Genomic DNA, 60,889 nt, shown 5'->3' with positions numbered 1-60,889 from the left:
ATTTTTACTTCATTATATATTTCTTTTATCATATGATTTTTATGAAAATGACTTTGCTTCAAGTTTTTAAATGGTATAACAATTTAACATTTTTTTAGATTGAAAAATATTATAAATTATAATATTATTAACATATGTTAAAGTAGATTTTGTTAACTGATATTCTATGATAAAAGGTACAGCCTCTTCTTTAATATCAATTTTTTTTTTATTCTTGCTTATTTTTGAAATTAATGGTGTCTATTAACTTTTAATAAATCAAGTTTTTACTATAAAAATTTAACTTTCAATTCCAAAAAAACTTTATTAATCATAAAATTGGCAGCCTTTGCTTTTTTTTTTGGTAAAATTTTCTTTTACATTTTCTTTTCAATATATATTGAACTAAAAGAATTTTTTCTTTTTGGAATGTAACACTGATTGTAATTAATATATAAATGAGAGGTGAAATTCTAAAATAAGTATCTTAATACTACTATTATTTGCTAATTAATTACTATTATCTTGATCAATTGTAAAACTTATATTTTAAACATTATTGCTAGTTAATTCAAATTGTTTTTCTGTAACTTCTTAAAAAATACTGAAAAATACTATACAACTGTAGTATTCTAAATTTAAATCACATAATACTTATATAGACTTATATAGACTCATATAATAATATAAGTAATATAGTTTAAACAATTAATAGGATATACTCTACTGTATAAATAGTACTTTAAATTAATTCAAATTTAACTTGACTTAATTTGACTTAATTTGAAAAGATGCTTTAATAATAGTTCATATAGATACTGATAGGTATTAGTTTGCTATAAAAAGTATTTTACTTTTCTGATATAGTTCTATCTATAGATTATAGCACTATATTATAACAGCTTATTTGCATTAATAGGTTGAAAAATCTGTTTTATATTATGCCAAAAATTCAGTATATAATATATTATCTGATAATTTTGTAAATATTTTTGAAAATATTCTTCAAAAACTCAGTAAAAATAGATTGTAACTTCTTAGTAAATATATTCATTCCTAATTCAAGCTCAAACTGCTTTTGTTTTGTTGTTGTTTTTTTATTCTACATTAACTTTTCCTATATACTTTCTTCAAAAATGAATTTTTAATAAGAAATTCTAAAAATAAAATCTATAGGAAAGAATTCCCTATTATAATAAATTACATATATTCTAAAATTTAAAATAAATATTTTAATATTAAATTATTTATTATAAATAATATTTTTTCAAATTTTTAATTATAATTAAACAATAAATTTTTCAGTATAAATTTACTTTATTATTAATTAATTAAATTTATTTATTATATTTATAAATATAAAATTTCAATACAAATTTGTGAAATTTTCTTACAATAAGTTAAATCTAATATAAATCAATATTTGAAGTATAATATATATAATATATACTTATAAATTTTACTTTAGAAAAAAATGTGAAAGTTAGTAAATTCTTATTTTTTAGTTCTATAATTTATAAAGAATAAAATAAATGTAATAATTTTATTAATTTCTCAAATAATAAAAAAGTAAGTTATTGGATTAAAAGAATGAAAAAATTTGACTAGCATTATCTGAATCTTAACTCAAATAAAAAAATTAATTTATTAAACAATTCTTAATTTTATTATTTTTGTATTTATTACTGTATATGATGCAAAATGCCAGGATTTGTATATATTTTCAACTATTAATATACTACATCTTTTCCTATTCCTTTATTTTTCTCCTTATATAATAAGTATAAACTTTTTTTTCTACTAACTACCTTCCAATAATGCAAAAAGTTCTAAATTAAGCAGTATAATTAATTAATCAGGAATCAATTGAATTCTATAGCAAAAGTTGAAATAAAAATTTTATATCAAAATACCCTACTAATGACTTTATATCTACTTTATATCTAAGCTCTTAATAAATGGATTTTTCCAAATAAAAACTTATATTATAATTTTGCATTTCAACTACTAATCATCAAAAATACCTTATTTCATTTTAAAAGTTCACCTTATACATTTACAACAATTATAAAAACACATTGCAGAAATATTTTCCAGTAGACTAGTATCCTGCATATGCGACTCAAAATGACTCATATAGACTTGCATAACATAAATAATATAGTTAAAGTATTATAAAAATTAGCATAGGACAAATTTTATCATATAAAAAATTGAGACTCAATTCAACTCAACTTATGAGGAACACTACAGTAGATGGAGATTGACTAAAATTGATTTAATCAAAAATTGAATCATATCTAATAGAATTGATTAATCAAATCTCATCCCAATAAATCAAATTTTTTTATATTTTGGTGCAGCAAATATAATCTTGAAAAAATTTAACAATTGGAATGGCTTTTTAACCAATAATAATTGGATATTGGACAATTAGACAATTGAGAATTTAATTAAATATTATCCAATCAAGTTAATTGTGGGATTTGTGGCTAATGTTTAATTAATTAAAAAAAAATTTTTTTATTGATTGATAATTTCGCCTGTATCATCTTTTGTCCAGAATTAAATATAATTCTATAATGCGGGCCAAAAATGTCTACTGCATATTTACGCATATATTTTTGACTTTTTATATAATAATTACTTTAGCTAATTAATTTTCAGGGTTTTTATTCAGTGCAAAAATAAAATCATTTTACTTTTTAATCAAAAATTTTCAAATTTTACAATAAAGATTATTTTAGTATTTTAGTTAAAATCCACCTAAAATTTTGTGCCGCCGGGATCATCAAAAGCGTTGCATCACGAAAATGTTTAAAAAATATTTTTTTTGTAAAATTACTGAGAAACGATTCTTAAATCGATTCTCGGGTTTCGATTTTCGATTGAATCGATTCCAATCCCTATCTCCCAGTTTGTTACTTTTTATTTTTGTAGCAGAAACGGGGTCACTATGTGGCTAAGTTGTCAACAAAATTGACATACTTAATTCAAATTTGCTGCGGAAAACGAAGCAGATGTGGATCCAGAATTTATTTTCCGGATTGATGCATTGATATTTTGAGTCAACCCGTAAAAACTGGTTTAAACCTATTAAAATTAAGCCAACTGAACCAAATGACACATATTTTTAAGGTCATCAAATTTATTGTTATAATTATATTCCATAATATGCAACTTTCAAGCTCTTGTGGTTAATTTGATATAAAATTTAATGTCAAAGGTAATGATTATAAATATCTGTAAAGTATACTGCTTTATTTTGAATGTCTAAAAAAATTTGATCATAAATCACTGTGCATCACATATAGAAAAGAATTGAAATACGATGAATTCACTATTATGTTGAGTATCTGTTTTTAAATTTTGGATTTGATTAATAATCGTTATATTTTAAGGAACAATTGGACCCTTCCGAAGATATATACTGTATACTTCACTCAGAGCACCAGCACAACATAGTTTTATTGGGTAGGGAGGATATTATATCATCTGAGAGACCGAGATGCTTCGCATCTTAGTAATTGCAATATCCTTACCCAATAACTAAAGTATCTGATATATGACTATATCCATTGCAATAAGTCTAACCTCAAATTGTTGTATTTTAAATATATGTGCCATAATTTGTCTATATCATTAATTTAATATGTTTGATATTTAAAGAATTGGGTTTGGTTCAATTTTAAGCTTTGTTCATTTCCGTGTCATTAATATCTCACTATTTTCTATTTGCAATTTTATGAATAATGATAGATATCATGGTTGTTTTTCCTTAACAAGTTTTTCTTATAATTTACACTTTCCCGTCTCCCCGAAAGTTAGTTGCATGGATCAATTAACGATACAAATTTAATTGGTTCAAACGGGGATCGCGTTTTTTTTAGATGTCCAGTAAGTACCACCTAATTAAAACCGGAAAACGCGTTCAACTAAAATCACATCTTTTCAATCCCAAATTATAATGTTAAAAAGAATATTCACATATTAAAACAATTGGGAATATCAATAAAATTTGCATGATTAAAAATATTAATGTGATACAATAAAAAAAGCTCATATTACATCCGGCAAAATGATAATCCGCGGATTTGTGAAATTTTCCGGTCGGAAAAAAAGAAATATCGAAACATTCAAAAATGGTTGGTTTGTAATATCATTCTTAATAGAAATTTTTAAACTTGGGTTCGAATTTTAAGATCTAAATATGTTTAGTCTGAAACGAGCTTGAGAGTATTATTTAGTTCCTTGCATAATGTAAAAAAAACTCCTGCACAACAGAAAAAAAAGACAAAGAGTGAAACGAGAGATCAAACGTCAATTAAAAAATAAAAAATATTCACATACGTAAATGCTTCGTTAAAAATTTTGGTTGACGAATTATAAATTATAAAAAATGATTATCAATGAAGTCTAAATTTGTGTAATCCGCTGTACAGTAATATTTTTTTTACGACAAACAATCTCTTTGTAATTAAAAAATTGTGCTTTTTTATTTATAATTTATGATAAAGTCAAATTTCAATGAAAATGAAATTGATTCAATCATAATAAGTGATAATAACAATTTTTTTGTTTTTTTTCTTTCATCTCCTGAGCTGCAAAAAGCATCCTGTATAATAATAACTCATAGAGACATAGACTATAGTATACCCCTAGAATGTATAGTAGTATAGTAAGTACCCCGGGCATATTATACATGAGGTACCCGGTTTTTTATGATTAAAACATAGTATTAGTATGGTATGCATCTGCATTTTAGTATGGTATGTATATATGGCATGAATGTATCAACCTTATTTTTTTAAAAATGATTATTTAATTTTACTGTTTTTTTTTAAAAAAAAAATTATCTCCATTTTAAAAATAATTCAACTTTAACCCCTTTTTTCTATTTATAAAATAATGGTAACTTTTTTTATAATAAAATTTTCTCGTGTATATTTTATTTATTTGTTTTAGTTAAAACCATTAAATTAATTATAAATGATTTACATTCTCCTTTGATAATCTTTTCCTTCGTTGCTCGGCATCAAAAAAGTAATAAATCCAACATGAAATAATTGAAATATGATATAATTGGATTACGTTTTATCCGGATTCTCTAAAAAAAAAACCTGTTGCGATAACGAATGATCGATCTCGGGATGTAAGATAAATAGGCAATTGAGGCTTTTCTATTCACATTCAATTTGAGGCTTTGACCGATTTTTCAATCTGACAAAGATAATAATATAACGGATATCGGTCCTTGTTCTTGTAAGATTCTTTATGGTATATGATTATCTTCCTGACCTATTATGGTTTTACCGAAAATGGGTTGTTGAATCATATTGACTATACACAAAGTCAAAACTTTTGCGTACCAAAAAAAAAGTATATCTTATGATTTCATGATTTGATGATTTCATGATCCTAAAAAAATTTCGTCATTAACTCACATTGTGTTACATTTTGTAAATCATTAAAAAAGAATTAAAAAAGAAACGACAATAAAATTAAAATATCGTTTTTATAAAATAAATTTGATTTGCTAGTAATTATCATATTTCTAAAATTAGCTAAAATTGCGTTTGAAATATTATAGTCATCATAAAAGGGTTGAATTTTGACTAAATGATACTAACTTCTTGGCGTATGTTCAAGTAGTGAATCTTGGCATTTACCGGGTTAAAGCCCATTTGTGCATTTGCGATGAATGTGGTACAAAATCAACAAAAGGGTCATTAGCCTTGGCCCTTGGTCCAAACATATTCTATTAATAATAATATAATTACAAATCCCTTATAAAGTCTTTTTATTTACCAAAAAAATTGATTGACAATCGCTTTAAGTATTTATATTATAACCGTGACAAAATACATAAACGTATATAAATATAGACGGAAAAAATTTTAAATACTTGTATGCGCTTTTAAAAAAAAAAAAGCGTGTTAAAAAATTTTTTTTTTTATGTACACTTAAAAAATTTAAAAAGGTCGCACAATTCCCCAATTTTTTTAAAAAAAACTTATTAAAAGAATATTCTTTTGAAAAATAAAAAATTAACGAGAATAATTAAAAATAATTAAAATAAATAAATATATAATATATATATATAAAAAAAATATTTATTAAAAAAAAAGGTATATATAAAGTAAACATATTTCGAGTTGTTTGACTTTTTGTGCCTTTTTTTTTCTTTTGAAACAAATAATTACATTTTGTTTCAAAAATATTCATAACGAACATAACAAAAATATAAAAAAAGGCCAAAAAAAAAAAAAAATCAAAGAAATTTCCTTCTTAAAGTTGTAAATTAATTTTATAATTAATATTAAAATTGATCTTCATTTTTATTAATAGAAAACAAATTTTTTATCATACATACATATATATAAGAAACCTTTTCATTTTTTTAAAAAATAATTATGTCCAACTACCAACAAAATATGAGTGAAGGGAATTTTTCAACGAGATCATTAGGTGGAGGTAAGTAATGTTTATTTGAAGATTAATGATATATTTCATTTATATTGATTATTTTTATTTCTTCTTTAGCGACTGCAATAGGAACACCTCATGTTAATCCTACAGAAAATACCGATGAAGTTGCTTCAGTAATTTCATATTCACAACAACATGATGAAGGTGAATCCGGTTCAGTGTTAACAAGAGATAGTTATCACCAACCATTAGTGGAAAAGAATACTTACGACCAACAACATTACCCTGATTATAATCAGGCTAGTGGATTGGGTGGTTTTTTCCCCCAACGTAAATATATCCGTCAAGAAGATGATCCTTATTATGATGAAGAAGCAACACGTCATAATACTCTTACTTCAGGGGATCCAAATGTCTATGGCTTTGAACATGATTACACTGATAGAGATTTTCCTGGTGGTGGCAAAGGTGCTCGTCAATCTATGACTGGTGAATATCTTACTATGCCAGTTGTTGATCCAAAGAAAAGAAAATGTTGCGGTTGCTGTACTTGGCCAGTCTGTATTTTAATTACTTTAATTATTTTAATTGGTTTGGGAATTACTGGATTTTTCGTTCTGCCTCGTATTCCTAAAGTTAACATTAAAGATGCTACACCTGCATCAGCACCAATTCTTAGTACGAATCCTCCTTATATTAATATGAATTTTACTATGAGTATTGAAATTGATAATACTAAAAATTATGTTCCATACAAATTCAATAGAATTGATGTTACAGTAAGCTATTATTTTTATTTATTTAATTTATATTAATAATAATTATTATTATTTACTAATTTTTTTTTTATCTATACTTTTAGGTATTTGATAGAACAGTTGCAAATTCTGATTCTATTGCTACTGGGACAAAAACTGATTATACTTTATTACCAAAACGTATTGATACGGTTGATTTTCCATTAATGGTCAATTATACAAGCAAATCTCTAACTGATCCCGTTATAATGAATTTTATTAACGCTTGCTCACCTGAAGTTACTCGACATACTCCATTAAAACTTAAGGTTGATGTATTATTATTTGTGGCTGGTATTGATTGGATTTATAAACCAAAGATTTCTGTTCCAATACCAGATATAAATTGTCCTAATATTTGATTTAAAAAATATATTTTATTCCTTTAAACCCTTATTTTTGTAATATATTCTACATATATATTATTTTATTTATTAATTATGGTTATTTTAGATAAAAAAAAAAAACTTTAGAATTAATTAATTCACATCTTCACATGATTGCATATTGAGTACCGTGGGTGGTTTGATAAGAGTTATGTAATATAAATAAAAAACTTTATTCCGTTTTTTTTTTGATGCAGCATTAACATTATTTTTATTAAAAAAAAAAGAATTTTATTTTCTGAAAAAAATATAATATATATATATATTCATATATACATATATACTGTATATAATTTATTATTTTCTTCTCCATACTGACATATGTTCCTTTCCCTTTCTTCTTTCAAAGCTGTTTGGATTTTCATCAAAGTACTCTCTAATAAAATTTTCTCCCAATAATTCTTGGTATCTATAAAATTTTCAAACAAAAACGCGTCAATGCTCAAAAACGTGCCAAAAGCTGCGCCACAATTTAAATATTTCGTGTTCCAAAATATCAGGTACAATACTTACATTTCAGTACTGAGAGCATATGGAGGTCCATCTGTATGATTACTTATGGGAAACATTAATGCAATTAATATACCACCAGAAGAAATTAATTCTGCCATTTTTGAAGCCCATTTCGGACGTAAATGAGGTGGAATAGCACACATGAACCTAAAGTTTTTTTTTTTTTTTGAAAAATTTACAATTTATTATTAAGTCGAATATTCAAAATAATATGCAATATTGTACATACGTATAATCATAAATGAATTGATATTTTTCTTCTGGTGGATTAAGATCAAAGAAATTTCCTTGTTGGAATGTTACTTTAGAATCGGGAACGTTAAGTTCTTTTTGTTCCTAAACACATATTTAAACTTAAAATTAGCAAAATTAGCAAAAGAATAAATAAATGAATATACTAAAATTTAGTTAATTACTTTTTGAACTTGGTCAATTAAGGTTTGACTTATATCTAATCCTGTAACATGCCTTTTTTCGCTCGATAAGTAATATACATCGAATCCCTATATTAAAAGATTGTTTTAGTCCGCGTATATTATGTCCATATTTATGTTAATTATGTTAAATTTTAAACTTTAATTACTTTTCCACATCCTGGTACCAATCCACGTCCTTCAGGTAAAGGAAACTTTTTTTCTTCAATTAATTGTTTCAAAGCTGGTGAAGAATCACCAAAATCCCACGGAGTTATCTAAAAAAGAAATTTCATAATTACATGATAATTAGTTGATTGGTCATAAAAAATGAATTAAAGCCCTTAAAAAAAGTACAGAATTACTTACATCCTTTTGCCATAATGTATCCCATCCTTAATTTAATTTTATACGATTAATTTTATACGATTATAAATTATTAAAAAAAAAAAATTCAAAAATCTTTAATGATAAATATAAAAAATTATACTATACAATACCAGATTCCCCCTCGTTATTGATAATATTTTGAAGTTGTGACATTTTTTTAACAATTTTTTTTTTTAGGTCTAATTCTGATCTATTTTAAATTATATGAATGTTTCTCAAATTAACGCCATCGGGGATTATTTTACCGAATCCCCGAATTATCTTTCAAATATTTTTGATTTGTAATTATACAAATTATACATGTTTGCCGAAATAATTTATTTCGGATATAGGTGCCGTCAGAATTGCCGAATTGAAATTACGGCATGGATTTTACCATTTTTAAAAATATTTAACAAATCATTGAGACCAGCATAATAAATTTACGGATTACAAATTATCTACAGCATAACCAGAAAAAAAATATTACGGCATTACGGCGATTTAATATATTACGGTATAAGCTTCATATGGCGTAATTAATTCCGACGGCAATTATAATTTCGGACCAATTTCGGCTTAGTGGCATAACTCCACAATGTGTAAACGTAATCGTCTGAAGATTTCACCGGATTTCCACCTTTAAATATTGCCGTATATTTCGGATATATAATAAAGTTAATTAATGGGACGAAGGTAAATAAACTTAGCGAAACTGTTGCCAATAAGACCGAAATTATCTGAGAATTTCTCTATATTCTCTGGATCCTGGCAAAAATTTCTGCCAAGTCTCAGTTGGCTACTCTCGTACACTTTAGAGTTATGCTACAAAGCCGAAATTGATCCGAAATTAAAAAATTATTTCGGCAACGTAATTTTAAGTATGGATAAAATAAATCGAATTCATTCCTTCTCTGCTAATTCTATCTCAAAAATGACGTATGAAGACATCCAGTATATTATAAATAATATGCCCTTTGATTATAACATTCACAACTTTGTGAATTAAGTTCACAAAGTGATAAGAAAAATTCTAACTTATCACATATCACCAGTTCAGATACGCTTACTGAATCTCAAGTTCCTAATGAATCTGTCCTGAAAAAATTTAATACCAAGGTAGAGGTGATATTACTTATTTTTCAACCCAATAGTCCAACTTATAATCATACCTATTTTCATAACAAAATATTGAATCAATATCCTACTTTATTTAGAGAATTTAGTAGTGAAAATATTGATTATTATGGAATTACTGATGAGAGTCACGAGACATTATACCCATTATGTAAGTTAGGCTATGATGATGAGAAAAGTATAGAAGCAAGGTCAATGTAAAGCTGGATCCTATTTTATTAAATGTGAATAGCATGAAATAGAAATAACTGCATAGTTATTGTTTTACAGTATCTATTCACTCACGCTTTATTGTAATATTTTTTTATAGGGCTAATTTATGTTGGCTATTATCTACTGTAATTTAAATTGATTGGCAATTATATAAAAAGACAATATGAGCAAGTCTGATAAAGTATTAACTTACTCTGAGTATCTGGATTGGCATGCCAAATTAACTGAATTACCAATCATTTTGACGGATAAGATTTGATCCAGCTTATACAAAAAATATAAAAAAGAAACTGGACATGAGTTATTAGGGTGTACTATCAAATAATTAAATTAAAATATAGGTAAAGTATCATATAAAAAATTACTATCAGAGATTTTTTTAACAATTAATATAATTTATAAAACTTTATATTAAAATAAACAAAATTTCACACTTTCATAACTCTAATTCAGTAATGAATTATACACAAATAAATGTGTTTCTCTCTTCATTCCTTTATAGGTAAAGCAACATAAGGGCAGTGACATATATTAGCTAATATTATTTTAATAATAATGTTTACTCCCCCACCCCAGGTAAGATTTTATGACCAATCACAACCATTTCACATGGTTTATATTATGTGTAATCTAAGATTTTCTTTTACTCCCCCACTCCTAAAATATTAACTAATATATGTCATTGCCTTAACGAGGTTATCAGAACAGCAGTCATTCAAGATCAAGTTGTATAAACCACACTTAAAAGACAATTGGAGAATTTTGAAGTTGAGCATGTCATCGCGTCGAAAGAAAAAGATGAAGTGAGGAATTACCTTCAACACCGCCAAGTAAGGTCAGTATACTGTATATCAAATTTAGCTAGCAAAAACACCTATTAACTCTTTGACATGTATGTATAGATCAGAACTATTAACGTGAAAACTTCTCAAAATCTATCATCTTACAATGAAGAACTTTCATTAGATTCAGACTTGGACGTCATAAAATCCATTCTACTTATGAATGTCTTTCTTATTTTCTCTTCACAACAAATACCAGTTGGTCTCATTGAGCCTATTAATGTAGATGGAATTAAACCTATTTATTCAATCCCACTTTTGAAAGACAAAAAGAAAAAAATGGCAAGAAAATATATAAACTGTGACTTAGTGGACGAAGTCTTAAAATCATATCAGACACAAGTTATGCTGAGCGAGAAGTTGGTGTATAATAATGTTGATATATTGAGTTTTGCCTGCTCAAAAATAAATAGATCTGAATTATCAAAAAGCCCTTTATCCATCAGTGTTGTCAATATTCACAACAATTGTACTAAATTTCTACCTCCTGATTTCAAAAGATTTATAGCAGATCAGTTCCATGATTGTGAAACTGAAGCTGTCAATTTTACTGATAAAATGATTTATTGACAAATTTGTAGTGGATTGTGAGAAAGATGTATTGAAATTCTTAGAAAAATTTAAAGACGTAGAGGATTTAAAATCTTTAGCAAAATATTTGAATAAAAATCTGATCAATATGTCTGATGTAACTAACAATCTAATTTTTGTATAAATTCTATTTAATCATTTTTATTTTTTATTCAAAAATGGTACTCTACTCCAACCAATATCTGAACACTAGTTCAGTGTATATGTGTGGACTCCACTAATAAGGAATGCCTTTCTCAGAAAGGATGATTTAAAGTTAAGTTGCAGAAAGTTGGCATCTAAATTGTACGAAAAACTTAAGAAAATATTAAATGCTGCTAGCTATAATAATCTGAAATTAGATGGGAAGGGTTTTCTTAAATCATTAGGAACTGAAATTATAGCACAAAAATATGGTGTTTTGAACACGTATATTAAAAGAATGGAAGATCTCCAAAAACTGGAGTAATATTCTAAAGTTATTCTCACAACCCTATTCTTAGTATTGAATTTAGAGCTGCTATACCAAACATAAAAAAGAAATTATTAAAATAAGAATAATAAAACATTTACATGAAGATTTAGAGGAAAAAAAAAAGAAATAAAAAAAAGAAATAAAAGAAAAAAGAAAAGAAAAGAAAAGAAAAAGAAATAAGAAAATAATGATAGTTGCATTACCCTTAGCTACAAAATCCTGCATAGTAGTAGATATTGAGACATACATATTACAGTTTAATGAATTTCACTTTAAAATTTCTGCATCAAAATATTTATTTGAGAATACAATCATCATAATGGATTTATAGCATGTAGAAGTTTCAAGAACAGTGAAAGGATTTTTGAAGTTGATAGTAAATGCTAAAGCCATTCTATTTTGAAAAGCGCAGACCAGAAAAAACACCATAAAAATCTATGAAGTATTAAATAACAGGCATAAGCACTTGACCAAGAGAGATTTTTTTCACTAAGATATCTATATAAATTAGATAAGAAATCTAGTTAGTGTGGTAAATTTCTTGTTAACATTTTTAAAAAATTCAGATTATAATATTTTTTTAATATTCAGAAAGTATTTGAGAATAGTGTATAGTAATTGTAACATTTAAGGTTGCTTGCCGAAACTAGAGGGTTTCGGCAGAATGGCGTACGCGAAACTGCCGAAACTAGTTTCACGAAATCATCAAGAAATGCTGAAACTGCGAAACCTATCAAAATCGCGAAACTGCCGTAACTTGCCGAAACTGTTTCGACGTTTCGGCAATACTTTCTATATGATTTAATTAGAGTTTCGGCATTTAAACAATTTATAAGAATAAAGATTAAAGACAATATGATTTTTTGTATGTAAATATTTATTTTATAATATTTAATATTAAACTAATAAAATACACGATTAAAAATATAATAAAAATTAAAATTTAATAATATCTTTATCTTCATGCGTACCGCTTACTACCTCTTCTTCTATCTCTACTTCTGTCCCGTCTTCTATCTCTACTTCTATCTCGTCTTCTATCTCTACTTCTATCTCGTCTTCTATCTCTACTTCGTTGATCTACTTCGACGGGACCTAGATCGCGACCTTCTTCTTTCCCTTCGCAATCTATATTCATATCGACGTCGATCACGCAGCAGCGTGCGTCGATACTCTCGTCTAAACAGATCTAAAATCCAATAAAAATATTAATGAATTGAATGAATTGCCTAAATAAAATTAATTTAAAATAATAATTAATAATAATTACCGGTTTGTAACCAGAATTCATCGTTCATATCAGCAAAACACGCTCTATCGAAACTATTTGGGCTTATAATAGGAATGTCGTCATCATTATTATTTATTATCCTACTGAGGTTTTCATAACCTCGTTTGAGGGCATTCCATTTTGTTTGGCATTGCCTGGGTGTCGCTGCAAATCCCGTTGCAACGAACACCCTATTTGCTATTATTGTCCATGCATTTACATGATGACGGTTTGCAATTCTTTCGAATTGCTGATGTAAGTTTCTCCGCTCTGCGATTAATTGCCTAGCTGCGTTAATCGTCCATTGGAATACTGGTGGTGGTGGTGGGACAAAAGGTACTAATGCTGCCATTTTTTATTTTTATGATTTTTTCGTAACTTGAAATTTGAAAATTAAATACAATTTGAAAATTAAAATACAATTTGGTTTTGAATTGCGAAAAAAAAATTCAAATTTCATAATATTTATAATAATTTTAAAATTCGTTATAATGTTTAAAACATGAACTGATGAACATAATAACATTCTACATAATTAAAGTATTTGTAACAAAATAAACACAGTTTTGATTCTAATGTAATAAATTTAATTAACGCAGTTCTAAATTTTTTTTGTAACGCAGTTCTTAAAATTTATTGATCTAATGTAATAAATTTAATTAACGAAGTCCTTAAAACTTATTGATTCTAATATAATATGCTTATCCTTATTCCTTAATTAAATTGCACTATTTTTAAAATATAATATGCTTATCGTTATTCCTTAATTAAATTACCTTATTTTTAAAATATAATACTTGCTTATCCGCTTATTCCTTACTAATTAAATTGCAATGTTTTAAAATATAATATAAAATTACAATTGCCTGCATTGCCTGCATAATTATATGTTAACTGGACTTTGATCGCGAATATTTTGCCCTGCATAATTACATCATTTATTTCCTAAATAGTATCATTATTTAAATCACATGATATTAGAATTAATTCTCATTGGATTAACTATTGTAATTATTTCTCATTATTATTATTCCTCATTATCATCATAATTATCGTCATTATTATCACCGTCATCCATACCTAATACATCATCTATATCATAATCATAGTCACCTTCTCCGGGTCTCTTGTTATTACCACTATCATCAACTTCATCATCTTCCGCATTATTTTCATCTGAATCATCCAATATATCTCTTGGAATATCGCCGATTTCACTAGTAATTGAATCATGCGATAAATTAACAAATTGATCAATCCATAGACTTTCGATTACTACACGGCAATTGTCTTCGGGTATTGTTTCGCCGCTTGTAGTTAATCTCTGAGTAGAAGCTTGCTCCTCATTATATTCCTCATCGTCATCTTCTGCAAAAGCTTCTGCAATACGTACACTACTTGGAAAAAAGTAGGCGGACACCATATTTATTAATTACTCAAAAACGTACATAATAAGTGGGGTCAAAATTTTAAATTTTATTAGTTAAACCATATACAAAACTAATATTTAGTTGGCCATCCATTATTCTTAATACACGCCTCAACCCTGCGTGGCATACTTTCAATTAAATTAATTAACGTATTATTAGGAATTTGATTCCATTCTTCATGTAAAGCACACTCCAATTCTCTCACATTTTTTGCAGGATTGGGACGTTTTCTAATGCGCCTTTCCAGCTCTGACCATAGGTGCTCGATAGGATTTAAGTCAGGTGACTGACTTGGCCAATTTTCTAAAATTTTAACCTTTTTTGTTTCTATCCATTTTTTAACATTTTTAGCGGTGTGGACAGGGGCGTTATCATCTTGGAATAAATAACCTCGTCCATTATAATTATTATTAATAAATGGAAGTAAATGTGATTCGAGTATTTGTATATAGTCACGATGGTTCATTTTACCATTAATTTTTATTAGCGGCCCTAACCCCTTTCCCTGAGAAACAACCCCACATCATTACACCTCCACCACCATGTTTTATGAAGGAACCATGTTTTTAACATTAAACCTTGTTCCAGGGGTTCTCCAAACACGACCTGGACCATCATTTTTAAATATAGTAAAGCGGCTTTCATCGCTCCAAATAACTGACTTCCATTTTCTAACAGACCAGTCTTTCCTTTCAATACACCAGTTTAAACGATTTTCTCTTTGTTTATCATTAAGAAGAGGTTTGAATGCTGGAATACGTGAAAAAATATTAAGTTCATGCAAATTTTTCCTTATAGTCTTGGTAGTAACTTGTAGTCCAGTTTTCTCTTGAAAATTATTTTTTATTTGTTCAGCTGATTGACGATTATTTGTTTTGACAATTTTTTTTAATGTTTTTTGGTGTTGGCAATTTAAAAGTTTAGGACGACCACTTCGTGGCTGAGTTTCAAGACTTTTTCCTTCACAAAAGATTTGAATAGTTCGGTAAACTGCTGTTCTAGAAAAGCCAAGCATTTTAATAATTTTTTGTCTGGTGGCGCCACCTTTAAATAGACCAATAATCTGGTTGCGTTCAGCTTCCGTTAAATCATACATGGTGCGAAGTAGTACAAAATCCTAATTTGTCGATCACATTTGATGGTTGTCTATAAATGAAATAACAATTACGTCATTGTTTATTTATACCATAAACTATCACGTGATAAAATTTCAGCCCAAATTATTATGTACATCTTGGAGTAATTAATAAAATATGACGTCCGCCTACTTTTTTCCAAGTAGTGTATATTGATCTCATCATCACTAAGACGAGTATTCTTTTTTTGATCAATTCCATAAAATCCAAGTTCAGTTTTTGAATTGGATTTCCAATACAAAATTAATTTGCACATGGATTCTAGTTTATCCACATTAAGATTTAAGCGACGTTTATGAAATAGCCATCCTAAAGTCGAAAATCCACGTTCGCAAGTTGCTGAGTTAGGACATATTGCAAATAGATAACTTGCAATTCTTGGCAGGACATCTGGTTCTGGTTCGGTATTAATATATTTCCACCAATTCACAGGATTATCTTTAGCAAAACCGATATCTAGGTCAAATGGCTCTTTGCTCATTAATATATTTCTGTATTTGATCACATAAAGTTTCAGCTTCGTAACTGTCGAAACCTAAATTTTTCCCGATTGAAGCTGCACATTTGATAATTCTCATGAGGGCGCATTTTTTAAGTGGCGCGTTTCTAAATCTGGGATCCATAAAAAAACAAGTAATATACTTATCATCATCGAATTCATCAAATCTTTCATTTATTACTTTGATACAATGACTTCGGAATGCAGGATTTAATGATTTGGGTAACTTTTTTAATGTAGCTGCAAGTCTTGCCAAGCTCAGGAAACAATCTGCAAGTGTAGCTCTTCTCGATTCTAATGAAAGTACCGCTTTTCTTAGAGGATCCAGAACAAACCCAAGAACTCGTAAATTTGAAAAAAAATTTCTCGATTGAATAATCGGTTTTATTTTATCGTTTGTTAGCACTTTATCGTGATCGCTGGCCATTTCTTCTAGTGCTGATTCCAAATTTATTACTGAATTTACGGATTCACTAGCAGTAGTCCAGCGTGTCTTGCAATATAATTTTAATCCTCCTCCACTAATTCCTTTTTCTTTAATTATTTGAGCAAGTTTTGCATTAGCCTGATGAGAACTTCTAAAAAAGGTTGTCAAAATATTAACACGTTTTAATAAACGTTCCCCAAACTTCTCCTCGACGATGTCGCATGCAATTAAATTGATAGAATGTGCAACGCATCGCACATTCTCAATCTTTGGATGATTCTCATGTATAATTTTTCGTGCATTACGAACATTGGCCACGTATTATCGGAAACTATAGACATATTTGATCTTCTCCAATACCTTCTATAACCTTTTCAATTACCGTAACTAGATATTCTGCAGTATAAGCGAATTTTCAGACAAATCAGAAAGTTGATAAAGATATTCTTTACGCGACGGAGTCATTACAATGAAGTTCCAAATTGAACGATGTGTACCAGACGTCCAACCATCAAAGGCTAAATTATAAATTAATATTATATAAGTAAGTAAGATTAAATAAAAATGACGTATGATAGCCTATTTAATTTAACAAACCTAACGTTAAATTCGTTTCCTTTTCAAGCTCAGAATTAATTTTGAAGTTCACTTGAGCTAATTCACGTTCAAGTAGTTGATTTACTAATACTTCCCTTGTTGGTGTATTGTACCCGGCATTAAGCTCTTTTATAAAATTGATGAAAAAGGGATGTTCCACTACTCTAAACGCAATTCCGCACGCAATAAAAAATTTAACTAATGCACGATTAATTTGTGTACATCTTTGTTCGTTAAGCTCTGTTGAATCAGTGGTAATCATCCATGCTTACTTTGACCTTCAGAGTATTTTCTTTTTTGGATGACTTGGACTTATCTTGCCGTTCCATTACTTTAGTCATATACCTTCTAACAACTGCTGCTGGCGCATCTGGACAATGGTTTGAAAGATGCTCTTTGAGCTTTGAAACTTCACCGCGTGACCATGTATTCTTACAGTACTTGCAGGAGGCGGCAAATTTGCCAGAACCAACAGCTTCTCCTTTATTAATATCTTCCCAAATGCTATTAGGTGGCCGACCTCCTCTATTTTTTATTTTAATGGGTGAATCTTCTATGTGATCAGTCATTTGAAACAGTTTATTATTAATATTATTATTAAGAAAACGGAAGAAAGTAAAAGAAACTTTAGTTCAGTGTTAAAGGAGATGACGGAATTGGGTTTATTAAATGCATGTTACACATTTTCCTTTAATGAATATAAGCCCCTTAAAAAAAAACTGTAAAAACGTGTAATATCATAATATTAATATGGGAGTTAGAAATGAAAATTATATAGATAAAACTTAAAAAGAACTAAGACGACGGTAAAATATTGAAGTTTAATCTTTTATCTGTAGATTATTTGATCATCTAAATTATATTATTAATTGGTGTAACTTGGCGTAACTATATGCAAATCTTATGATCAACTATGCCGAACTACGGAGAAACCTATTATAGAGGTTTCGGCATGTTTCGGCAGTTTCGCAATTTTGACAGGTTTCGCAGTTTCGGCATTTCGGCGTTTCGGCACTATATAAGAGGTTTCACCTTTCGGCATTAGGCCAAACAGGTTTCGGCAAGCAACCTTATATTTAACAGTAACTTTACGCGAAAATTGATACTGTGTTTTACATAAAACTGTTAATCTATTTAACATTGTTTCTACTTGATAATTATCTGGAATCTTATGAGCTACCCCTTTTCTTTTTTAGTATATTTCACTTTTGTAGGATATCTTCCAAGAGATATAATTTTATATGATTGTGAATAATTTTTGCCACCAAACACCCGAACAGCATGAACGTGATGGAATTGGAAGGGTAATTATGAAAAAATGTATGATTTGTACTACTATCATTTACTAAAATTAAATCTTCGTTTGTAGTTTTTTGTATCAGGAAAGTTATAAAATCTGGGTTTATCGATGTCATCATAATATAGGGGTTATTATAAAAAAGCAGGTTAAATTCTATTATCTTGTAATATTTTGTGCTTATTAAATGTATTCTAAAATATAATATATTGTTATTAATATTGGCTTCATTAAGGTAAAAATGCAATTATCATAAATAGAAATTCATGAAATTTTAAATTTACTTGTTTTTCCTTTTTTAGAGTACGTTTACTTTCCTTTTTTGAGTTCACTCAAAGATGAGACTATGAATATGATCGGAGTATGATTAACTTTGGAAAAAGAGTTGTCAAAATAGGAAGAAAGAAAATTGTTAGTTGGGCCGTGTTATATTTATCATAACATGTTTTCATACTATTTTCATGTATTACAACACGTGTTGTCACGAGGATAACGTGATAATCACATACAAATAAATAGGTATTTCTCACATATCACATATGACGATATTATAGAAAAAAGTCCAATCCGCGCATATGGATAAAAAATATTAATTTTTGACCAATATTTATTTAATAACTATTTATTATTGAAAAGAATTTTATTTAATTTATTTTTTTTTGTATAATTATTTTTAGTAATTGAAATTAATAAATTTATATATTATCATATTATGCACTTTATATAAAATATATTTATGTACAACTTTTTCTATACATATGTATTTAAACTGTTCTAACTTGATTATTTATTAACATTGTTCACCTTCTTCTATTTTTTAAAAAATTTAAGATTTAATAAACATATATTAATAAATACCCCTTCTATTTTTTCTATTTTTGAAAAAATTTAAAAGCTATTAAATATATAGTAATAAATATTCTCTTTAAATTTTGCCTGAAATTTTCAAATTTTCCTATGTTTATTTATTTAATTTGTTTAACTTAAGTCCCCTTTTCCCTTAATTTTTTCAAAAGGCCTGAACATTAAACAAATAATTAAATTGGATATTAGATTAGATTAGAATTTAAATTAGTATTAATTTAAAGTTAATGTTAAATTAAATTATTAAAGTTAAAGTTGAAGTTAAATTCAGAAATTTAATTAGAAATTTATAATTCATTAAAAATATTAATTTACTTTAATTCTTAATATAATAAAATAAAGTTTTTATTTTGTCATTTATAAAATATGTGTATTATGTATAATATATTGTTAGTTATAAATTTAATTGTAATATAAATTACATATTTGATTATCTTATATTTCAATATTATTTACTTATTTTTACACTTTTTTTATAATATTTTTTCTTTTTATAGTTATTTCTTTACATATATCACTCTTTTTTTCAATTATCTTTTTATTTAATTTTTATATAATATTTAAAATAAATAATTCAAAATTATTTTTCAATAATAATTCTAATGATGAAATTTTCTTTGATAATTTACAAATAGTATTCCAAGTAATAGTAATTTTAGTAAAGATGAATAAGACAACTTTCTTCCAATAATATAAGAATTTTATCTTTAAAAATTAATTTATTTTTTTTATTTGAAAGATTGCTTTTTATTATATTAAACTATAGGCTTAATAATAAGACTTTTTATTCATAAGAAATGATCTAAAAAGATAATCTCTTATTGTAAATCTTATATATACTATATATTAATTTACAATTAATACTTAGTATAAATACTTATTTATCATATATATACTGATAGTTTCTTTATCAACTTAAATACTTTTAATATCTCAATAAAATGGAATTGGATTTAAAAATATGATTCTCATCTGAATTTTATGGCCACTTATATTCATAATACACTTTAAATAAAAAAAGCAGATATTATTATATTATTATAAAGGAATTTGCAATAGTAAATTAAATAAAGTATTGAAATTTCATAAAACAAATAATTCTATAATATTTATTATAACATTTTATAATAAGCATTTTGAATATGATTTGAATCCTTTTACATGTTATTTAAAGTATTTAAAGTATTTACCAAACTTATATTAAATAATATAAGTAGATATATATATTAATCAAGTGTATGTTAAAGGCTAAATATAATAGAAAAGTCTATAATTAGAATTTTTATAAAGTAATATATAAATATTATATATTGTAATATTAATAATTCATTAAATAATAATATTTCATATTTTTTTAAATATTTTGAAAAACAAAAAGAAAATGATTCATATTAGATAATTATAAAAATTAAGACTATAAGATAAATATACTAATAAAATTTTTTTGGATAAATTCTAATTAATTAAAAATTTATAATTAATAATGTAATATTTAATAATAAAGCTTTTAAAATAAATTGTTATAAAATATCTATTTTCTTTTTTTATTTGCAATTAATAATATATTAAAAATTATGAATTGTAATTTAAACGTTAATGAAATGAAAAATAAAAGATGCATATATTTAAGTTTTACAATATATATTAAAAGCAATAAGACTCATATTAAAGGTTTTTGTCAATTATGAAATGAATGCTACTATTCAATTAAATATTTTTTAATATTTTCAATATATTGTATTTGGTATATTGGATAAAATTTACTTTTGTGATTTAAATTTAAATTAAAAGGACTTTTTAAATAATTTAAAAAGAATTTATTATAATTAATAATTTAAATAAAGAAATATTTGAATAACATTGGTTAATTTACTTACTGGTTATTCAAATACTACTAATTATTCAAAATTTTATGGACATGTGCAGCCAAAAAGTTGTGTATTTATTATTGTAAAAATGAATAAATGAGTACAATAACAAAAAAAATTGGGCAATCAAATTTTATAATAGTTTATATAGCAGTTTCACTTTAAATGTTAACTTGGTTAGAAATTCCTTTCTTTGAATTTTCAACATTTTCTTGTTTAGATTTCACTACAAACTAAAAAAGAAAATATTGAAAATTCAAAGAATAAGATAATTTCTAATAACCAAGTTAAAATTAATAATGAATAAGCGAAACTGTTACATGTACCATATAAAAAAAAATAATAAATATTTTAAAATGAATAATGCTAATTGATCCTGTATACATTAAATTCTAATAAACACACCAAGGTCTAAACAACAAAATTCTAACCAAGTTAACGTTAATAATGAAATAATTAAGCAAGTTTAGATCTGCTAGTGTTCATTACATTCGTAAAATCCATCATATACGCTGAAAAAACTGAATGTGGCACCACCGTAAGTGACCTTCAGCAAATGTTGTAAATCTTGATGGCCGTTTGTAATTTATTAGTTGCATTGGTGTCTGCTCTTGCTGAGAGATCAAAGTTTTATGAATGTAGTGACAAGTTTTTTATCCTCATCTTTTTGATATAATTCGCGTAAATCATATGGATAAAACCCAACCAAAATAAAGAACGGGTCTTACAGACCTAGAACTAAAAAAGAAAATGGAAAAGAGAAAGAAGTCAATCACATTGCCTTCGCCCATGTCTTCATTTGCCATGGTTATACGATTATACACCAGAAAAAAAATTTACATTATACAAACAATGTTGCCTCATAAAGTTGTTTTCATGAATACAGAATATAAGTAGTTTTGCAAATACTTGAACTCTTCTTTAATGTTAATTTCCATATGAAATCTACTCATAAGTATGTTCAGCCTTTTAGTTTAGTTTGTGTTGGGGTATCCTTAATGGCTTCTTTCATACTATTTCGTCTGTTTCAATCATAAACCTATTCGTAACATTGTCTCGTTTTTTGGAGACAGAAGTACCGATCAGCAACACAAGTCAACTATTTTTATTTCATTATATAAATAATATTACGTAATTTTTCAGCTGATCTAGTTCCGAATTTGGCTAATGTAGTGGTGGATTAGTTGGATTAGTGTATGATCACGTATTAGCAATCATTGTTTTTGAGTATATGACCATACTCACCATTGGTATATTCAAACGTTGGCATAATAATACAATAATACTTTATAAATTTCAGTACTTGATTTTCAATAAATATTTTTTTTATTTATTTTTACTTTATATTTTATCTATCAAGTAATTAGTTCAATTGAAAAAAAATTTAACTTATTTTAAACCCATACAATGAGAATTCTAATGATTATAATCTTTTAAACTCAAAAATTTTCTGTTTTTTTACTATAAACGGCAATAATTTACCCAGACCAACCAATCTATATTAAAATGTTGATACAAAAAAAAAAATGTCTAAATAAAAATAAATAAATAAATAAATTATCAAGTGTTTTACGATAATCTAAACTCAAAATCACAATTCAATATTAAATTAGTTTTCTTTTGCCAACAATTTTTCTGAAAGATAATGAAAATTTAATAAAACATCGCTTCGCTTCTTTTTTATAGTAATAAGTTTATATTCCTCTGCTGGATTGGTACCACCAGAGCTACCAATATTAATCTCCAAGGAACTTTCAGGATCTTCATAACTAATGCTTTCAAAATCTTTGACCTCAGGAGAAAATATGATTGACACTAGTGAAAAATCAAGATGTTGAGTACTTTTATAAAAACAATCAAATTCTGTCATAAATAATTCAGTTATTATCTTCTTAATCTTAATATTTGATGGTAAAACTGACATTTCCGATTCATTGAAATTACACATTTCTGCCACCTGCATGAACTCTAATCTTTTTAAATTTCTTAATTTAGAAAGCCATGGTAACGCCAACTTAGTTTTTCCAGAGATGGATAGGGTTTCAATTTTAGTGCAATATGTTACTAAAACCTCCGAGATTTCATGGGAAACATCATCAATATCTAATTCAACCAGACTTTCTCCCGCTTTTTTTAATATTGACGCAGTAATGTGGGGTTGAAATTGATTCAAAGATAATTCCAATTTTTTTAGATTCGAAAATTTGGCATTAGGATCCATATTATGTAATCCTTTACAGTAACCCATACCTAATAATTCTAATTTACAACATTTTTCGAAAAAACTAAATGACATTCCACTAAAGTGTACATTATCGACATTTAAATGTATCAATGAATTAGCATGAGCTTTCAGTGATGATGTAATGATGTCTTTGGCAGGTAAAAACTTATCCTCTCCTCCTATCAAATTAAAACCTTTCAGGTTTTTTTGATTTTGTACAAAGGAGATGATTTCTACAGAAGATTGAGAAATTAAGTCATTACTATCACTTGCTTCATCAACAAAAAAACAAACTTCATCGAGATTTTGAAAAACAATTTTAAGTTCACGGAGGAATCTTCTAACTTTGGATAAAAAACGAGGTTCTTTCAATGTCAATGTAGGAAAAGATATTGAAAGATTTTTTATACTTGAAACCCTTGAACTTCCACCCAAGAAAACTTCCTTGATTTTCCAGCAATTTTCAACATCGAGTTCAATTGCCAATGATTCTAAAGCACTTTTTTCGGCAAACATCTTGAATAAATAAAATTCTAATTTACTAGTAATAGTTTTTTTCTTAGGATCCTCACTTCCATATTCACAATCGAACCAGTGATTTACAGCTTTGTTTAAGGATTTGAAAGAAAATTCTTTTAAGTATGTTTCATACTCAAAGAGTGGTGACATGGTCAAAAATCTCCCAGATAAAAGTAAACTACGGTCATTATCATTTTGCCAACCATGAAAACGTTTGTTCAAACAAGAAATGTATGTTGATATAAATATATTGGATTTCGCTTCTTTTTGAAAGGTAGTCTTCCAGAGAAAAGGTGCTGCAATAACACAAAATCGTCTATTTACGTATAGACAAGAATATAATGAATTTCCATAAACGTCAGTATCTTTTAAAAGTTTAAATATTTCATAAATAATATCGTCTGTAAAAACGCTAGACATTTTTCTAAAAGGTTTTGTTACGCATTCATAAACGGATAAAAAAAAAAACTGAACTGTCAAGACAAATGTGAAGATTATAGGAACATAAAAATGAAATTCGCAATTTCAATGAAACTAAAATGATATATCTAAGAAAGAAAATGATTTAAATGATGTTAAAAATAGGGAATTGTACAATGGGGGACTGACAAATCACGTGGAAAGGGCGTTAAATTTGGTATGACAAGAATGACAAGAAACACATCCATTAATATTTCTTTCTTTTTTTTTTTTGAAAATTTTTTTTGCAAGAAAAAATGAATAGCTTCTTAAAGCTTGCATAGTGGAATGAAAGATAGATTAAGTCCTGTGGATGGGTAGATGAACAGTTTGGATGATATTTTTATGTAATTACAATGTTGTGATGAAAAAAAAAGACATTTGGTGATAAATTTGGTTAAATAATAAAAAATCATCCAACTTAACCAAAATAAGACTAGTTAATATTTCTTGTCATATCACGCTTATAAAACTCTGGTGAAAAAATTTTTTTATGCTTACCTTTCCTTTTTTCAACCGAATATTTTCCAAAAAGAGGGTGAACAAAAGTGAAAATGAATTGAAACGAATGAATAGGCTTTTTTTAGTATACTATCCCCCCTTTCAACATTTCTTTTGTGACACGAAATTTATAAAATAAATAAATCTGTTATTTTTATTTTTAAAATATCATAAATCTCATTTAAATAAATGTATACATATATATCACATTATATATATCCTTATCATTATCAGATTATTAATATCAATCACAACTGCCAATTGAATCAGAGGTAGAATTAAGACAACAATTATTCAAAACATCTTCATGTTCAAAACTATTCTCAACACCTATTTTAACTTTATACATTTGTTGTAAACCACCCCAACCAAATTCTTCAACTTTATTACATTCCCAAGTACAACCTTGTACAGTAGTTGTCATATATCTACCAATTTCTTCACCAAATCTATCCAATATAGCATAACCTAACGGGGCAAAACAATCAAAGCTTTTTTGTAATTGAGTTTTAATAGTACTATTTACACTCGGGTTAATATTAAAATCTGATATACGTTCATTGTTATGAAATGATATCTCAAATCGAATTTGAAATTGCCTTTTAAAGAAAAATTCTTTTTTAAATTGGGATGAAATTGTTAACAATGTATTACTTAATGTAGAAGTGAATGAATCTATCTCGGTTGCAATCATTTTATGGCGAAGTGAAAGTAACGAAGGTGATAATGTTGTAGCTGAAAATGATGATGGTGGATATGTTGGAATTTTAAAATATTCTAATTCATCATCTAATTCTTGAGCCGTAATTGGAATTAATCCAATTGCTAAAATAAAGAAGAAGAATAAGAAGATTAAATAAGGAATCTAAAAAATGAAATAATTTTTTGTTGAAATAATTACCTTGTTCTATCGTCGGTACTTTTCCAGTTCTATAAAATTGCATTATGTAATGAAATAAGTGACCGTCTCGATCTAAAAAGAATTCATTTTCATGATTTGGATCAGCTAATGGATTTTGTTCATCACTATAATGATAAAATATTGAACCAAGTAAGGTTGTTGGATAAGAAGTTAAGGTGGACTTGAATGTTTCGTACTAAATTAAAATATATCAGAGAAATAAGAAATTTACTTTCAAATAAATAATAGTGGTTTATATATTTTATACCTTAATTCCTCCCACATTGAGGGTGATTTTATCACTTGCGAGAAGATTGTTATTATTTTCACCATCGCCGTTTGCTGTCTCGTTTGTTTGCATAGTTTATTCTTTTTGTGAAAAAATCAAAAGAGTTGGAGAGAGTTTCTGAATAGACAAGTTATTAATTATTCTAATATAGCATCGATTACAGATTTTTACGTCACACAAGCTTCATAATACGCCCATATCAATAAAATTTGGCTGAAATGATGATCGTATCGTAAAAAAAAAGAGTTTATTTAGGGAAATAACCCGATTTTTTTTTTTTTATTTAATGTAGGGTTTTATAGAGACCTTAACAAAGAAAAGATGTAAGAACATGTTGATATAATGCATCATCTGGATTATAGCCGGGAAATGCATTTTAATGTGATAAAAAAAGTCAAGTCTATTTTATTTATACATCTAGAAGTTTCTAGTTTATTTTACTTGTTTTATTTATTAAATAATTAATTATTTTTTTTATTTATTTTTTTTTTCTTATAGTCATATTATTTACAATAAAAATTCGATGAGAATTCTTAAAATATTTTGTACATAATCTGTGATTTTCCTCAGTTATCGATTCGTTTGGAGTGTGACGAAAAATACGAAATAAAAATTATCCCGACGAAAAGGGAATAAAGGTTAGTAGTAACTATATTTTAACGAAGTAGCCGATAAACAACAATTCTTAATTATTTCTTCGTAATCGAAATCATCGCATATTTGTATTCTCACACGATATTTGGAATCTAAAGAACCGGAATCATTATAATATTCAAACCAATTAAGGTCCCAACATAATCCCGGATAAGATTCTTCTAAATGTTCGCCAATTTTATCACCAAAACCATTTAATAATACATAAGCTCTTGTACCAAATGCAGGTTTATTTATAACTTCTGCTATTAATGGCACAGGAGATTTTCCTATTATCGTTGGTAATACGGTAATTGAGGGTTGCATACGATCTGACGCATAAAAAGAAATTTCGAGTGTTATATTAAAACCAACCCCCTTTGACATTATAAATCTTTTTTGAAAATATATTATCGCTCGATTAATCGCTGTTTTTAATGATGTAACGAGATCATCTAATTCAGCAGCTATTGTTCGACTTCTTAAAGATAATTGAGCAGTTTGTTTATTATTGGTACATTTTTTTGATAATAAACGTTTTGGTCGAGGTATCATGAAATAATCTAATTCTGCATCAAGTTCTTCTTGCGTTATAGGTATCGAGCATTTCACTTTTAAGTTTTTAAAAAGGAAAATTTAGTAAAGGAATAAAATACGCGAATCTCAATTATTGAACGCGTAATAATAATAACCTTGGTCTGCAGATGGGATTCTTCCGGTTCGATAAAATTGTAATATACAATAAAATAATCGACCATTTCTATCAATATAATATTCGTTACCATTTATTGGATGCAATAATGATTTATTTCGTTCTTCAAACATTGTGCCGAGCATCGTTTCAGGATATGCCGTTAGCGTTGATCGAAATGTTTCATACTAAAGAAGAAAAAAAGAAGCTTTTAGAAATTGCTGCGCCACATTGTACTACATCAAATTTTTTTTTTTAAAAAAAAAACAATCCCTTCGCACAGACACTTACTTTAATTCCGCCAACGTTTAATATTATACGTTCTTTAGCGTTACATTTTATGTTTGACATTTTCGTTGTAGTATATAATTAAAACACAAAAAAAAATCACTATATTTCAAATAAAATAATAAATTTTAATCGTTGGATAATTTTTTATCAAAAGAAAAAAAATTTTTTTGTGTATGGAAGAAAAATATTTTGCTTTCATGGGGGTATTTAAATCAAAATTTGATATAATATAATAAATATAAAATAAATTTTTTTTTTTTTTTTTTTTTTTGATTAAATTAAATTAGTAACGCCAATTGATATAATCATATTTTCTTTCCATTATATCTGGTAATTTTATTTTTATTATACATAATATAATATATATATAAAACTTAATTCATAAAAAATGGCGAACTTTTTTGTATAATTTCAATATTTGATCAACTTATTCTGAAAGTAGTTTAACGCACAATGATCTACAAAAGAAATTTTATGATCCCAAGTTTTTCCTTTGTGTAATCATCACATTTAACATCATATTATAACAAGGAAATACATATGCAATATGACCGATATTCGTGTTCAAAGCTTTTTTTCTCTTTTTAGTCTTGTATTTTTTCTTGTTTCTTTTACGACACGTAAAATTTTCAATCGATCCAAAATAATTCATGGGCTAAATCGAGAATCTGATTGGACAGATAAAGCTCAAAAGCTAATTGGCCACGGGATTTACAGATTTGGTTAATAAAACTGAAATACCGGGGCTAACAAACTTGGTATTACCGCAGTCACGCCAAACTCTACTTTTTTTGTAGTACGTTAAATGTTAAAAAAAGATGAAACTTTATCAAAGAATTACACACAAAAGTCATTTGACAAACTAATCATCCCTTTTTTAATATTTTATTGAATTTCAATTTTTTTTTCTTATTTTCTTTTTTTTCCTTTTTTTTTTTTTGTTTGTGTAATCATAGTTTTTTTTTTCTTTTTTCTTTGATAAAAAAAGTACCAACATTTATGGTTTCTTTTATTAAATTTTTTTTTTACATTTCCCTTTCGAAAGAAATTCTTTATATTTCCTAATTGGAAAAGTGACTAACTGATTATGTACGATAATGTAAAAATCCTTTTCTAATACTTTCCGGGGTAGGAATTCTTGATATTCTTGATATTTTACTTTTTGCCGCCTTTGATCCATAATTGTAATAATATCAAAGTTTCATCTGTAGGACAAAAATTTTCAGCCAATGTATATATATATGATAATTTAAGGAGGTTAGTTTCATATTGTTCTATTAAAGTTTAGTGAGAGGGCTGGAAAAATTCAAAAAATTAATTATAACAGATAGAGATAATAAAAATTTTTTATTTTAATGGAATTTTTCTATAAGACCATATATATTATTATTGACGTTTAAAGAATCGACATGCATGTAATGTAAATTTATGTCGTGAAAGTCTTTTAATGATAATAATGAAATTTTAAATGGTTAATTTTTTTTTTTTCTTTTCTTTTCAATCATTTGAAATGATAAGAATAAAGAAAAATAATGTAATCGTCAAGATGACCAGAAGAAATGTTAATCCTAATCCTATATTGGATTAAATTCTATTTATAACGTAATAACTCAATATGACGAATTCTATTTATTCTTCTTAATAAAATGAAGATCTAGAATGAAAAATCTTTTTTTTTTTTGACACGAGGAATTCTGATTAGTGAATACTAAAATTATCAATTATGAAATTCAATCAATTTAACTAAACGGGTTAAAAAAATTGGATGAAACAAACAACGAGTTTCTATGTAACATGCGTATTTTCTGCATTTTACTGTGGTATTATATTAATGATCAAAAATTTTTAAATAATTAAAATTTCTCTATTGAAATCAGCCTTTTATATTTTTATATGAAAAAAAGGGAGGATCACAAATTAAAAAATCTAAAAAATCAAAAAATCTAAAATAATATTACAAATTAATTATTTTGGGATATATTTATATTAATATGTACATAGATCACATGCACAAAACTATTTGAGTTGCATTTGTTTGTATCCCCTTAATCCCTTTTTTTTGTGAAATGTTGCTTATCCATTTAAATTTAATGTTCTTTAAATATGCGGGATAAGACGTAAGCTAACAAACAGAAGATTATGAGATCATAAGATGTTTTAAGGTATCAAGGATCTGCATTATCTGCGTTATTACATTATCTATTATTTACTTATTATCTCATCCTTTAAATTTTCTCATAGTTATTTTAGTTGAAATATTTTTGCTATATAAATTAATTTTGGTAATTTTTTTGCTTTCATAAAAAAAAAAATGGTTGAAAATTCTGATTCAAATAAAAGTCATAACAAAAAAACTTTTAAACATCAAGATAATCTTCCAAAGTTACCAGTACCTCCTTTGGAAGATGCTATTAAAAGATATCTTTCTGCAGTTAAACCTCTTCAGGTAAAATATTGTTTTGATTTGACTTCAAAAAAATATTTTTTTTTTTTTTTTGTTGTATACCGTATACCAATTGTATTCTTATTTTTGTTTTTATATAGAGAGAAAAAGATCACAAACAAACAATCGCAGCAACTCAGGAATTTCTTGAAAAGGAAGGTCCTCAACTTCAAGAAAAGTTAATAGATTATGCTAAAGATAAACCTAGTTATATTGAAGAATTTTGGGATGATTCCTATCTTAGTTATACTGATCCAGTTGTTTTAAACCTGAATCCATTCTTTGTTTTGGAAGACGATCCCACTCCCGCGAGAAATAATCAAGTTATTCGTGCCGCTTCTTTAATTCTTTCTTCCTTAAAATTTATTCATGCTTTAAGAACAGAAATTCTTGAACCTGATTATTTTAGGGGTATTCCTCTTTGTATGGCTCAATTTAATCGATTATTTGGAACTGCTCGTTTACCTACTGGAACTGGTTGTACGATGAGTACTTCTCAAGATTCTAGACATATAGTTGTTATATGTCGTGGACAATTTTATTGGTTTGATGTATTAAAGGAAAATAATGAAGTTGGAATTAATGAAAGAGAACTTGTAAATAATCTTAAAACTATTAAACAGGATGCTTCTGATTTACCAATTGTAGATATTGCAAAAAATGCAGTTGGTGTTCTTTCTACTGAAAATCGTACAATTTGGGCTGAGCTTAGAGATATATTAGAAAAATCTTCAGAAGATAATAAGGATGCCTTGAAAGTACTTGATTCTGCTTTATTTGTAGTTTGTTTGGATGAAGTTTCTCCTGAAACTAGTGATGAACTTGCAACAAACATGCTTTGCGGTACATATGATATACAACAAGGTGTACAATGTGGTACTTGTTCCAATCGTTGGTATGATAAATTGCAGATTATTGTCTGTGAAAATGGTTCAGCCGGTGTAAATTTTGAACATACTGGTAAATTTGTATAATAATAATTGGTTTATTTATCATTTATATATTTTGATAAAGTTAACATTCTTTTATCCATTTTTTTCCTAAAGGTGTTGATGGTCATACTGTCTTACGTTTTGTTTCGGATATTTATACTGATACTATTTTACGATTTGCACATAAAATTAATAGTCATGCAACACCTATATTCAATTCACAACCAACTTCTCATCATCATCAAACAAATGGTATAATAGATACAAATCCAAAGAAACTTGAATGGAGTTTTAAACCTGAAATTCATGTTGGTATTAGATTTGCAGAAACAAGGTTAAGTGATCTTATATTACAGAATGAAGTTAAAGTTCTCGAATTTGATAAGTATGGAAAAAGTTTTATCACACACTATAATTTTAGTCCGGATGCTTTTGTTCAGGTAAAAAATTTTTTTTTAAAAAAATTTTAAAAATATAATTTATACCATTTTTTTATCATATCTTTTTTTTTATTTTATTTATAGATGGCTTTTCAAGCTGCTTATTATGGTCTTTATGGTTCAATTGAAAGTACTTATGAACCGGCAATGACTAAGGCATTCCTTCATGGACGAACTGAAGCAATTCGTTCTGTTACCACAGAATCCGTTGATTTTGTAAAACTTTGGTGGACTGATGCACCTGGTTCAGAAAAACTTAAAGCTTTACGTGCAGCTGTTAAAGCTCATGTACACTTGACAAAAATGTGTGCAAAAGGTTTGGGGCAAGATAGGCATTTATATGCTTTGCAATGTGTATGGCAAAAAGAGGTTGGCAACTCTAATAATGAAGCAAAGTTACCAGCTATATTTAGAGATATAGGTTGGCAAACTTTAAGTAGCACAGTAATAAGCACAAGTAATTGTGGTAATCCTGCTTTAAGGTTATTTGGGTTTGGACCGGTAGTTTCGGAGGGTTTTGGTATAGGTTATATCATAAAAGACGAAGGAATTGCGGTAAGTTATATGATTCAACCTTTTTAAATTTATTTTTTTTATTTATTTTATAATTTTTTAAAATAATTTTATTTGGTTTTACAGTTTTGTGCCTCATCTAAACATAGACAGACGCGTCGTTTCCTCCAAACTCTTGAGAATTACTTTAATGATGTTCGCTTATTACTTCAGTCAGAAAAACGTGTTCCTGGTACAATACGTAATTCATCTGAAGAAGAGAACATTAGCATGCTTTCAGGATATGGTTATTTTGACGCTGGTGGTATTGATTCATTATTTGAGCATCGTTTGGAAGAAAAGAGAGGAGGAATGAAAAGAGTTGGTAGAGCATTGAAACCTGTGGATTATTGTTAATTTTGCTATGATAACTAAATTATTTAATAATTATTTAAAGTTTATTTTCACCAGTCTTAACCTAATAATAATTTGAAAGTATTATTTAAAGGCAGTTGCTTGTAATTGGTTTCAGAAAGGCTTTAAACTTTAGAATCTAGATTGTTATGAAGAGAAAAAGTATTTCAAACGTTAAAAGTGCGGATATTTCAAACATTAAAAGTGCGGTAAGTTACCAAAAAGAATTGGGTAATTAATTATTTATATAGTTACTATATTTATTTTCATATCAATAATAATACCAATACAATCATTGTCATCATATTCATTAATATCAAATAAAAGAACAATTCAACATTTTCAAGTGGTTTTATTGACTAATATTTTTAAAATTCATTTACTCGAATTGACATCAAAAAAAAAAAGATATTTAATTCATTAAAAAAACGATATTATAATTTTGGAAGTGGTAAGTTGCAGGTAAATTTCAAAAAAAAAAAATTAATTTTTTTATATATTAAATATATTAATTTTTATTTGTTTCGAATCATTGATTCAAAAATTGACAGCATTGCCGCCATGTTGTAAACTTATGAGAAGAGCCAAAAAAGTGTTACATGTCAATGATCCATATGATATCACACTATTAAAGAACAATTATAAGTGGGTTAAGTGGGCTAAGTGGACCGACTTTGACACACGTGAAATTTCAGCAGAATATTATTCAATATTTTACATAATACACGGCATTGCATGTTCAAATGCTCGTGTCATAATTGCATGTTCAAATGCTCGTGCCATAATTGCATGTTCAAATGCTCATCATAATATTTACTGCACGATAACATTTATCTTATGTTATTAATATTATAATATTAAAGAATTAAATAATATTTGTAAGATCACATAATTATGGTGCATAATGCATAATATAATTTAACAAAATATAGAAGTAACTTTTAATGGATAACTTACAAACTCGTTCAAATTTTCGAGATTAACTGATTAACCATTTCTTTTTCCTCATCAGTTTCGATTACCAACAATCTAAAATTTTCAGTTGACCCACTAGAAATATCCACAACATCTTTTCCGCTCTTAAACAATTCTTCAACACTTTTATTCCTTTCTTTATCAACACTCTTAAATCCTAAACATTTAATTTTCTCGGCAACAGCTTCGCGTAATTCTTTATTATTTTCTCCAATTCCACCAGTAAATATTAATGCACTCACATTACCTTCTAATGTTACAAAATAACTTCCAATATAATTTACAATACGATTAATAAAAATATCAAAAGTTAATTTTGCTCTTTCTTTATTAATAGAAGAATTGGAGTTTTCACTTCCATTTGTAGTATCTTGAATTTGTTTTACAATTTCACTAAAATCCGAAGTACCACAAAGACCTTTAAATCCTGAATTATGATTTAAAATGGATTCTGCTTCTGTTAAATGAAATTGTTTATCTACTGGATGATGAGATTCATCACCCTTGCGTGCTTTTGATGAAAAATGAAATATCGCACATGGATCAATTAAACCAGATCGCGTGCCTCCTGGTAATCCTAATCATTTTATGATGATATGTCGGTTAAAATTGACCATTAGTAAAAAATCAAATTAAAATTAAAATTAAAATTAAAAATTTATTTATTGTAATTTTACCTTCCAAAGGAGTTAAACCCATAGTAGTGTCTACGCTTTTACCACCTCTAATAGCACACATACTAGCTCCACTTCCCAGATGTAAACAAATAAATTTTGAATTATCATCGTTCAGATCAATTCCCATATGTTTGGCAGCAACTTTAGAAACATAGGAATAACTTAAACCGTGAAAACCATATTTTCTAATTCTTTTCTGTTTAGCTTCATCATAAGGTAAAGCATAAGTATAAATATGAGGTTTTATGGATTGATGAAATAAAGTATCAAAAAATGCATAATTTATTGAATTTGATAATTCTTTTAAACAAGATTTTAATATCAATACACTAGAATGATTATGTAATGGAGCCAATTCTGAAAGTGAATCAAGTTTAGAAAGTTCTTTTGAAGGTGATGAATCAGATTTTAAAATTATTGGTTGAGATTCTGTTGTACCATGAACGATTCTATGAACAATATATTTTATTTGTTCTTTTGAATTTATTATAGTATCAAGTAAATAAGATAAAATATGAGAAAATGCTTTTTCATGTGTTTGAATATTTAATGATTTTGAAATTTTTGTATTAGATGATATGATTTTTGCGGTAAATTGTGAAGAAGTTGGTGATGTTATTTCAGTTATTGATCCTTTTGATACTAAATTTATTTCATCTTTTGATTTATCAAAGAGAAATAATTTATATTTCAAACTTGAACTTCCAGCATTGATAGCTAATATGTTTATCTTCGTCATTTTTTGAAATTACTAAATTTTATCAACGGAATAGAAAAAAGGATTTAAGGATTTTTTTTTTTAAAAAAAATATACATTTTTTTTATTTTTTTATTTTTATAAATTAAAATTCATTTTTTTTATTTCCTCTCATATTGACATCAAGATTACGACAAAATTTTTTAAGCAGTTAATTAAGTAATTATTTTTTAATTATTATCTAACTCAAAATTTTGCTCTACCAAAAAAAGGTAATCGGATTTATTTCAACCAAATAACCAAATGGGCTTATTAAATATTAACCAAATAAACTAAATTATATTGAATTTAATTTATCAAGATTTTTATTGTCTGAATTTTCCGATGTGCTACTAAAAATCAAAATCTTTTTTAGTAATCCTAACCCATAAACGAAATTGAAAAGATTTCAAACATTTTGCTGTTTGAAAGATTATCATAAAAAATTTGGCTGTGCCGGATAAGAACCCAAATTAAGCACACAATAAAAATTCATTATAAAATATAAAATGCAATTTTGAAAGAGAAATAAATGTGTAACAAATAGTTCGCAAATGATCTATTCCGTATAAAAGAATTGTTCATACATTACATGTGATTTTCATTCTCACCCCTTATAATAATTTATACATTATGATAAAAGAATTTATTAATTAATTTCTTTATTTATTTAGCATATAATCAAGCATTTAATAATTAGAGCATTCACTAATCAATAAGTTAATATGTTGCTAGGTAAACGAACAGTTTGCTTTATTTCACTTATAGAATTAGATGATGCAACGACTGCTGATACATTTCAATATGTTGAAGTTCTTGAAGTGGAATTTCTTCTGATTGTTGAGGTGCGTGTTCTTGAAATTGCTGCTCATATTGTGGAACCTGCGAATACATCATTGATTCAGAAAATTCCTGTTGTGTGTGTTGTACAATTTGATTCTGATATTGAGTTCCGTCTTGTAACCATGAATCATCATTGTCATTATCCGTCATGACTTTATTATCGGAAGGTTCAAATGGCTGACAAAGCAACATATTGTTTGCATCAGGTCTTTCTTGTTTTTGAATAATAGGATTTTCTTGAACGTTTGATTCTAATTCTTGATTAACCGCAGATGGATCAAATGGTTGGCAAAGAAGTAGATCTTGTTTGGCAACCTGATTTTGTTCTCGTTCTTGATGTGTAGGAATAAGATCTTGAATATAGTATGAGTTATGCGCATCTTGATTAACTATGCCCACTTGTATAGGAATCATCGTAGATGGAAGTGAATCCATATATAAATGAGTTCCATTCATATCTGTATTGGTTGAACGATATCCATATGCTTGTGAATTATCAGCCATGTCTAAAAAATCCTCCATAGAATCTCGTTGGTCATATAAGTCGTAAGTTGAATCTGTCGTGTTTGCTGGAAGTTGATATAACCCATCGACCGTATTGTTACTTGTGATGATTTCGGGCAAGTTATTTACTCCATTATCGGAGGCTAGTTGCATTTCTAAATTACCTTGCGAAATTAGTTGTATATTATCTTGAGCTGATATTTCTTCCGTGGAAGGATTTATGTCTGCACTTTCATTTGCTCGCACCGTATTTTGCTCACGATTATATTGTACACGCTCTATACCAATTGACTTTAAAATAATAAAAAGCTTTAGTATCAATTATTTTAGTTTTTAGTTTTTATTTTTTTATTTAAAAAGTTTGATACTTACTGCTTGATATGCTTTCATATCTTCTTGCCACTGCACGAAAGCTTGTGTTACAAGATCATGATAAGTCTGTGAAATCAAGAAATAACATATATAAAGGTTAATTAAAGTGTAGTGTATCTTTTGAGTGAAATAGTAGTAAAATCAGTTATTACCTTCTTTTCATCTTCGGATAATTTTCTCCACGCTTCTCCAAGCATTATTGTTATTTCTTTTGGACCCATCCCAGGATTCTGTTGCTTCAATTCTGCCCTATTAAGGTCAATTAAATATACGAAAAAAAAACAAAACAATCAGTTTATTGCTAGCTAAAAATAGAATAATATCGATAAAAGGGGACCATTATTATATTTGGAAATTAAGATCTACCTTTTCACTAAAGAAAACCTCAAATACGCATTAAGGGGTCTTTTTGGTGCGTTCGGATCTTTGGCTTTTCTTGCTCGTTTTGGTTTGCTTTCACTCTCGTGATTATTTGCCTCAATTTGTAAATTATCATTATTTTTGTTACTTTTACTCTTTCGTTTCCTTGTAGCTTTGCTAGCAGAAGCGGGTAACGCACCATCTGGTGTAGATGCAGCCGTCGATCCTTCCGGCGTTGACATTGCCACATTTGGCTTTGTTTCATGTGAATTTGATATCTTTTCTGTACTAGCTTCCTCAACAACAGTTGCTTTTGTTGCGACAGTTTTTTTATTCGTTCTCTTTTTACGTGGCGTAGCTGCTTTTTTTATCTGTCCATCAGATACTTTTTGATTCTTTCGACTTTTTTGTGTGGATACACTAACCGTCGTTGGTGCTGTATCATTTGGTGGCGTGGGAGGTGAATTATTTTTATTATCATTGCTAGAAGACGAAGACGTATTTGTCACTGCAGAAGCAACCTGTGTTTTAATTACTGGTTTGAAATGACCCATGTTTTCTTTTTATTTAATATTTATAAATAATAATAAATTTTTATAAAAAAAAGTTTTTTATCTTTTTATCGGGAACAAGTAAAAAGCAAGTTATAAATGAGAAGCTTATTTAAGCCGCATGATTATATACTATTTTATCAACCCATCAAAAAGTTTTTTTTTATTCCCGCAAACTACACAAACTATTATGATTTTTTTTTTTTTTTTTTTTGATTCGAAATTTCGAGTTTACGTATAGTTTAAAAAAAATTTTTAAAACTCAATTTCTTCTATTCAATCGTCATGTGATTCGAAAACTACAATTTTGTATTACGTAATTAAATGTTTATTGTATTTATTGTATACAGTATATATGGCGATTTTGATTTAAGACCTTAATTAATACTACCGATTGGTTAAAATTAGAATGATTTTCATTAAATTCGTTTCAGCCTCAAAGATATGTCATATTGACTAAATTACTTGATAATCTAATTAATTATCATTATCAAATATGTTGATGTTCTTGATGTACACAAGTAACAATGTAACTAACTAGTATGGTATCTCCATAATAACGCGGAAACTTTAGTATGGTCGATGGATCAATCATCAATATATAAAGATGTGGCTTTTCTTTATCATTTTAATGTTTTTTTATCTGGATTTGTCAACTCCTCTTAATTTTTAAAAATGAGTACAGAAGAACAAGATCGATTAGCACATGAACGATTAGAACGTTGGAAACAGCGTTTACAAAATTTAAACGAACTTCAATTACCTACTGATTACCCTAGACCTTCGCCAGCAAAGGTTGTTGAGGCAGTTAAGAAAATAACTTTAACTGAAGCAACATCAATAGCAATTTTACAACTTTCGAGACCATCCCTATCTCTAATAGATGTGAACGGAACAAATAATGGGAACACGTCTCCATTCATAATTCTATTGGCTGCATTCTCCATACTATTATACCGATATACCGGTGTAGAGGATATCGCTGTAGGATCTTCTTCAGGTTCAAGAAATCCTCTCGTTTTAAGAATACCCATTAGCCCTACAGATACTTTTGAACAAGTGGTTCAAAAGGTTCATCAAGTAAGTCAAATTAATGATTATTTTTATAATTATTGAACAATATCACAATATCAAATAACATTATCAAATAACATCCTGTTCATTTAAGGTTGAAGGAGATGCAACTGCTGATGAAATCCCATTTCAATCATTATTATCTTCAATATCTCACTCACCATTGTTTCGTGTTCGTTTTTTTGATCAAACTGATATTCCAGACAAACCACTACTACAAGCGACGTCATCTACAACAGATCTTACTGTTTTAATTACTTCACATTCTTCATTACGCCAGGCACTTTTTTCGATAGAAATCTCAATATCTTATAATCAAGTTTTATTTTCTGAAAAACGAATTTCCCATATATTTTCTCAATTAATTACTATTCTTGATAGTGTAGTTGGAAATAACCAATTAACTGTAGCTCAGATTCCTATCCTATCTAAAAAATGTCGTGAAGTTCTTCCTGATCCACGTTCGGATTTAAAATGGGATGAATTTCAAGGTGCCATTACGGATATTTTTGCTAGTAATGCAAAAAAATTTCCTGATAGGTCTTGTGTGATAGAATCTCGCGCTGATAGTGATGAGAATCATATATTTACATATCGTCATATCTATGAAGCTTCTAACCTTGTTGCACGCTATTTAATTCGAAACGGAATTGAAAGGGAAGATGTAGTTATGATATATGCGTATCGTGGCGTAGATTTAGTTGTTGCAATAATGGGTGTTCTCAAAGCCGGTGCTACATTTAGCGTAATTGGTTAGTAAAAAAAAAAAAAGTAAAAAAAAAGAAAAGAAAATTCTTAAATTGTTAATGATCGATTCTTCCTTAATTTTATTAGATCCGGCTTATCCACCAGATCGCCAAAATATATATTTATCAGTTGCCGTACCACGTGGAATCATTCTGCTCAAACGTACGGGAACTTTACATCCATCTGTTCGCGCATATATTCAAGAGAATCTTGAAATCAAATGTGAAATTCCTGCATTAGAAATTGCAGATGATGGATTTTTAAGGGGTGGTGAAGTTGTTGGTGGTGATGCATTAGATTCAATTCGAAATGCAGATGATGTTAATGTAGTCATTGGACCAGATAGTATTGGAACTTTAAGCTTTACGAGCGGAAGTACTGGAATTCCAAAAGGTAAAAGGAAAAATGTTTACAGTAACTATAATTATCATATGTTAACTTTATTTGTCCTTTTTCATAGGTGTTAGAGGACGCCATTTTTCACTCACACATTATTATCCATGGATGTCGAAAGAATTTGGTCTTTCCGACAAAGATAAATTTACAATGTTGAGTGGAATCGCCCACGATCCAGTTCAGCGTGATAGTAAGTTTTGAATGTTTTATTTAAGGATAGTATTCCACAATTATAATTTAATTCCGATCGGCCATTGGATAGTGAATTTTTGAAAATAAAGTGAAATCGTTGTGGGTACTATCCTTAGTCTCTTGTAAATCTGATTTCACCTATTAAATTGAATGTCTGTTCATTGTCTTTTTTTTTTAGTCTTTACTCCATTGTTTCTTGGAGCTGAATTACATATTCCAACCAGTGAAGATATCGGTGTTCCCGGAAGATTGGCTACTTGGATGGCTGAACATGAAGTTACAATAACTCATTTAACTCCAGGTAAAATAATTAATTTTTGTTTATATATTAATTTATTGAGTTAATTCTAATTATTGTTTACTGTTGAATGGTAGCTATGGGTCAATTGTTAGCTGCAAATGCTGATACACCAATACCTTCTCTTCGAAATGCTTTCTTTGTTGGTGATATTTTAACAAGGCGTGATTGTAACCGTCTTCAACATCTAGCACGCAACACCAATATTATTAATATGTATGGAACAACAGAAACACAACGATCTGTTTCTTATTTTACTATTCCATCACATTCATCTTTCCCTTCATTTTTATCATCTCAGAAGGATGTTATACCCGCTGGAAAGGGTATGCAAAATGTTCAGTTGCTTGTTGTTAATAGACAAAAAAAAGATATCTTATGTGGTGTCGGTGAGATTGGTGAAATTTATGTTAGAGCGGGTGGGTTAGCTGAAAGTTATTTAAAATTAGATAACATAACAAGGGAAAAATTTATTAATAATTGGTTTTGCGATATCCAAAACACAAATGAAAATAAGGGAAATGAAAAATGGGGTGAATTTTGGAAAGGCAAGAGAGATAGATTATATAAGACTGGTGATTTAGGAAGATATATGCCAGACGGAAACGGTATGAGTAATTTTTGACTATTTTATATATAATTTTAGATGATTATGTTTTAATTATTTTTCTTTTTTTTTTTAGTCGAGTGTAGTGGAAGAGCTGATGATCAAGTTAAAATTCGAGGATTTAGGATTGAACTTAGTGAAATAGATACATATCTCTCACAGCATCCAAATGTAAGAGAAAATGTTACTTTGGTTCGTAGAGATAAATATGAAGAGCAAACTCTTGTCAGTTATTTTGTGCCTATGAAAGGAGATGATCAATCAGAGCTGATAAGTTCTACTGAAGACGAAGATGAAGAAGAAACGCCTTACAATTTTAAATATCGTAAGCTTGTTAAAAAAATAAAAGAATATTTAAAAACGAAATTACCAAGCTATAGTGTACCAAGTGGTAAGTTTTAAATAATTTAAATAATTTAGCTCTTTATAATAATATAACTAATTTATGGTTTGTTTTAGTGATTGTTCCACTTAAAAAGATGCCTTTAACACCAAATGGAAAGATAGATAAGCCTGCATTGCCTTTTCCTGATACCGCTGAACAGTCAACTAAAATTGTTAATAAAGTACAACAGATGACATCAACTGAACAGCAAGTACATGAGATATGGACTCGACTTCTTCCAAATTCAGTTAAAGCCAATATATCATTGGACGAGAGTTTCTTTGACCTTGGTGGACATTCAATTTTAGCCACGAGATTAATTTTTGAACTTAGAAAAACTTGTAACGTAAGCGTGCCCCTTGGACTTGTCTTTGAAAAACCGACCATACGTGGACAAGCAAAAGAAGTTGAGAATATTTTAAGTAGTGAGTATAATATTGCTGTTGAAGAGACTGATACAGAAGAACTGGATACTGCAAATGAAGGCAAATCTGAAGATATTGATTCTAGGGAAGATAAACTCGAATTTGATTATGCCAGCGATTATGAATCATTGGTAAATGAGCATATAGAAAGAAATTATGAACCGATTCCAGAAAATTATTCCAGGAAAACTTTCTTTGTCACTGGGGTTACCGGATTTCTTGGAGCCTTTATTCTTTCAACTTTACTCGACTATAGCAATGACATTAAACTTATTGCTCATGTTAGAGCCACATCGAAAGTTCATGCAATGGAAAAGGTCAAAAAAAGTTGTCAGTCACATTTAGTATGGAGAAATGAATGGGAGACTCAAGGCAGATTAGAAGTCATTTGTGGTAATTTGGAAGAGGATAGGTTAGGTATTGAAGAAAAAGAATGGGAATCACTTGCAGAACGTGTGGATGTTGTAATTCATAATGGAGCATTGGTAAGAAAATTTTGTGATGTTAACTTTATAGTTCTTTTTTTTATTACTTTTTATTAATTAGTTTATATGTTGCTTTAGGTTCATTGGGTTTTTCCCTATTCAAAACTCAAAGCAACCAATGTGCTTGGAACTGTATGGGCACTTAAACTTGCCTCAACACATCACACCAAACCTTTTAATTTTGTTAGTTCAACTTCTGTCCTTGACACTGAACATTATGTCGATTTAAGTGGTTCAATTGTTGAGAGGGGTGGTAAAGGAATATATGAAGACGACGATTTAGAAGGTAGTAGGAGAGGATTAAGGAGCGGATACGGACAAAGCAAATGGGTTGCGGAAAAACTAATTATGGAAGCAAGTAAGAGAGGAATGCCAGCTACAATAATAAGACCTGGATACATTGTTGGACATTCTAAAACTGGTGGTATGTTTAATTAGAGAAACTTTTGTTAAATTTTATTTTACTTTTATTAATGATTATGTATCCTAATTTAACAGTTACAAACACGGATGATTTTATTTGGAGATTAATTAAAGGATGTGTTCAACTTGGGCTAGTTCCTACCATTCATAACACCGTTAATATGTGTCCGGTAGATTATGTTGCGGAATGTGTTGTACGCATATCACTATCGTCTACTGCAGCATCAAAACTTGTTTTCCACATTACACATCCCTCAGATCCATCATTTATGTTCGACGAGTTATTTAATTGCTTGTATCGTTATGGGTATACGGTAAATGAAACGGAATATATTGTATGGAGAGACAGATTAATGGAACTTACATTACAAGCAGAAGACAATGCATTATATCCGTTGCTTTATTTCGTTCTTGATGATTTACCAACATCAACAAAATCTCCCGAATTAGATAATAGTAACACACGAGAAATTACTAAAATAGAATGTGAAAGGATGGGAGAAAGATTAATAGGAATTTATTTAGGTTATTTAGTTAAAGTAGGATTTTTGGATAAACCTGATTTAAGAGGAAAAGTAATAAATAATAACGGAGTTGAAATTTTAGATTTACCTGATGTTGTCGCAGCTTTGGAAGGAGTTGAAGTTTTGAAAAGAAATAGATAGGAATTAAAAAATTATTTATTATATTATTATTAATATAATTAATTTTAGTATATAAAAAATTAAATGAAAAAAAAAATTATTTGGTATTATCTTCAATTCACATGCACTTTTAATTATTATGGTTTTGGGTTGAGGAGCATTATATCATTGAGATGTGAAGAGAGTGTGTGGATTGATGATCATGTAGACATGTAATTAGAAATACAATTATTACACTCAAAATGTCCGAACCAATATTTAACTTGATAATATTTTTTAATCTTTCTAAAAAAAAAAATAATAATTATTATGCATAATAAATACATCTTTTTTCTTTAAATCATTCCACAGATGACTTCTTACTTTATTTCTTGATTTATTTCTTAATAATTTTTACTTTAATTTATTTTTTCTCACAAATTGCAAATAAAAGTTTCTTAGAATATTTGATTTCTATTATCTGTAAACTGCTTTACAGTATTATTTTGCATTATTCATTAAAATTTGTTCCAAGTAATTAGAAATACAGTTGTAATGGTAATATTATTATCTTTTGTAAACGTTTTTAAAGTAAAGTTTTAGATAATTTCTCAGGTAAAATGTTTGGAATCAAATATTCTTTGCGAAAACGTTTCACCGACAATGTTTCGCTGACAATCATCTCACCGACAAGGGAATTTAGGATTAGATTAAGGGCATGGTAAGGATGGATACCATAAAAAATTATTTTAAATTGAAAAAAAAAATCGAAAAATTGATGCAGGAGTGCGTGGTGATGAATGGATATGCAAACCAATGACCAGACCAAAGATGTGAATTAGAAATTTGGATCAAATCCTCATCGAACAAAGAAGTAAAAGTACTAGATGAATATGAGCTCGGCAAACTACCATTGGTTCTACTGCTTTTCTTTTTGAACCATTTAAAAGCTTCTTCATGGCACGATTCAAATAGGAGATAAAAATGCTAAATTTAAACAAATAGAATGTACAAAGCTCTAATATCATTTATTTTAGTGAATCTATACGATAAGAAGACGTTTAAGTAAAAAATTCCCAATGAAAATGAAATAATAAGACGACATAAGAGAAATGAATAAGATAAAAAACTTACGAAGACGAAACCATCAATGTATTAATTACTGTAGATAGATATTTATATTTTTGATGATTGGAAAAGACTCTGGACAATAATTCATATAATAATGGTAAAGAATAAATGATAATGAATGTGTGAGAAATGAGGATGAAATGCTAATCATAGGCTTCCTATGTCATATTATCGTGACGTTTGTCTATTTCGTCAAGAAGAAAGTTACAATAGTCAATTTATCAAAAGTCTTCATGATGAATCTTCTTTCTTTGGTATCATTAATTGGTACAAAAATCGAAACATCTTATGAACACTGATCGAAATAGTTCAATAGCTTCATTGTCTTTATCTTCCTTAAAATGTATCCGTTCAGGATTTCCATTTTGACGAGTTTGGTATTTCTATTTTAGTCAAAAGACGAATTTTTCCATAATCACCAATGTTATATATTTATCATTATACAATAATTCTCATTCTGTGATCAATAATAGAAAATTTAATGAATTACTAATTTGTTAAAATAAAATAATATATATATATATGTATTTTTGCATACCTTAAGTAATTCCTGAAATTTATCTTTACAGTATGTATATATCTTCTACAACCTGATACTCAAAACCTTTCAATTTTTATAACCTATAAAGAATATTAAAAGGTGAATGTTATTGGCTTAACGAGATACCCAAATGATAAGTTCACTTACGTGTTAAATCAAAAAACAACTTGAAATCTGTAGCTTTACATTGTGACATCTAAGCATTTTTTTTTCTAAAATATTTTAACGTCCAATGCTATTTAAAGAACGTAGAACGAGTATGCTGTAAAATTACGTTATCACTTATCAAAATTGATGATCCCAAATATCCGATCAATGTGTTGTGTTACAGATAAAATTTTTATTTAAGTTATTCACCTGTTATTTTTCTTAATTATATATAAATACAGACGGAAGTTTCCTAGTTCGTTCATTTAAAAAAATATACTTTCTTTATATTTTAATTTAATTAAAAGGTATTTCCATTACTAGACAAAGATTTAAATTTTAATAATAAATAGCAGTTTTTGTGCTTCATTAATTGATTTTTCATAATAATAAATCATGTTTATAGCAAACCCTTTTTCAAAAAGTCTATATACTCAAAAAGGTACGTGTTCTTTAACGTGTAATCATAAATCACTTTATGTTCAAAAATGTTTTCTTTTTTAATCAAAAAAAGAATTTTTTTATTAGACTTTCTCTCTTTTGGTATTACATTAAATGAACACCAACAATGATAACTTATCGGATAAGGAAAAATTGTTGGATACAAATGCCAAAACAACGCGAAAACAAAATCAATGGACTATAAATGATTTAAAAGTTAACATTGATTCTGTTTATAGGAGTCCATATTCATCAACTGGAAGTTTGGTTATCTCTCAGTCTACAGATAATCAAGATGAATCATTAATTAGTAATAACGATAATTTCTCAGAAATTCGATATAAAGGATCAAATATATCTTCTTCGGCACGTAGAGGAAGTCTTGTATTATCAGATTCAGAATCAGATCGTTCACTAACATTGTTAACGCCGCCAAATGTAAGAAGAAGAGCACTTTCTGCAACTTCTAGACCAAAAGATAGATTTTCAATGCTTGAATTTGGATCTTCTAAGATAGATGATGTCAATAAATTATCACCAACAAGACATAGTATGGCATTTGATAATGGATTTAATATAAACAATAAAATGATAAAGAATTCATTAGAGGATCGTGAAATTATAGATCGAGTAAGAATCGGTAACGCTGGTAAAGGCTTTGGAAATTTAATTAACAATGACGGTGAAAAAGGTATTTTTGTTTTTCTTTTATAAAAAAAAATTTATTTGAATAATAACTTATTAGAATTTTTTTTTTTAACATATATTTTTTATAAAAAGGGTCTATTGCTGATTTAATTGCTGATGTAAAAGACGAGGATGCTGTTAAGTTAGCAATGATTACTCAAAAACATGCTGGTCAAAAAAATCGAATGCATAACACTGAAACTGATATCGAAAAGTCTATAGCACAAAAAGACGGTAAAAAAAATTTTCATCAAGTATTTAAAATTTGAAAATGTTTCGTTTTGTTAATTTTTTTTGCTTTTTACAGGGCGGGTTTTTTCGGAAGCAACTATAACTAATTCCACAATGTGTAAACAATTTCTTGAAAATAAATATCACATATTATTTAAAATAATTAATAATAATGGAGTGTATAATCCTTTGACAATTGTTAAAATTCGAAAAAATGATTTGCCACGTGATGGGTCAGATCATAGTTTGGGATCAAGCGAAAATTCTAGTTGGGGGAATAGTAGAAACAAAATAAAATCGCGTGGATCTTTGCCACGTCACAAAGAATCAAATATATGGAATGTATCACATATGGAAATAATAAAGGATTATGAACAAAAAAATAAATTTGATCAGATTCACCCTAGTAGACAATTTGTTCGTGACGACAAAGAAAATTTTGACGACGATAAAGATTATCCAGAATCTGAATCTGATGAAATTAAAAAAAGACAAAAATATCTTCAATTATCACAGATGTTTAATCCTCCTACAACACAGGAAATGATGAGATCAAGAGAAAAGGAAGAAAAGGAGAGTAATGATTTAAAGTTGAAGGAGGAAAAACACTCTTTGAGTTCGAACAGTACAACATCTTTATCACAAGGAAAGGAAGATTCTTATAATAAATCGAAAAAATGGTCAATACATTTTTTCAAGCGAAAAGATAGGAAACATAAAAATAAGTCGAGTTTATCTAACATTGGAATTATACAAGTATCAGATGATTCATTGGGACTACAAACGAACGCAAAACATGTGTCTGAAACATCTTCGGGTGACCAAACTCCTCGTAGTTCATTGGAAGATTCAACGCGACAAATAGATTCTGAAGATATAATGAGTAATAGTGAGAGAATGCACTATGAATCAAGTGTATCTGAAGAAAAGCATAACTATAATCGAACTGATGATTTGATAGATGATGTATCAAGTCAAGTTAATTCGCTGGACGGTCATAGTAATAAATCATCAACCAGGAGTTCGGTGAATTTAGAACCGGTAATAATATGATTTTATTGTATATTTTTATTAATTAATATTTTATATCCTTCTAATTTTACAATTTAATTAATTAGGATGATGACGTGGGTTATTCTTCAAGGCAGAATATTGCAGAATCTTCGAATATCGGGGATCATTACGATAAATTTATCGGAGATGAACATGAAGATAATCATTTTAATCGTTTATCGAGTGAAAATAAAGTAATTGAATCTAGTGGATCGGAAGGTAATTAGCAAAATGACTTTTTATTTGACAATCTTTTTTTTTTAATATTAACGGCGTTTTGAATTGCAGATGAGTACGAAGATGAAACTACCATTGGACTTGTGGGAGAAACTGTGTTGGTTAATCTTGATATACTACCACAAGAGCTTGTTAATTTAGTGCACGATTATCAAGAGCATGGTATCGTTGATCGTAATATCGATAATGGACGATTTGGTATGTTTAATATAATAAAAAGCTTTTGTTTTAATCATATCTTAATACTGACGTTATTTTGTTATAGTTGAGTTAGATATTGGATTAAATGAAAATTTCAAATTTCGTAAATTAATTAGCTATGGAGGTAAATTATACTAATAATATATCTATATTGGTTTATTTGACATATTGGTTTATTCCTTTATTTATTTTATTATAGTCGACTTACTGGTTCTTCAGATATCACTTGTGTCAGAGGATGTGGATATCAAAAGGTATTTTGAAATTTACTTTTTCTTGATCGTATGTTCTAATTATATTAAGGATAATTATATATTTACGTACAATGATAAAATTTTTAGTCTAAGTCAACAAGATGCGGATGAAATAATCAAAAGATGTGATGATTATAGTGAATATATTGATGAAGCAATTAAGTTTTTGGAAAATTATGAGGTAATTTTCGTATCTCTCTCTCTCTCTCAATATCAATCTATCGATTTTATTACAGGAATAATTATTAACTTATACCAAATTTATAGATACAATTATCCAAGAGAGAAGATATTATTAAAGATAATATATTTAAATCTATCGATATCCTGATGAAATCATCAAATATTTTGGAGTCTTCTTTTGACGTTAATCAGCAATCAATAGCAGAAAATAAAAAGAGTATCAAAGAAGAAATCAAATTATTAAATAATAAACTTGTCAACATTGAAGATACAGTAAATAAACTAGAAGGGCAACATATCAGGTAACTAATAGATTGTTTTAAATAAGGCAACATTTTATTAATTTTATTAAACATTACGCCATATAGTTTCACAGAGAAAATGGAAATTACGTTAAGTAAAATTGAAAACATGACACTGGAAGTTAATAATGATTATTTCAACGATGTAATGTCATTTATCATTTAATTGTTTATTTTTTTGTCAACAATTTATTAAATACTATGAACTGTTTTTAGTTAAAAATTCTTGAAGATGAAATTCAACTTATAATAGCAGAAAGAGAAAAATCGCCATGGTTAGATGTATTTTACTTGATGATGAGTTATGTTATAACAGGTAAATACAATAAATATATCCATAAGAAAATTTAATGGATTTTTATATCTAATTTTTTTTTTTCTTCTAATTAGTCATTATGATTATGTATTGGTTTGTCGTTGCTTGCTTTAAATTGTTTAAGAAAATATTACTAGTTCCATGCAAGATGGTGGAAATCATTACTTCATCGAATTCTTCCCATTGATACATAATTCTTTTTGCATTAACTTCTATTGCATAAATCATTTAGACACTTACCTGACTTATATTTTTAGCATTATCATCAATTTTATCAATTATTTATGGAAGACAATACTATATTATACCAAATTCATTTCATCTCCTCATTTCATTATTCATACATTATCAGATAAAAGATTACATTATGGAGAATTAACAATCATTTTTAAAATTTTTATGTAAATTATGTAAATAAGTTCGTTATAAAACTATTATCTATATACAAATATTTATTTAATATAATAAATAGTTAACATAAAAATACAATAGATATATAATACAACCCATCAGCTAAATAATTATAAATACAGCCAATTGTTCTTTCAAGTTAATTTTTTTTTATATTAAAGTTCATTCTTTGAAATTTAAAGAACTGTTAATCAATACATCATCCCTATTAAATTGATAATTAATATTTAAAATAATATCGTAAAATTTTTCTGTAGGTCCATAAATTTTATGATTTAATTCCCAAGTAACTTCCGGTATATTTTTATGTAAATGTTTGCCAATTTCTTCACCATATTGATCTAAAAGAAAATAACCTAATTTACCAAAAGGTAATAAACTTTTCAATAACATTTTAGTTAAATGATCATTCTTTGGTTTTAAAACAACAGATGTTATACCATTTGATATTAAATTCTCATGAGCAAATGTTAATGTTAAAATTGCACTAAATCTTTGTAAATTTGTCTCGGATAATGTTGCACAAACTTCTATTATTGAATGTTGTAGTACTGATATAAAGTCATCTAATTTTTTTGAAACTATTTTTGTTATTGGTGAAATTTTGACAGGTTGTGTTGGTAATTCATTACTATCATTTGAAAAATATGAGATTGGAATTTGAAAATAATCAAATTCCTCTTCTAATTCTTCTCTGGACACATAATCTGATCCTGTGATTAGTAAAAAAAATTTTTTGTTTAAAAATAAAAAAAAAATTAAATTAAATTAAAATAAATAATAAATAAAATATAAAAATAAAATAAAAATAAAATAAATAAATTCTATATACTTACCAGGTTCGGGCCAAACAATTTTATTTCTACGATAAAATTGTAAGATATAACGAAATAATTTACCATCTCTGTCAATAAAATATTCATTCCCATTAACAGGGTGTAATAAAGCCCTATTACGTTCTTGAAACATTGTACCAAGTAATGTTGATGGATATGCTGTTAAAGTTGACCTATAAGTTTCATACTAATGAATAGATAATTTTTTATTAACTGTTAATCCAAATTTAATTCATATAATTTTAGATTTAATGATTTAATTCACATACCTTAATACCGCCCACATTTAAAATTATTCGTTCTGCTGATTCTGGAACACATTGATAATTTTGTCTCGATGAATTTCTTCTATTCATTTTAATTATTTTAGTTTAACGTGATGTAAAATCAGAAGTTATACTTGTAGTTTGAATACAAGTGTAAAAAATTTTTTTGATATACGCTAAATCGCCTGCTTTTTATATGTTTTTTTTACCCGATAATCGAACCGGATAAATACAAAACAAATAATCATATAAATCATCTAATTTTTATTGGTTCAGGTTTCTGTTAAATAAATGGTGGGACGTTAATTTAAAAGAATAAAGCTAGACTGTCCAATTTTGGATGCTACCCCACGGAGAGATTTTATTATAATGACATTTAAATCATTAAACAAGTTATTTAAAAGAAAAAAAGGAAATTAAAAATCTTGGCAAATCCATGACGTTCGTGTAATATTTAATATTTTTTTTCAGGGCAAAGAAATTTAAATATTTGGTAATAAGTCAAAAATTGATTGGTTAAAAAAATCTTAATTACAAATAAAATATGTAAAAAAAATTGAACCAATACCAAAAAGTTGTATACGAAAACCGTCACATAGTTAAAAAAAGAGATTATTTTGAACACAGAATTGCAGTATTTACGACAATTATTGTGTGATCTCAAATTGTCTATTTAAAGCAAGGTACTATAATGCAGGGTCGATAGGACAATGATCACGGTGATCACAATTTCAGGAATGCAGGATGAGTAAAAACGTTAATCAATTTGTTTTACAATGCAATGATACTGAATGATTTTATTAAATTTCCATAGTAAAAAAAACAAAATGCAGAATAAAGTAAATAAACTATATATATATGTAAATGATTATAATAAGTTATATTTTTCTTTTTGGCAATGCTTTGCCGACAATTAATAAAAATATTTTTTTTTTTAAATAATATACACAGTGATTTAAATGAAAAAACAAAGTTTTTGAAATGTGATTAAATCATAATATGTAATGAATGAATTTTTTTTTTTTGATAGTTACTGATTTAGAAGCACATAAATTTGCTTTTCTTAGCCATAAGTTCTTCCATACGGCTTTCAAGTATTCGTTTTGATTTTTCAGCTTGTTCTTTGGCTCTTCTTTCTTCTAGCAAAACATTCTCAATGACTTTCTTTTCTTGTTGAACTGAAGATTTAGCTTGTTCATATTGTGCTGCCGCATCTTCCAATTGCATCTTCAAACTCTTCATTTGATTTACCAGATCTGATTTTTCACGTTGTAAAACTTGTAATTGTTTTTTAGCAACGCGTAGATTACCCTCCGAATCATTAAGAGAAGCCTCTAAAGTGTCTACAAGTTGACGATTTTGTGAATTGTCTCCTTCTAACTTTGCAATTCGTTTATGGAGTTTTTCCACTTCTTCTGATCCAGCTCGAGAATCCGGTCTCGGTGGAAGTGGTATTGGTATTTTGGGTGGTGGAGTACTCGGTGGCGCACCTGGAGATGGCGGAGGATTAGCTATTGGTACACGTGGTAAAGGTTGATTCGGTGGTGGCGTAAGTGGCAATGAACGAACTGCACTTTTTCTTAAATCTACGGAATTATTCGAAGTATTTGTACGATATCCACCGACTGCATCGAAGTCTGCGGAATTAGGTGTAATGGGACGACCTGAATTTTCTTCCGTTTGTCTTTCGAGTTCACTAATTTTCTCTTGAAGGCTTTTAATAAGATTATTTTGTTGAGCAATTGTGGCTTCTTGTCGGAACAATTTAACTTGTGTTGGATCATCCCCAGTATTTTGTGATCCATTAAGTTCTTTTTCAAGTTTTTCATTTATTTCACTGAGTTTTATAATTTCGGAAGTATCTTCTTTAGCTTTTTGTTTTGCTTGAGAAATTTCATTTTCAAGTGATAATATCTTCGCGTTCAATTCAGCAAGATGCGAGGCAGTTTTATTTCCATTACGACCAGATGTTTGTAGTTGTTGCATCAAGGACTCTATTTGCTGATCAAGCTTTTGACGTTCTTCAAGGGAAGATTCTTTTACCTGTTCTAATACTCTTTTTTCATCTTCAAGTTCTTGAATCTTGGCTTTTAAGGAATCAATTGACGATTTATTATTCTCATTTTCCAATTCCTTTACCTTCTCACTTAAAGATGAAGCGCGATGTTCGGCTTCAACAATTTTCTGATTAAGATCATCATTTGTCTGCCGTAGGCTTTCATTTGCAGCGGCAAGGTTTGCAAGGGATGGATTATCTACAGACGAATTTTTGGCTGCTTCTAGGGCGGTTTCTAATTCTGATATTCGTTCTTTCATTTGAATTTCGTTATCTTCCTGCTTTGTAGCAGTTTCTGTGAATTCTTCGGCTAAAGATTCGAGATCTTTTTGAAGTTGTTCAATTTGTTGAGCTAACACCGCATTTATTTCAAGTTGATCGTTCTTTTCCGATTGAAGCTTATTTACTTTTTTCTGAAGTGTGGCTGCGCGTTCTTCTTGTTCACGTGCTTCTTCTTGAACCTTTTTTAATTCATTCGAAAGTTCTTCAACTACATTTTCATCAACATCTGAATAACTCTGTAATACAGAGTCACGATGAAGTTCATTAATTTCATTTTGTAAAGTTGAACATTTTTCTTTTAATATGTCAATTTCTGAATTTGCTTCGGCAATTTTGGGGATATGGTCATCACGTTCTTTCTCTACTTCTTGAAGTTGGGATTCTAAAACATGAATAAGATCTATTTGTTGACTTTCATTATCTTTGGCTTCTTTAAGATCAATTTCTAATTGTTTAATTTGATTGTTTTTTTCAACTTCAGATGCTTTTGAGCTCTCGATTTCAGCTCTTGTCTTTTCAATTATAGCTTCCAATTCAGCGTATTTCGCATTTTTATCTGAAAGAGATTGTTCCTTTTCTGACAATAAAGCATTACTTTCTTTTAATTTGATTTCAAGTTCGCTAACTTTTTGAGCAGATTTTTCATCTGATTCTTTTGCATCAGAAAGTTGAGAATTTAAAGTAGCAAGTTTTTCTTCAAGGCTTTCTACTGTCTTTTGATCAACCATTGAAGATTCCTTAACTTGTTCAAGTTGAGATTGAAGATCTGAAACTTTATTTTCAAGTGCGAATATAGCTTCTTTCTTTTCAATTTCTTTTGTTTCGAGCATTTTTGTTAATTCATTGACACGTTCAAGATGTTGGTCTCGTTCTTTTTCAGTAAAATTTATCTTGTTTTCAATTTCAGATAAAAATTTATTTCGAGCTTCCATATCCAACTTCAAATTTGTCAATTCAGTTTTCAACTCATTCACAACTTTATCATTGGTTTCTCCACTAGCTTTTAACGTCTCTACTTCATCTTCTAATGATCTTTTCTTTTTCTCCTCCTCATCTTGTTGTTGCTTAGTGGCGTTTAACATATTTGATAAATCTTCAAGGTTTTTAGTATTATCAGCATTTAGTTCCTTTTCTTTTGTTATTTCTTCTCGAACATTCTTTAATTCGCTTTCAAGAGTCATCACAAGTTCTTTTTGAGCAGTAAAATCTTCTTTCATGTTTTTCAATTCTTCAATTGCCGCATCTTTAGCACTTTGAGTTTCTTTAAGTTGAGAATTTAATTGTTCAATTTCGGATTTCTGTTTTTCATCTAATTCTTTTAACACATTGAACTCATCTTTTATCACTTGAATTTGCTCATTTTCCTTTTCTGCTTCCGTGAGTTTAGTTTCCAACTCTTGAATAGTTGATATTAATTGAGATTCTGTTGACTTTAGTTTTGTAAGTTCATCTTTCATACTAATAACTGCAGGTTCATCTTGTTTCAATTTATTTTCAAGAGTTTCAATATATTGTTTCTGTTCGTTTTCCAAAACTCGAAGATTCTCTATCTCAGAAACCAATTGTTGGTATTGTGAATTATTAGAATTGAGTGTATTTTTAAGTTGAATAACTTCATTTTCATATTCTTTTATTTTTTCAAAGTTTTCAGTTGATTTTGATTTCATGTCAACAATTTTAGATTGAAGAGAACTAACTTCAGTTTCAGAATCTTTTAATTTATTCTCAAGTTCAGAAATTTTTTGTTTTTGAGCAACTTCAGATTCTTTTACAAGCTCTAACTCGGTTTTTAAAGCAGCAAGATCTTTATCAGTTTCATGACCTTCTTGAATTAATTGAGATTCCAAACCATTAATTCTTTCTTCTTGAACAATATTTTCTTGACGCAATCGTTGTAAATCTTGTTGAAGTTTGGATTCTTCAGCATTTAAAACTCTAAGACGTTCAACTGCGAGTTTTTCATTTTCTTTTGATTCCTTAAGTTCTTTTCGTACATTTTCTAATTCCGTATGTAAAATTAAACCTTCATCTGAACCACTTTCTAATTTTAATAATTGAGATTGAAGAACTTTCATTTGATCTTGCATCTCGGAATCATGTTTTTTAACTGTTAATAACTGAGATTGTAAAACATTTGCTTCAGCTTCTTTTTCTCGAAGTTTTTGTTGTAACATACCTTTATCAACAAGATCTTTTTTAAGAATTTCAATTGATTCATATTTTCGTTTAATATCATCCTTAAGAATTTCTAATTGAGATTGCAATGAAGAGACTAATTCCTTTTCAACTTGTAAATCTTGAATTGTTTCCGATTTATGTGCAAGTTCATTTTGTAAATCTAACAACTTTTCTTGTAATTTTTCAATATCTCTCTTTGTTGGGTCAATTATATGTAAGTATGAACTTCTTGGAGTTGGAATATGTTGAGCTTCTTTTGCTTTAATTAATCGAGTTTCAAGTTCTTTAGCTTCAGCTTCTAATGCAATCATAGTTTCATCATGTTCATTATCAGAAATTTCATTATTTTCAGTTTGTTCAATTTCACCAATAACATCTTCCGAAATAGTAGATAATCTATTATGTCGTTCTTTTAACGCTTGTCGTTGAGCTTCTCGAACTTCTTGTAATTCATCTTCAAGTCGTCTAATAATATTTTGATGTTCATCGGATGGAAGTAATAAAGTAGCAATTGTATGACTTTTTGATTCTATATCATACTGAAGTTTTTCAACTTGTCGTCTTAAGGTCAAAGTTTCTTCATCATCATTTAATGAATCAGTTTTTGAAGAATCTGTAGTACCTTCAAGACGTGCGGTAGCTTCATCAATTTGTTCTGTTCTTTGTACCTCTTGAGCTTTTATGAGCTCTTGTTCCAATTCTTTAACTCGTGATTGTAATTCATTGATTTGATCCTCTTTTACATCTTTATCATCCTTGGGTTCTTCAATAGTACGATGTAATTCTTCTTGAAGTTCTTGAATATTTGATTCCAATCTCAGTATTTCATCATTTTTCTTTATAAATCCTTTTTCACGTTCTGATAAAGCTTCCATTGTTATTCTTTGTTCTTCCTTAAGATGTTCAACTTCTTCACGTAATCTATGTACAATATCAAGTTCATCAACCTCACTAGCATTGACGGAATAATAAGATATACCATCCGCGTGTTCATATGTCATTACCGACATTACTTCTAATTGAGCTAAAGCGTCACGTCTTTTTAGTTCTTCTCGAAGTTCTTCAACAATATCTATAGTTTCACGATAACTTATTTCAAGTCTAGCGAATTCTTGTTTAACAGCATCTAATCCTTGTGCTTTATCTTCATGTAATAAAGAAAGTTGTTGAATTTCATTATGAAGTTTTCTTATTACAGCAAGATGAGCATCATCTTTTTTATCACCATAAATTTCTGTTGAAAAAGATTTTGACCTTTTATGTTTTAAAGCATTAGTTGAAGAATTATTAGACCTATTTAATATTGTTGGAGGTAATGATAATCTAAATGAATCCGGAGTTTGTGGTGACATTGGAGTAGTTGGAGTAGATTTAATAGTCTCTGATTGAATTAATTTTGCTTCCGTTAATTGATTTTGTAATTCATGAATTTCTAAAAGACATGATTGATATTTTGATTTAATATCTTCAAAATCTTGTAAAGTTTTTTCATGTGTTTTTTGTAATTCATTAAATTTTGATTCTAAAGTAGAAATTAAATCTTGATCATTATTATTATTATTATTAAGTGATAATATAGAAATATCACTTGAATTAAGGAAATTTTGTTCATTTAAATTTTTTAATTCTCTTAATTCATTTTCAAGGGATTCAAGACTTTGTTCTAGAATAAAAATTTTTTTATCTCTAACATTTAAATCATCTAAAAGTAAAGATTTCTCTTCATCAACTTCAGCTTTTCTTAACCTTTCTTCTAATTCATGATATTCTAAATCACGTTGACGTAAACGTTTTTCAAGTTTTGTTATAGTTTCATCCAATTTAGCAGCATGACCTTCATTTGCATATAATTTATTTTCTAAACCTTCTATATAAGCTTCAGAATTTGATTCATTAGATTTTAATTGAGAAATTTCTAATTTCATTTCATTAATTAACTCTTGATCTTTAATTTGTTCTAAAGTAAGATTTTCAAGTTTAACTTCAAGATTTTTTATATAACGTTCCATTGAAGTTTCCATTTCAACATATTTAGCTATCTTACTAGTTAATTCAGCTATATTATTTTTATTTTTTTCATTATTTTGTTCAGCAAATTCTAATTTACCTTCTTGTTCTTGTAAAATAATTTCTGAATGTGATAAAGCTGCTTTTGTAATTGCTAATTCACTTTCAAGTGATGTGAAAGATTTTTCATATTCTTCTATAACAGGTTCAACAACTTCTTTAAATTGTGTATCTTTTAAGATCAATTCATCATCATCATCATCATCATCATCATCAACTTCTTTAATTACAGATAAAGAATTTCTATCACCAACATTTGAATTATTATTATTAACATCATTATCTTGATGTTTTGCTAATTCAGCAGAAGTTTTAGCATAACGTTGAGATAATTTAATATAAGATCTTTTTAATTGTTGAAGTTGATCTTCTAATAATTCTATATCTTTATTATTAATATTTTGATTTTTTTGTTGTTGTTGTTGTTGTTGTGAAAGTTGTTGTGAAAGTTGTTGTGAAAGTTGTTGTGAATGTTGTGAAGTAATAGGTATACCAGAAAAAGATGGAGTTGAAGAACGTTTTGTAAAACTAGGAGTTTCTCTACCATTTAAACTTGGAGTAGTTCTACCATTTAAATTTGGAGTAGTTCTACCATTTAAACTTGGAGTAGTAGTACCATTTAAACTTGGAGTAGTTCTACCTGATGTAGTACCATTTGTTGAAGTACCATTTGAATTTATAACACCAGTAGCAGCTTTAAGAATTTTAATTTCATTCCTTAATCTCATTACTAAAGTTTGTAAATGTTCTACATCATTCCAACCAGCTTCTTCAGCATTTATAGTAGCATTATTTTTAATATTTCTAGCACGATTAGCATATTTTAATGTATTAACAGTTTCAACAAGATTATATTCAGCTGGAGATACACAAGCAATCATTAAAGTTTGTGCATTACCACCAAGAGAATCTTGTAGAAGGCGAGTAAGTTTTGAATCTCTATATGGAATATGAGTAGTATGTTTTGCTTTATTTGGATCACCTAAAGCAGAAATTACATTTCCCAAAGCCAAAAGACCCGAATTAATTGAAATCCCCTCCTTAACCCGTTCACCAACCGCAGATGTACGTTTTAACTATAAGAATATCCGAATAACAAAAAAAAAAAAAATTAAGATAAAAATAAAATATAAATAATAAATAAATAAACAACTATATATATAAACCTTTACATATATATAAACCTTTAATATATAAACATTTATATATATATAAATCTCTTTTGACTTACCCTCTCACTACCAGCTAAATCAACAAAATGAAATTTACTTGTAACGGAAACCCATTCACCCTCATCAAACCTTCTACTTAATCTAGAATTTGACCTTGATGGAGGTCTTACACCAGATTTTTGATCTGGTTGAGGTGATGGACTTGATCCACCAGATGATATAAATTTTTGTTGTGCTAATGTTACAGAAAAAATAGCATGGGATCTAGAAGATTTAGCATTCATATCTGTTGCACCGGTTTGACGATTTAATGAACCGCGTGTCAAATGTCTAAAAATAAAAATAAAAATAATAATGAGAATTATATATATATTATATGAGGTATACATACATACATACATACATACATATATATATATATATATATATATTACATATTTAAACTTACGAAATAACTTCTTCAACGCTATTGACTTTAATTTCTTGTAACCCACTCCATAAAATATTTCCTTTCGAATCTTCTCTAATCAAAACTTGTGGTCTTGATTCACCATCACCTTCACCAAGTAAATCAATTAAATCTTCATTATAAATTTCAATGAAAGAAACTTTGATTGAAAATTTTCTCGTTTTATATTGAGCAGATTCCATTGAAGAAAATAAAGTTGAAACAGCTCTTGGTATTATTCCTTTATCATCAGGATCTATTAAATCATTATCAGAAGTACCCATCGTAAATGTTTTACCCGATGATGTTTGACCGTATGCCAATATAGTTACATTATATCCTTAAAAAAAAAAAAATCAAATTAAAAAATAAAAAATAAAAAAAAGTAAAGAAAAGAAAAAGTTAATATAAAATAAAATGAAATAAAAAAAAATAGGAATATAATAATTATTACCTTCTAAGAATTTATCGATTAATTTTAAGACGGCTCTATCATATACATCTTTTTGAGTCGAATCAGGACCGAATACATAATCGTAACTAAAATATTGTTTCTTTTCACCGGCTACGATAACTTGATTTGGAGCGTATGGTGCAGTCGATAAAACAGATTTTTGAAACCTTGTAGGTAAATTTACTAAATCTTCGCTTGTTATCGGTCTTATACGAACGGCTAATAAAATAAGTAATTAAAATTAATTAATTAAAAATAATTAATATCGGATTAATTTCTTATCAAGTTAAAAAACTAGTAATTAAGATAAATTTCATGATGAAAATTTCCAAATTAGGATAAACGATCACAAACAAATTTTTAGTTCAAATTAAAAATTAAGGGGTAAATTTTGATCGCTATATTGTCTTTTTTTTCCTGTTTCTCAACTCGTTTCTATAAAAGAAAGAAAAAAAAAAAAGTATATTTTTCAAATAATACTAACCGACTTGTACAGAAGTTTTTTCGGAAGACATCTGTTTTATCTTATATATTACGAATATATTGATGGTTCATATAAATAAATAAAATAAATTATGGGATAAAGAGGTTCCAGACCGTTTTAAGAAAATAGGAAAAGAGAAAGAAAAAGGTTTTGTTTTTTTTTAAAAAAAAAAATATATAATATTATATGTAAGTATCGTTTGATTGTTGTGTAATTATTATGTATTAGATATGATTAGTTGTAATTTCTAATAAAAACAAAAAAAAGTACCGGTTTAACACGGAAAAATAGATGAAATATTATGAAATATTAATAATATAAATAAATAATAAAAAAGAAAGTATATTTTTTTTATAAAAGATTCGACTGGTTTTTTTGGAAGGAGAATAAAAAAAAATAAAATAAAATAAATGAATAAATAAATAAAGATATAACTACTCGAATTCGTATCGTTTGTAATGTACAATATATATGATGTATTATATGTTTATATATATTTTTAATTTCCTCTCTTCTTTAAAATTTTAATAAAAAATTTATTTTATTTTTATTTTTTTTTGCTTCGTTTTTGAGGTAATTGAGGTAATTGAGGTAATTGAGGTAGAAGAAGAGGTTGTATTTTTTTTTACAGTTGAGTAACCGCCATTGGAAACCAATGTTATATGCATGAAAAAATTCGATCTACAGAATCAGCATTTCAAATTTAGGAATGTAATATAAATTAGTAATAAATTGACTGTGTATCCACGTCGGCTGTATGGTGCTTGATATAGGGAGGATACCGATTGATCATCAATTGTGAAATGGGGAAAACCATTTGATTGACAAGTAAGTTTGACAAAAGCACGGGACCAAAATTAACTTAAACTTCTATAATAAGAAATTGGTATTTTTATGTATGTATGAATATGTCCACGAATACATTACGGAGTAATTTAAAATAATCTAAGTAAATTTATATATGATATGCATCAAAAACGTACGTTATGTTACGTTACTTTACATAAAAAAGTTTATTTATTCTTTCCATGATAGATAATGATGATTTTTTATCTTTTTTACATGTTTTTATTGTTTATTATTTACATTCAAAATTAT

At 27.7% G+C, this 60,889-nt stretch overlaps 14 protein-coding genes across 14 annotated transcripts; 6 read left to right on the top strand and 8 right to left on the bottom strand.

Moving 5' to 3' along the window:
* Window positions 1-5,886: 5,886 nt before the first annotated feature.
* On the top strand, window positions 5,887-8,018 carry OCT59_014523 (uncharacterized protein). The gene is made up of 3 exons (XM_066150084.1): window positions 5,887-6,453; window positions 6,523-7,187; window positions 7,271-8,018. The coding sequence occupies exons 1-3, from the start codon at window positions 6,393-6,395 to the stop codon at window positions 7,565-7,567; spliced, it is 1,023 nt and encodes a 340-aa protein (XP_066002291.1). The 5' UTR covers window positions 5,887-6,392; the 3' UTR covers window positions 7,568-8,018.
* On the bottom strand, window positions 7,741-9,069 carry OCT59_014522 (uncharacterized protein). The gene is made up of 7 exons (XM_025314190.2): window positions 9,018-9,069; window positions 8,887-8,912; window positions 8,688-8,795; window positions 8,521-8,607; window positions 8,334-8,440; window positions 8,105-8,251; window positions 7,741-8,000 (listed from the first exon to the last, which is right to left on the bottom strand). The coding sequence occupies exons 1-7, from the start codon at window positions 9,058-9,060 to the stop codon at window positions 7,889-7,891; spliced, it is 630 nt and encodes a 209-aa protein (XP_025185810.1). The 5' UTR covers window positions 9,061-9,069; the 3' UTR covers window positions 7,741-7,888.
* Window positions 9,070-10,691: 1,622 nt separating this feature from the next.
* OCT59_014521 (uncharacterized protein) lies at window positions 10,692-11,648 on the top strand (the record flags this gene model as incomplete). The annotated part of the gene is made up of 3 exons (XM_066150083.1): window positions 10,692-10,738; window positions 11,041-11,071; window positions 11,139-11,648. The coding sequence occupies 3 exons, from the start codon at window positions 10,692-10,694 to the stop codon at window positions 11,646-11,648; spliced, it is 588 nt and encodes a 195-aa protein (XP_066002290.1).
* An 11,174-nt stretch (window positions 11,649-22,822) lies between these two features.
* OCT59_014520 (uncharacterized protein) lies at window positions 22,823-24,674 on the bottom strand (the record flags this gene model as incomplete). The annotated part of the gene is made up of 1 exon (XM_066150082.1): window positions 22,823-24,674. The coding sequence occupies one exon, from the start codon at window positions 24,672-24,674 to the stop codon at window positions 23,121-23,123; it is 1,554 nt and encodes a 517-aa protein (XP_066002289.1). The 3' UTR covers window positions 22,823-23,120.
* A 784-nt stretch (window positions 24,675-25,458) lies between these two features.
* On the bottom strand, window positions 25,459-26,476 carry OCT59_014519 (uncharacterized protein; the record flags this gene model as incomplete). Its single annotated transcript, XM_025324523.1, has 3 exons — window positions 25,459-26,039; window positions 26,116-26,311; window positions 26,384-26,476. 3 exons carry the CDS (start codon window positions 26,474-26,476, stop codon window positions 25,459-25,461), a joined length of 870 nt encoding a protein of 289 aa, XP_025185813.1.
* A 422-nt stretch (window positions 26,477-26,898) lies between these two features.
* OCT59_014518 (uncharacterized protein) lies at window positions 26,899-28,079 on the bottom strand (the record flags this gene model as incomplete). The annotated part of the gene is made up of 3 exons (XM_066150081.1): window positions 26,899-27,648; window positions 27,730-27,916; window positions 28,020-28,079. The coding sequence occupies 3 exons, from the start codon at window positions 28,077-28,079 to the stop codon at window positions 27,044-27,046; spliced, it is 852 nt and encodes a 283-aa protein (XP_066002288.1). The 3' UTR covers window positions 26,899-27,043.
* A 2,251-nt stretch (window positions 28,080-30,330) lies between these two features.
* Window positions 30,331-32,808, top strand: OCT59_014517 (uncharacterized protein; the record flags this gene model as incomplete). Its single annotated transcript, XM_066150080.1, has 6 exons — window positions 30,331-30,465; window positions 30,564-31,422; window positions 31,509-31,834; window positions 31,919-32,389; window positions 32,474-32,711; window positions 32,798-32,808. The coding sequence occupies 6 exons, from the start codon at window positions 30,331-30,333 to the stop codon at window positions 32,806-32,808; spliced, it is 2,040 nt and encodes a 679-aa protein (XP_066002287.1).
* An 81-nt stretch (window positions 32,809-32,889) lies between these two features.
* OCT59_014516 (uncharacterized protein) lies at window positions 32,890-34,047 on the top strand (the record flags this gene model as incomplete). Its single annotated transcript, XM_066150079.1, has 3 exons — window positions 32,890-32,949; window positions 33,149-33,191; window positions 33,292-34,047. The coding sequence occupies 3 exons, from the start codon at window positions 32,890-32,892 to the stop codon at window positions 33,585-33,587; spliced, it is 399 nt and encodes a 132-aa protein (XP_066002286.1). The 3' UTR covers window positions 33,588-34,047.
* Window positions 33,578-35,603, bottom strand: OCT59_014515 (uncharacterized protein). Its single transcript, XM_025310130.2, has 2 exons — window positions 34,393-35,603; window positions 33,578-34,292 (listed from the first exon to the last, which is right to left on the bottom strand). Exons 1-2 carry the CDS (start codon window positions 35,129-35,131, stop codon window positions 33,706-33,708), a joined length of 1,326 nt encoding a protein of 441 aa, XP_025185816.1. The 5' UTR covers window positions 35,132-35,603; the 3' UTR covers window positions 33,578-33,705.
* A 287-nt stretch (window positions 35,604-35,890) lies between these two features.
* OCT59_014514 (uncharacterized protein) lies at window positions 35,891-37,761 on the bottom strand (the record flags this gene model as incomplete). The annotated part of the gene is made up of 4 exons (XM_025314193.2): window positions 35,891-36,766; window positions 36,848-36,913; window positions 37,000-37,096; window positions 37,214-37,761. 4 exons carry the CDS (start codon window positions 37,759-37,761, stop codon window positions 35,891-35,893), a joined length of 1,587 nt encoding a protein of 528 aa, XP_025185817.2.
* Window positions 37,762-38,433: 672 nt separating this feature from the next.
* Window positions 38,434-44,319, top strand: OCT59_014513 (uncharacterized protein; the record flags this gene model as incomplete). Its single annotated transcript, XM_025314194.2, has 10 exons — window positions 38,434-38,838; window positions 38,927-39,584; window positions 39,667-39,972; window positions 40,040-40,165; window positions 40,346-40,468; window positions 40,543-41,073; window positions 41,149-41,463; window positions 41,532-42,367; window positions 42,446-42,791; window positions 42,866-44,319. The coding sequence occupies 10 exons, from the start codon at window positions 38,434-38,436 to the stop codon at window positions 43,453-43,455; spliced, it is 4,236 nt and encodes a 1,411-aa protein (XP_025185818.1). The 3' UTR covers window positions 43,456-44,319.
* A 1,309-nt stretch (window positions 44,320-45,628) lies between these two features.
* OCT59_014512 (uncharacterized protein) lies at window positions 45,629-49,324 on the top strand (the record flags this gene model as incomplete). Its single annotated transcript, XM_066150077.1, has 14 exons — window positions 45,629-45,674; window positions 45,761-45,775; window positions 45,891-46,364; window positions 46,454-46,594; window positions 46,668-47,632; window positions 47,710-47,863; window positions 47,933-48,079; window positions 48,147-48,206; window positions 48,282-48,336; window positions 48,424-48,517; window positions 48,604-48,821; window positions 48,888-48,966; window positions 49,038-49,137; window positions 49,212-49,324. The coding sequence occupies 14 exons, from the start codon at window positions 45,629-45,631 to the stop codon at window positions 49,322-49,324; spliced, it is 2,661 nt and encodes an 886-aa protein (XP_066002285.1).
* A 234-nt stretch (window positions 49,325-49,558) lies between these two features.
* Window positions 49,559-50,805, bottom strand: OCT59_014511 (uncharacterized protein). Its single transcript, XM_025314196.2, has 3 exons — window positions 50,654-50,805; window positions 50,385-50,571; window positions 49,559-50,261 (listed from the first exon to the last, which is right to left on the bottom strand). Exons 1-3 carry the CDS (start codon window positions 50,738-50,740, stop codon window positions 49,711-49,713), a joined length of 825 nt encoding a protein of 274 aa, XP_025185820.1. The 5' UTR covers window positions 50,741-50,805; the 3' UTR covers window positions 49,559-49,710.
* A 617-nt stretch (window positions 50,806-51,422) lies between these two features.
* Window positions 51,423-59,822, bottom strand: OCT59_014510 (uncharacterized protein; the record flags this gene model as incomplete). Its single annotated transcript, XM_025308682.2, has 5 exons — window positions 51,423-58,309; window positions 58,465-58,735; window positions 58,854-59,193; window positions 59,308-59,526; window positions 59,792-59,822. 5 exons carry the CDS (start codon window positions 59,820-59,822, stop codon window positions 51,689-51,691), a joined length of 7,482 nt encoding a protein of 2,493 aa, XP_025185823.2. The 3' UTR covers window positions 51,423-51,688.
* Between the last annotated feature and the right edge of the window lie 1,067 nt (window positions 59,823-60,889).

The sequence above is a fragment of the Rhizophagus irregularis genome, chromosome 22 (genome assembly GCF_026210795.1).
Source record: "Rhizophagus irregularis chromosome 22, complete sequence".
In the NCBI taxonomy this organism is placed as follows: domain Eukaryota; kingdom Fungi; phylum Glomeromycota; class Glomeromycetes; order Glomerales; family Glomeraceae; genus Rhizophagus; species Rhizophagus irregularis.
Note: the sequence above shows the minus strand (reverse complement) of the source record. Positions and strands in the feature narration are given on the sequence as shown.

Excerpts from the sequence above, each read along its gene's own strand:
- OCT59_014515 (XM_025310130.2), bottom strand. The coding sequence starts at position 35,131 with ATGACGAAGATAAACATATTAGCTATCAATGCTGGAAGTTCAAGTTTG. Across the intron at positions 34,293-34,392 it reads GGGTTTAACTCCTTTGGAAG|GATTACCAGGAGGCACGCGA; the intron begins GTAAAATTACAA and ends TAAAATGATTAG.
- OCT59_014511 (XM_025314196.2), bottom strand. The coding sequence starts at position 50,740 with ATGAATAGAAGAAATTCATCGAGACAAAATTATCAATGTGTTCCAGAA. Across the intron at positions 50,572-50,653 it reads TAAATGTGGGCGGTATTAAG|TATGAAACTTATAGGTCAAC; the intron begins GTATGTGAATTA and ends TCTATTCATTAG. Across the intron at positions 50,262-50,384 it reads AATTGTTTGGCCCGAACCTG|GATCAGATTATGTGTCCAGA; the intron begins GTAAGTATATAG and ends TACTAATCACAG.
- OCT59_014522 (XM_025314190.2), bottom strand. The coding sequence starts at position 9,060 with ATGTCACAACTTCAAAATATTATCAATAACGAGGGGGAATCTG. Across the intron at positions 8,796-8,886 it reads ATACATTATGGCAAAAGGAT|ATAACTCCGTGGGATTTTGG; the intron begins GTAAGTAATTCT and ends TTTCTTTTTTAG. Across the intron at positions 8,441-8,520 it reads TAATTGACCAAGTTCAAAAA|GAACAAAAAGAACTTAACGT; the intron begins GTAATTAACTAA and ends ATATGTGTTTAG.
- OCT59_014523 (XM_066150084.1), top strand. The coding sequence starts at position 6,393 with ATGTCCAACTACCAACAAAATATGAGTGAAGGGAATTTTTCAACGAGA. Across the intron at positions 6,454-6,522 it reads AACGAGATCATTAGGTGGAG|CGACTGCAATAGGAACACCT; the intron begins GTAAGTAATGTT and ends TTTCTTCTTTAG. Across the intron at positions 7,188-7,270 it reads TCAATAGAATTGATGTTACA|GTATTTGATAGAACAGTTGC; the intron begins GTAAGCTATTAT and ends CTATACTTTTAG.